The sequence below is a fragment of the Gymnoscopelus braueri genome (genome assembly GCF_963280865.1).
Source record: "Gymnoscopelus braueri genome assembly, chromosome: 19".
In the NCBI taxonomy this organism is placed as follows: Eukaryota; Metazoa; Chordata; class Actinopteri; order Myctophiformes; family Myctophidae; genus Gymnoscopelus; species Gymnoscopelus braueri.
Window position 1 is genome coordinate 8,390,539 of NC_137621.1, and position 72,089 is coordinate 8,462,627.

At 43.2% G+C, this 72,089-nt stretch overlaps 3 protein-coding genes across 3 annotated transcripts in view; all 3 read right to left on the reverse strand.

Moving 5' to 3' along the window:
• Nucleotides 1-28,332: 28,332 nt before the first annotated feature.
• Nucleotides 28,333-43,245, reverse strand: LOC308074084 (striatin-3-like; the record flags this gene model as incomplete). The annotated part of the gene is made up of 14 exons (XM_080413418.1): nt 28,333-29,335; nt 33,167-33,253; nt 34,141-34,239; nt 35,192-35,332; nt 36,215-36,382; nt 37,212-37,333; nt 37,520-37,567; nt 38,127-38,305; nt 38,389-38,531; nt 39,276-39,414; nt 39,711-39,840; nt 40,221-40,370; nt 42,769-42,827; nt 43,228-43,245. 14 exons carry the CDS (start codon nt 43,243-43,245, stop codon nt 29,166-29,168), a joined length of 1,653 nt encoding a protein of 550 aa, XP_080269544.1. The 3' UTR covers nt 28,333-29,165.
• A 4,459-nt stretch (nt 43,246-47,704) lies between these two features.
• LOC308074633 (striatin-3-like) lies at nt 47,705-57,638 on the reverse strand (the record flags this gene model as incomplete). The annotated part of the gene is made up of 10 exons (XM_080414140.1): nt 47,705-47,979; nt 51,746-51,832; nt 52,627-52,725; nt 53,304-53,444; nt 54,300-54,467; nt 55,384-55,505; nt 55,672-55,719; nt 56,275-56,453; nt 56,595-56,737; nt 57,500-57,638. The coding sequence occupies 10 exons, from the start codon at nt 57,636-57,638 to the stop codon at nt 47,810-47,812; spliced, it is 1,296 nt and encodes a 431-aa protein (XP_080270266.1). The 3' UTR covers nt 47,705-47,809.
• Nucleotides 57,639-65,634: 7,996 nt separating this feature from the next.
• The window catches only part of LOC308074634 (striatin-3-like), a gene marked incomplete at its 5' end in the record, with an annotated part of 32,550 nt that continues 26,095 nt past the window's right edge, over nt 65,635-72,089 (reverse strand). The window contains one exon of the mRNA XM_080414141.1: nt 65,635-66,344. Within this exon, the coding sequence (XP_080270267.1) occupies nt 66,175-66,344 (170 nt within the window). The 3' untranslated portion in view covers nt 65,635-66,174. The remainder of the gene's footprint in view (nt 66,345-72,089) is intronic.

Sequence of the window (72,089 nt, forward strand, 5' to 3'; positions counted from 1 at the left end):
GTCTATTATATGGACCTACTGTATGTTGGTATGACATGTGGAGGACAGATGCACCTGTTGCCTCTTTTATTGTGCTTAAGCATGATTGAGTTCACAATTAAAGTTCCACTATGTTTTAGTTTTGTTTGTTGTGAATAACATGTTAGGAGTATGTTAATACCATACACAACTGTTGGTTGTATTTGGTCTCCCTCTCAACTCAAACTTTATAAAGCACATTTACACCGACCAAAGGTCAGAATAAAGAATTCTGACTGACAATGTCAAAGAAAAACAGAATAAGAGAAAAGGACAAAAAAAGGATAACAAATAATAAATTACAAGCAGAAACAAAAAGGTCTAAAAACAGCATTACAGAGTTATAAAATGTACACAATCAAACAGTGTCAAAGGCTGTAGTGAAAAAAATGAGTCTTCAATAAAGCTTGAAGCTGCTGTTCTATTGAAAAATGTCGATCGTGTGGTCTGGTGTGACACCTACTGGTTGACAAGTGGTACTGACTGAAGGTCATAATAATAATAATAATAATGTGTACCCTGTTAGATGAGGGAAAAGAAAACGCAAGAGCTGAAACCTTTCCCTTCTGAACATTTCCCCCGCACAGCACAGGGAACCCGTTTTTGAATCTAGGGTATTACGTATTATATCTCTGCTGTCGGGCAGAAACCAACTATGTCCAAAATATTAACTTTTCAGGAAATGAAAAAGAAAAGAACATGTTTTTTAAAACAACACAATACCGTCTCATCAAAGTTGGTATTCTGACTGTGTCATTATATTATCACCACTTTTCCCAGATCCATCTCAAGTGGAGTTAGGAGGTTTTTGAACATTAATGTGGAGATCGTCATGTTCATCATTGATTAGAATGAATGAATGACCTGAGTTGGAGTTAGGTGGTTTGGCCGACAGTTTGAGGATCCAATGGAGTTAGGAGGTTTAGTCAGAAGAGCTTTGTAATACTTTTCATTGGTTCAATATTTGTAAAACCCACAGACAGACGGAAATACGAAGGTTTGTGTCCGACAGCGACTAAATTATATAGATTTAAGCACCTAAAGTGTCTTGTGTTTGATCAATTGGTTCATGTGTGTGGTTATTTTGAAAGGCAATACCCAGAAATAGAAATACCTCTATAGGGCAGTAGTTCTCAAAGATTTAAATTTCAAGGCATTTCCCATAGCTCTGAGAGAGTACAAATGGTACACTGTAAGGGTCCACTTTGTTCCATTTGCACACTCTCAGAGTTACAGACCTGCAAGGGTCCATTTGGATCATCCACCCCAAGGAACCCTGAGGGGTCTCTAAACCCCACTTTGAGAACCACTGGTCTAGGGGCAGTGGTTCTCAAAGTGGGGTCTGGGGACCCCCACGGGTCCTTGAAGGGGTTCCACAGCATTGTCCAACATTCATTTGGGGGTGCTTTACGTGAGGTGGTGTGAGAACCACTGGCCTATAGGGCACCATGACCATACAAGCTGCAAATACACAGACAGTAGATGCAAAGGTTGTGTTTTTTAACAGTTATGAAAGAAAGAAAGAAAGAAAGAAAGAAGAGGCCCAAATTGTTTCCAATATGGCTGATGTGCAAAGAGTCTATTCCAAATGAACATTTTGAAATGATGGCTGTTACTGTATGTCAAAACCTCTAGCTTGAACTTAAAAGGAAATTGCAAACTCACTCATAGAATAATTGAAATGACCAAGAGCGCCACACACACACACACACACACACACACACACACACACACACACACACACACACACACACACACACACACACACACACACACACACACACACACACACACACACACACACACACACACACACACACACACACACACACAGTTTCCTGTTACAACTCACTGCCTTGACAAAGGCAGTCACTGAACATGTTTCATTGCCACCCGGTCATTGGGTCCCAAAATGTCTCAAAATCACAGCAATGGTGCAACAGCTTGAATCACATTAGTATACAAACAGCAGACAACACAAGCAGCAAAGAAAGAAAGAAAGAAAGAAAAAAAGGTTATTACCTTAAGCCGTCTTCTACTTGACTTCTTCAGTTGTGTAAGTGATGGCCAGGGTCAAACTTTGGATAGAGAGATAGAGCCCCGCAATCTCTAATTCATCCTCAGATGAGCCCTCCAGCGGCGTCTCCAGTCATCTCCATCCTCCATACATCTGGCTAGCTCTCCAGTGCTTTCCTCCCCTGCTTGGAGCTTCCAGGTGTCAATGGCAGTGACCGACCAGCCTCGTTCTCCCGGCTGCCATGTCAATCAGCCTTGGTCGCCCCCCCCATACTGATGCTTGTTGGCAACATGTTCATCCTGGGTGATGCTAGTGCTACTACACATAGCATTCTGGTGTAGCACAATGACCAGGGACTTCTGTAGAGCAGGCTTCAGGGTCCCAAACGTGTCACACCGCGACACGTTGTGAGCTTGTAGATCTGCCAATTACACAATTGTTTTTCCTGAAGAAAAAAAGTCTTATGATCAAAATTGCAATACAGAAATGCACTGATATTAAAAAGAAAATGTACTTCATAATTGTGTACCTTTGAATACTTTAGTGGTGACCACTTATTATACAGCTTCTATCACAGCTCCTTGGAAGAAAATGACACATCATCTAACAAAATATCGATTGCCATAGTAGTGTATGCTTTAGCCCTAGAATGTCTGTGATCTTACATACATTTCAAGTATTCCAAATACACAGTCATAGATCTCTCTCGGTCCCCCACTGTGTAGTGCCTATCTGCGCGGCCATAAAAGTGCTCTAAACTCCGTCTGTACTCACCCAATAATTAATTCCTAAGACGTGTAGTCATATTTTGTCCTCTAGTTTCATATCCATGTGAAAGTTCTGCCAGAAAACGTGTGTTTAGTCAAATATCTCCACTTTTTCACGAGCTGCACACGGACGTGTTTCTGTACGACGCGAGGGGCCAGGAATGATTGCAGCACTGAATATACGTAACTTCCTTTAGGACGCACAAATGTTTGGGACACACAATTGGCAGGTGATGATTCATTACCCCACAGCAATCACAAGCACCTGTCAATTGTGTGTCCCAAACATTTGTGCGTCCTAAAGGAAGTTACGTATATTCAGTGCTGCAATCATTCCTGGCCCCTCGCGTCGTACAGAAACACGTCCGTGTGCAGCTCGTGAAAAAGTGGAGATATTTGACTAAACACACGTTTTCTGGCAGAACTTTCACATGGATATGAAACTAGAGGACAAAATATGACTACACGTCTTAGGAATTAATTATTGGGTGAGTACAGACGGAGTTTAGAGCACTTTTATGGCCGCGCAGATAGGCACTACACAGTGGGGGACCGAGAGAGATCTATGACTGTGTATTTGGAATACTTGAAATGTATGTAAGATCACAGACATTCTAGGGCTATGTATGCTTCTGCTATGGAATTAGAACAACTGCGACCACCAAATTCCACCCCGCCTCCCTCTGTTACTTACTGGACGGGCGAGAACCAATGAAATTGAATGCTGCCCTCAGAAGGCATTCCAATGAATATAAGTCACATCTGCCAATAGATCGTTATGCGGCCAAATACATATAATTTTGGGGGTCCTAGACATGAAAAAGTTTGAGCACCACTGACATGGCAACACACGGTAATATTTAGTTCCAGGGACCCCCCAGAAGCAAAGATTTGAGTTACAAATGTAGCACCCGTTTTAACAGTCTGTCTCCCTTTTGTGCCCTTATATGGAGATCTCTGCATCTGTCTGTCTGCCTGTATCCCTTTTATGGCCATATAGAGATCCCTGATGTTATCTATGGGCATATGGGGAGGGACCAGCAGTTGTGGAAAGTCCTTGTGCAGTGAGTGGTAAAAACGTCTGTGGAGAACTGACTGAGAATTGGACTGACTAACTAATCAAATGGCAGGTGTGGGGAATTGGGCAGGTGTGAGGAATTTAGCAATCAATTGGCTCATTTGGGCCACAGTTAGAGCCTTTTCTGGTGGTTCTGGACAACCGCCTATCCGACTGAGTCGGGCACTGCACTCACTCGGGTCATCTGCGATGTGTGTGGCACTCGGTGCCGCGCTATGAGCTTGTATAGCTGCTATTTTTGAATAGCCAAAGTATAAAATAATGGTTCAAGTGGTTACACGGATGTGTTCCCAGTCTTAATGGGTTAATGTCCTGACCTCACTGCTCCATGCAGCTTACATCACTGTTTTCTCCTCTGCCTCTTTGCTGTGTCAGTCACAAAGCGGGGAGTGTAGATCAGCACAAAGTCAGTGAAAACCAGTTCAAAGATGGATCAGGAAAAAAACGACAATTTTTGATAGGATCCAGGCCAGGACCAAAAAAACTGCAAACAATTTGCAACTCAAATCTGCAGAAGGAGCGAGTGCATTTTACGGCAGCGGAACTGCCGCGGAACTGCCGGTGGAGGAGCGGCAGCTGCCGGCAGTGACTGCCGGCGGTGCAGCGGAACTGCCGCGGAACCGCCGGCGGTGGAGCGGCAGCTGCCGGCGGTGGAGCGGCAGCTGCCGGCGGAGCAGCGGCAGCTACCGGCAACTTCTTTTTTTCGCCGATAAAGTATAGTTTTGGACCATGACGGAGGCGCGCCGACTCAGCAGACCTTGAGGCCAAGGAGTCGCGCCCGAGCGCCTCCAGGCGCGAGTGCCCGCGACGACCGGCCGATGGTCCGCTAGTCGACTAAGCGCCGTCCGAGTTATGTACCGATAGGCACAGAATCGTAAATAATATTGGTGGGGACTGCGTTTGCCCCACTGACTGCGTTTCGCTACACAAACGCAGCACACTCCCAAAGCTGGCGCCGCCAGCAGCTCTGCGGCAGCTCCGCGGCAGCTTCCGCTGCCGCAAAATGCACTCGCTGTCCCTCCAAATCTGGGCTTTCTGTGTTATCTTTTTAGCATTATTGCATGACTGTACCTCTGTACTTTTTTGTACACTGTTAAAGTATTCAATCAATCAAAATACACTGCAAATTAGTGGAAAAACTAAGTGTCAACCTCTCCTCATGGCAGCCCACACTCCTACTGAGCTGTTTCCTGTGTATATACTCTGCAGACTCCACCCTTCCGTTACCAATCAACCAACCACAGTATTCGAACCATCCAGCCAATATGTTCTAATCAATCAGCTAACAGGATTAACCCTCCAAGACCCGCAGTTGTAATATTACAACATTTGTATTTTATCAAAAACATGGTATAAATCATTTGTTTTCCTGTTATTCTTTCACCTAAACATCATCATTGGATCCTATTGTTTAGTCTTGCAATGTCATTGGCCGGGATATTTGCATATAAATACCCCCCACAGAGGCAGGAAAAGTCACAACTTGAAAATCCTTGAAGGAAGAACAATCTCTTTTTCACTGGACAGGATTTCTCACAAAAAAGTAAGTAAAATGTCTGCAATAATTTTTTTGGTGATCATTAGAATGTCTAGAACATGTACATATGATATTATTGGGAAAGATATCCCCCAAATGTAAATTAGAGCATGCTTTATACTTGTTGTTTTTTTACAACTCTGGGTCATAGTGGTAGCAAATAGCAATGCCACCTGTTCACCTGGCTAAGTGGAGTCTTATAGTTTTCACAATACATTTATACAATTATGTGTATTTTCCCCACATTGCATTACTATATATATATATATATATATACCACAAATAACCACAAACATTACCAAAATGTTTTGCTAAAACATTATAGGCAATGAAATGTTATAACTTATAAGCTAAAGCAGTATATTTGTCTTCGAGTACAATTGGTTAAAACATACAAATTGGTATATGTGTGTGTGTGTGTGTGTGTGTGTGTGTGTGTGTGTGTGTGTGTGTGTGTGTGTGTGTGTGTGTGTGTGTGTGTGTGTGTGTGTATGTATATATATATATATATATATATATATATATATATATATATATATATATATATATATATATATATATATATATATATACCAATTTGTATATTGTAACCAATTGTACTCAAATACAAATATACTGCATCATTAGCTTATAACATGTCATTGCCTATAATGTTTTAGCAAAACATTTTGGTAATGTTTGTGGTTAGCAATCAGTGTATGGTAATTTTTCATATGGGAGTCGCCCAGTTAAGAATCTCTCATCATTGTTCATGTGATGGGTGTTGGGATTGCCCACTTACAGTCATCCCCAATCCCTTTGTTAGGCTAAGCATCATCATTCATCACTGATAGTGCTAAGTACCATCATCACTGATGCCACTTGTGAGGATAAGCAAAGTACAATAGGTTGGCCAGACAGTATTGTGTGACTTGTGAAATATGTACCTGCAGTGAGATGTGCTAGTACTAATGTACTAATGGTATTTCTTTATTTTCATTTCAGAATGCCACAAGCAAGGAGAGAGCCTCGCTTCACTGCAAGGGATGTGTTGGATATTGTAATGCATGGAGAGAGTGATGTGGACATCGACTTTACTGAAACTGATGAAGAGTCGGATGAAGAGGCCTGTGGAGAGGAGTCCAAAGAAAACCATCCACCCAGTGAACCCAGTGAACCCACTGACCCACTGACCCACTGCCCCCCCCCCCAACCGGCCAAACACGCCAAACCCAGAATGCCACAAGCAAGGAGAGAGCCTCGCTTCACTGCAAGGGATGTGTCCAGACTGCAATCCACGCAAGGCACCATGTCAACATCGGCCATCAGATGTGCGCCAGGACCAAGTTGGACACCTCCCACGGAAGACAGAGAGGGGGCGCTGCAGGAATAGTGGCTGTTCAAGTTACACCAGCTTACTCTGCCACAAGTGTGGTGTTCGTCTGTGCATTTCAGGAGACCGAAACTGTTTCTGGGACTATCACTGCTAAAAAGCAAGTGATTGTAAATGGTGTTCAAATTGATGGATGAGAGGGGGTGCCCGTTTCATTTTGAGCAGGTGTGAATTGGTCTTCGGTGGAGGGCTGTTTGCATCACATTGTGACCAGTGTATATTGTAATTAGGTTTCTTTAGTACATTCATTGTACTGTTTTTCATTTTGTTCTTTTAATAAAATCAAAATTCTTAAAAATATGGCTTATTGATGTTATTATTCATAATGTACTGTTCTGAGGCCCAATATTATTCATAATGTATACTGTTCTGAGGCCAAATGATAAACCATAACCATATAAATGAACCCTTAAGTTGTTTTAGTGAAGTATATAGACATTTGCCATGCTATTCTGACAGTGAGTAAAAATGGCCTATAGGAAATTCTGCTACCCTTTAGACCCACTGTTGTAATATTACAACATTTCAATTAAACCTTACGAAAACTATTTTTTTTAAAAAACATTATATTTTCCTCTCCAAAGTACTCCTAAAACACCATCTGAAAGGTTGATTATTTTTTTTTGTAAGTAGAAATATATCCGGGTCTTGCAGGGTTAACAGGCACCTCCTCAATCAGATCTTCAGGCACCAATCACCCAACTACACAGCTAGGCTTCAACAGGCCGCTCCCCCATTACAGCGTCTTCCTGTGCAGATTAACCAAAAAGATATTAAAGAGATTCCAGTCACAACAGAATGTGCACCTTCTGTGTGACTGGGAATCTACAAGTAACAAGCAGCATAAAATACATTGAAATATGAATATGTGCTGCTGAACTTAAAGATATGGGGAAAATGTGTCTACAGGAGGCTTCTCTGTGACCAGTGTTGTAAAGTAATGAAGTACATTTACTCAAATACTGTACTATAGCAAAAGTTAGAGGAATATTTACTTTACTTAAGTATTTCCATTTTTCAATGCTTTTACTTCTACGCCACTACATCTCAGAGGCAAATATTATACTTTTACTACACTACAATTATTTGAAAACTTTAGTTACTAGTTACTTTTTTTAGAGAGATTTTGAATATTATAACAAAACGTACATTAACCACTTCAACCCTACTGTATATAATATTGTACTTTGGCTATTTGAAAATAGACAATCTACAAGCTCACAACACGTTGCAAATCGACAGGCTGTGAGCTTGTAGATCTGCTATTTTCAAAAAATGTTTTTATACATACTGAAATGGGACATTCTACATAATGTGTACTTTTACTTTTGATACTTTAAGTATATTTTGATGCCAATACTTTTGTACTTTTACTCAAGTAAATCTTTAATACTAGACTTTTACTTGTAGGAGGAGGAGTATTTCTACATTTTGGTATTAATACTAAGTAAAGGGGGGGGGGTCTATAGACTGTGCAAATGGTTGAGGAGTTCCATTTGTATATTATTATTCAAGTGTACCGGCTGGTAATGTATTTGATGCCCGGGGAAGTGTTCCTTCTGCCAAGTTACAACCAAAGCCGAATCCTATATTCCACACTGTTACTGGGTACACTGTGTGTGTGTGTGTGTGTGTGTGTGTGTGTGTGTGTGTGTGTGTGTGTGTGTGTGTGTGTGTGTGTGTGTGTGTGTGTGTGTGTGTGTGTGTGTGTGTGTGTGTGTGTGTGTGTGTGTGTGTGTGTGTGTGTGTGTGTGTGTGTGTGTGTGTGCGTGCGTGCGTGCGTGCGTGCGTGCGTGCGTGCGTGCGTGCGTGCGTGCGTGCGTGCGTGCGTGCGTTAGGGGTGTGCCGATATATCGTCCCGCGATATATCGCGATACGTTTTCGTGACGATATGTATCGTTTTGAGAAAAAAAAAATCGTTTAAAAAATCGTTTTACAAAATAATCAGGCATGCAAACAGCCCCGAGGTGAAAAGGGTGACAACATGTTGTTGTTTTTTCGGGTCAGGTGTCCCACTATTGCCCTATTTGGATTCAAAACGGCTATTGTAGCTGAAAAGCTACAAGTTCGCATATCTGAATAATGCAAAAACAGAATTATTTGTTTGCATTTGCTTTTTTTCTCCCCCATATATTTTTCATAATAAAAAAAGTGCGTATCGTATCGTATCGAAATCGTATCGAAGTTGTGAGCCAAATATCGTATCGTATCGTTTGGTGAAATTAGTGTATCGGCACACCCCTAGTGTGTGTGTGCGTGCGTGCGTGCGTGCGTGCGTGCGTGCGTGCGTGGAGAGCGAGAGAGAGCGAAGAGAGAGAGAGAGAGAGAGAGAGAGAGAGAGAGAGAGAGAGAGAGAGAGCAAGAGAGAGAGAGAGAGAGCGAGAGAGCTGTGGTGTACAGATAACAGTCTCTGCTTGATGGCCTGACAAATTAAGTAGCAGAGCATTAAACTTTGTGTGTGTGTGTGTGTGTGTGTGTGTGTGTGTGTGTGTGTGTGTGTGTGTGTGTGTGTGTGTGTGTGTGTGTGTGTATACCAGAGTATAATCACGATAATCACAGCCTCATTGAGCGACCACATTTAGGATCCAATAAACCACCATCACTCTGACGGCTTTAGTGTGTCTGAGAGACAATGTGTGGAGAGAGAGAGAGCTTGTAAATCTGCTATTTTAGCTATTTTTTAATTGGAATCCTGAAAAGTAAAATTTTTATTTAATTTCAAATGCATTTAGTTATACTTATGTTAACTTTATGAACTTAAATACAAATACATTGGACATAAATAAGACAATAGAAATGTAATACCAGTGATTAAGCTACTAATATATACTGAAGTAAGTAAAGCGGGTCATGTTTGCATGTTTGGAATTGGAACAGCTGAAATCAATGATATATCAGTATTCCGATATTAACCTGCGGGCCGCATTAAGTGAAGGTGGGGGCCGCATGTGGCGCCCGGGCCGCCAGTTGCCCATGTATGGTCTAGGGGTTTGATCCTCACTTCGCGTGGCGAGAGGTCCCGGGTTCAGATCCCTTAATTCAAATACAGTATATCTCTCCTATCAGGTTTATACGATCTGGAACCCTTGTGAGATCTTGTCTCATTTATATAAACTCTCTGTGGAAATGTCAATCCCTCTCTTCTATGTCTCTTCACCCACCAGAGAGAAAGCATTCTCTCAGTGCCGAAAATCCCACACAGCACCAAAACCTCTACCTCTACATGGTTTTTCAGTCTGGTGGTGTCAATCCGTTTCTCTACAGTCAAATCAAGCTGAGTGATGTCTATCAAATGCACCACATCTGTCACAGGCTCAAAGACAAGCTAAATAACTGAATTCAACACAGGGACACCACCTGCCATTTGCACATTTCCAATGATTGCTTATTTTTTGGCAAATGTGTTCATTGACCTTGATCTAAACACATTTTATCAATTGATTTATGGGCCATCTTGAATTTGACCTCTCACGGTCCTCAGGGGTCAAATCTGAGTTCCCACCACATCTGAAAATAGTGGATATAATGACAGCAATGGTCATCACAATGCAATTCTCTGATTTTTACCCGTTTCTGTCAAGTTTGATTTGCTGGCATATTGACCTACAGCAACGAATACTGTTTGTTTATGTTTATGTTTTTAAAGATAGTGTACAACGCAGGACACCCAGCATTTATACCCAAGGTTACACTGCCACTTGGTGGATATGCCAATACACTACAGTCCACTCTGTATTGGAACAATTGCAAGGCTCATCATTTCGCCCTTTGGCAGAAACCTTGCATCTCTATTTTTCAACATTGTATGTTTTTCCCCCTGTAAATGAATCCCTTACTTCGTCGAACAATAGTGTCAGCCAGGCAGAAGTAGCAAAAATAGCCAATCTACAATTGTACTTTCTGTTTGACTATGTTCACATTGAGCCCATATTCAGAATACTGATTTTTAGACCAGCAGCTAAAAATGAGGAAGTGAATGTCAGACAGAAGTCTTTTAAAGTGAAATGCCCCTTTTAAGTTTAGTTTAGCTTAGATAGTTTCACTATACATCATTCTAATTGTGTTTACTTTAATTTGGCATAATAGGGTGCTATACATTATGAATGTTTGGTTGTTGAATTTACAGTAAATGCAACTAAAATGGTTAAAATGGAGTTTGAAGTTACAATGGGTTTGTATAGGAAGGGGGCGTGTCTGATCAAATTAATATCAAATATCTAAATACTGAATCAAGCAACTTAAAAACTGTCCAGGGTGCTCCCAAAAGCCTGAGTAGACGATAAAATGACCTTTTTTTTGTGGCAAGTGAAATATTCCTTTAAGTTGCTTGTATTTCGTATTTAGATTTCATATTCATTTTATCTGCCACGCCCCCCGAAATGTCCATATATAGGCATTATGGATATCCAGTTGTCCAGAACTTCCGATCTAACTTATATGCCCGTATATGGGCATGACAATTCAGACAACATCAGGCATCTCCAATCTCCATATATAGGCTTAAAAGGTACATGGACTGACAGATACAGAGATCTCCATATATGGGCATAAAAGGGACACATACTTTATTACATTCCTGTTTTATTATTTCATATTTGATTTTACTTTTATATCTTATAAATTAGGGGTCAAATACATTTCAAATGACATTATATAAACAGGTAACAAACAAAAGAAATAAACAAACAGCTCAACAAATCAAAATTTCTTTCACAAGCCCCTTCCCACCCAAACAATTCCCATTGTCCTTTACCCCCTCAAATCACAGATCCACCCGTAAACGATAAACAAAGACACAACATCAGTTACATATTCAGGGCGCTATCACGGGCGGTCGCTTACTCGCTTTACAAACAATAATAAACAGCCCCTCTTTAAGATCCGAACGGCCTCTTGTATCCGCGGTTCCGAGATCCGTCTATTATGTCCTTATATCCAAACGAAACGTAAATGTCTTCCGCAACGACGGTCCAAATAATAACTAAAGTTCGGGGTACCCCTTAAATTGTAATCCAATAAACAGTACGCACGGGTTTATCTCACCGGCAGCGGCTCTGTCAGATTCCACACACCGACCAGCGTCTCATCCATAAATCCAGCGCTCGTAACCCCACGGCAACAACGACAAGCTCCTCTTCCGCTGGGCTCGCTAGTTCTTGCGTCTTGGCTGCAGCTTATTATGTTTAAACTTAATGTCTTAATGACTCCCGCGTAATCAGACCCATTACCCCTCACGCAAATAGGAAATGTTCATATTGACTTAAAGTCACTTCATAGTCACAAACAAGTTTCATATCAATCCAACATGCATAGGTCGTCAAGCAGATAAATATAATAATATAATGTGCATTTGTCATAAACTATAAACAAAATAAGACAAAACAAAAGAAATGGAAAAATTGATAAAAGGTACAAACTTATTTACCCCTTCTCAACTACTGATATTATAATTGTATATAAATATATAGATCACAGGCAGACTGACCATGCTGCGTTGAAGTGGCTCATATCATTCAAGGAGACAGAGGGACAAGCTGCCAGATGGATCGAGCAGCTACAGGCCTTTCAGTTCACCATACAGCACAGAGCGGGTGTGAGCCACGCGAATGCAGACACTTCTCTCACGCCGACCGTGTGCCCCAGGCTGTGGCCACTGTGACCAAGCTGAACAACGTGAGGCGGAAAACCTACAAGCTGGCGAGGTTGTCTGTCAGGCCTTGTTACCAGTGAGAGAGAGAGAGAGGGTGGGGAGATCTGACTAGGACCACTCCACTTCATCCACAGGTCGATGGCCTCTTGAAGCGTTTCATGCGGACCCTAAATGCCCAGTTGACTCTCACCACTGCCCCTGATCAGAGTGATTGGTACTTGCAGATACCGCTTATCCTCATGGCGTGTCGAAGTGCTGTCCAAGAGTCCACTGGTTGTACTCCTGCCTTGTTGATGTTGGGCAGGGAGCTGAGGACGCCACCTGACCTGGCCTATGGACGGCAGCCATAGGCAGCCATTTGGCTGGGCCGGAATATGCCAGAAAGTTACAGGACCAGACGGAACTGGCCCACGGCTTTGCCAGGCAGCAGGCAGAACAGGCGGGAGCCCGTCAGAAGCGCGGCCATGATGACGCATTCGTCAAAGGTCAGGACTTCCAGGCTGGGGACTTGGTCTGGGTGAATGGGCCCAAGAGAGTGAAGGGCCGCTGCCCCAAGTTGGACAGCGTACATATTGGGCCCTGCTATGTGGTCAAGAGAGTGGGGGAGGTGGTGTATCGTGTGAAGCTGGCTCCTAGGGGTCGATGGTGGTCCGGCACCCCTAATAGGGACATAAATGGCGTATTCAATCCCGATATCCCCATATATGGATAACTGACCTACCCAAGTCTGAAATCATAGAATCTCTCCTGGAACTCTATATATGGAGATAACTGACATACCAAGCTCTGCCATCAGAGACCCCCTCCTAGAGCCCCATATATGGAGCTAACCGAAAGCACACAAGTGTCAGCCTGACCTCATAGACCCTATGTTTGGGCATTACTGACATCGGGGCTCCATATATGGATATGACTGACATCACCCAAATGACAGTAGCACCACAGCCAAGAGCATAAATGAAATGAAATCCAATTGTTCATTCTCCGTCATCTCTGAACCCTGAAGACATCAACTACCTCTAAGAGAGAAGCAAAGTGTCCTTGTTATTTCAGATATCTGCTGTCCTCTGTGCCAAGATGGCTGACCAGCCATTCAATAGAGACCAACAGGAAGCTGACAAGCTGACAGCTGACGGAGGTAAGTAAGCCCTTGTATAATTATGTATTAATTTAATTATATATATATATATATATATATATATATATATATATATATATATATATATATATATATATATATATATATATATATATATATATATATATATGTGGGCAGGATACCTGCATGTCTTACCAGCACAAAGATTGTTTTAGGTGTTGAGCGGTCGTGCAGTCCTCTCACCACCCTCTCGCCTTCAGAGGGTCATTGCCCAACAGGTGCAGAAACTGCCACGTGTAGAGCGGCCCAAGAAGGTGCATCTTTGTTATTCGGAGATATACATATATACATATATATATATATATATATATATATATATATATACTGTGTACATACATCTACTGATGCCTAATCTGGACACATCTTCAGTGATGTTCCTGGAATCATAGGACGTTTCGGGTCTCGCAACATCATACGCCCTCCTACAGGTGACCCAGCCAGGGCTGATCAGACCCCAGCTTGTGTCCAGATGGCTAGCTAGCTACCATGACTCCATGGCTCCCCTTTGAGCCACAGCGATTTTGAGGCCCTCTCTGCCGCATCGGTGGTACTGCGGATTGCTCTCCTCTTTCTCTCTCCCTCGATGCCTAAACTGCTGAAGGCTCTGACCAAGGAACGGGCTGCAATATGGCTGGGGAACTTCAGCTGATGTTCAAGGTCCACCAACAACTGCCAGTCTCTTGCAGACGTCAGGATGCCTGCAGATGTTTTTCTGGCAGAAGTTGGCTTGTCCCCAGCTCTGACAAAGGCGATGGTGTTCTTGGAGTGTCGGAACTGCTTTGACCACGCCAGTCCTGTGCTGATGGCTTCAGCAATGGTCTTCAGGACTTGGTCATGCCTCCACCTGTACCGTCCATCTCCAAGTGCCTTTGTACAGCAACTGAGGATGTGGTCCAGGGTTCCTCGCTTGGAACACAATGGGGGCATGCTGGTGTCTCTGCTGTGCCCCATGTGTGCAGATTTGATGGGCTTGGAAGCACATCATACACTGCCTGGATTAGGAATTTGATGCGGTGAGGCTCGGCTTTCCAAAGCTCAGCCCAGGTCACTTTCCTCTCAACCGCATTCTCCCATCTTGTCCAAGCTCCCTGTTGCTTCATTCCCACTGCCTTGCAGGTTCTTGTCTCCTCCACTGCCGCTCTCACCTCCTCCTGAACAAGACGGCGCCCTTCCTTCCCACTGGTGTTCATTTGGGGAGTTGGAAAGGATCCTAGCCCAGCTCGACCTTGTGTGACCACTCCCACCAGGCTCTTGTGACGCAGCCTTGCCTCTGCCTCTTGAACTGCTTCCTCTGCCCTCCATTTCCTGCCAGTCCTGGTTCACGGGGGTCTATGAGGTTGTTACACTCTCCCAACTCCTGCTCTCTTGCGGGGTCGCTGTACGTCTGATTCAGATGTTGGTCTATGTCATCCTGCGAGGAGGCCAGTTTGCCACTGCGCTTCTGCCCCAGCAAATCCTTAGTGAACTTGAAGGGGTTAGCGATGAAAGCGGCTTGTTTACATGCTCTCTCGCACCGCCACCTCCGATGCCACTCGGCCCGGCGGAGAACTCTGATGTTTTTCCGAAGGATGCACATTAGCTGGGCCAGGCCAGTGCGTTCCTCTTCTCCTGCCGCCTTGTACTGGGACTTGAGCACTTTCATCTCCTTTCTGATGTTGTGGATCCTTACAGCTCTTTGATTCTTTGAGTAAGATGTTCCGGAGCTTTTCTTCTCCTCCTCGCCGAACCGTTCAGCTGCGATGCTGACAATGATTGTTGTCATAGCTTGTAGCTTCCTGTCGGCCTCTCCCTTCGCCATTGCCTCCAGAATTTGGTCGACATCGTCATCGAACTGCTTCCAGAGTGAGGTCATGCTAGATGCAGGCCATTTGATCCGCCTCCTGTCAGACTTGATGCTCGAGGGAGTTGTCTGCAACACTTGGAGGTTCTGGGCACTATGGGGTGACTCCGGGCCTGGCACCTCCTGCGTCTCACCAGGTGTAACACCTGTGCGTTGTGTTGCTTCTGCTCTCAACAGGCACATCCTCGCTTGGTGGATATTTAAGCCATGGATGTTCTTGCAGACTTTACCGCATGTACACTGCTTGCTCATAGTCGTTTGTCCATTGCCTGGGTCTGTTACCGTTATGTCCGTAATTAATTTGGAGAGCATTGTGAGCTTGTGAAACCCACTAACTTTCTTTCTCCCTGTGTGTGTGTGTGTGTGTGTGTGTGTGTGTGTGTGTGTGTGTGTGTGTGTGTGTGTGTGTGTGTGTGTGTGTCAGAAGCCCAGTCCAAATGGTGGAGCCGTCCTCACATCGTGGCTGCTGCCATTCTGATCATCACCATCGTTGGTTTGTCATTTGCACTCAGCGGTAAGGCAAATCTAATATTCCAGTTCTATTTGTCTGCATCACTTCATATTTCCTGTATAGCAAAATGATTACTATCAGAATATAGATATATTTAACGCTTAACAAAGAATAGCCTATACGTAGGTAGTGGTTAATTATATGTCTGATCTCTGTTCCAGTGTGTGCGGCGGCTGCAGGTGTAACTACGAATCAGGAACATGACGTATTTATTGTTGGCGGACAACCAGCAAAGCTTTCGTCTGCTGTCAGCGTTCAAATAGTCCGTGGAGCGTCCAGAAATCACATTTGCAGTGGGACTGTCGTGGACAACCAACACGTTTACCTTCCTGCACAATGCCTCAAGTAAGTTTATTCAGCTATCTTTAATATAATAGATGCATGGCATGGATTAAAGCCGTCTAAATTAAAAAAAGACAAGAATATAGCATTTATTTTTCTTCCAGGGACATCAACCCAACGACTGCACTGATAGTCCAGTATGGAAGGACCAACCTGGATGACGAGGGCGGTGAGACCAGACGCGTTAATGATTTCAGGATCAACCCAAAGTGGGATGAAACGTAAGGATGTGCACGGCTAACCAAAATCAAAGTTGTTATTGTGCTATTAATAACTAATATTGGATTATTCTCATCTCCCTATAGCGGGCGGTGGAGCAACGACCAAGCTCTGCTGAAAATGGACTCGCCTATCACCTTCACTGAAGACATCCAACCTGTATGCCTGGCAGACGACGACAGTTTGTTTCCTACCCACACCAAAGGCATCGTGTACGGCTGGGGTGACATCGAATCAGGTAAGCACGGGACCCCCAAAATGGCACCATGTTATAATAGGCCAACATTTAGGTGAAAACAGCAGATCTACAATAATCGCATAAATAATGGTTTCCATTTTTAAATGGTTCCTCTGTTCACTGTATGTAAACACTTAAGCCATTGTCACACAATGTGAGCTTGCAGATCTGCTATTTTCTGAAAATGTGTTTGCCAAAAACAGGGTCGCAGGGTTGAAAGTTGTTTGTTTGTATTTATAGGAGCACTGCCACCACCTAGAGCTCTTCAAGGAGTCAACGTTACCGTAACTGACCATAGAGCTTGTAAGGAAATCCACGGCGGAAGGGTAGATGACGACATGATCTGCGCAGGAAACCTGGAAGGAGGCCAGGACACGTGCGACGTAAGAATGCCATTCAAATCTTAATGGAGCACTTTCACAATTACTACAGCCTTTCTCTCTTCCTGTAAAGTTAGTACGCTGAAATAGAATCAATAAATCAGATGTAGAAAAAAATAAGAAAGAAAGTAAGAAAGTAAGAAATTGTAAAGACTTTACATTGTAAGAATGTAACAGTGTGCTTCAACAGTAACTGAGCGCTACGAGAGTTAACAATGCTTTACTTGTGTTTTATCAGGGCGACGCTGGAGGTGCCCTCATACTCAAACAAGGAGATGATTCGGTGATGGCAGGTTTTGTCATACGTGGACCTCGAACTTGTGGCATTCCAGGCGTGCCCACCGTTTACTGGACGTCCAACAAGAAGTTCATCACCTCTGCCATTGAAGGTGTGTTCATGTTTTAACGTCCTGGCACACAGTCATTGAAGCAATGCCGTGTGTGTGTGTGTGTGTGTGTGTGTGTGTGTGTGTGTGTGTGTGTGTGTGTGTGTGTGTGTGTGTGTGTCTCTCATTAAATGTAAGCTATTTAATTGTATGTATTTAGAGCTGTCCTGGTGTGTTTTATCATGTGTAGAGATGAGAGATCCACTTCCAGAGTGCGGGACTCGGCCGCCTGCAGTTGGACAAGACAAGGACGAGGACGAGGCTCGAGACGAGGCTGCAGTTGTCCGTATCGAGAACGGTCAAGTGGCTGCTCCACATTCCTGGCCCTGGATGGTGTATAGCGAGGTAAATATACATTATACATATAAATATACTTTATACAACGCGCTGAGAGCTTGTAGATCGGCTATTTTCAGAATGTATATAAAGTGTTGGAGCTAATTTTCATACTATAGTAACACATTTGGCTGGGGACCCCCTGGAACCCCCCTCAGAGACCCCTGGGGGACCCCGGACCCCTCTTTGAGAACCACTGAGCTAATAGAACAAGGTCATATCTTGGAGAAGTGCTTCATTTATGCTCCATTGTACGACGGTGTCACACGGCAAAAAGAGACGATTTACAAGCTCACAATATGTCTGCCTTTGATTCACACATTACCTTTTATCTTTCAGTACCCCGATGGACGCTTTCTTGGGGGTGGAGCACTGATTAATCAGTATTTTGTTGCGACTGAGTGGGCCAGGTAATACAAACATACATATTCATGACATATAAGTAAACACAGTTTCAACCTGGCCTCACTATTCTGGTCATTAGTCATTATAGGTGCAATATGTCACAAAATGGACAAAAACATTCAAATGAATAACGAAAATAGCTGATCTACAAGTTCACAACGTGCCACAGCAATGCGTTTTGACCTTGTAGATCGGCTATTTTCGCTATTCATTGCACAACGAAGTATGTAGGGATAAAGTGGTTAAATATGTCAAATGTAACAACCAACCAGTAGCTCTGCTACATATGGACAAATGTTAATATAGTTACTTATTGATAATGGAATTAAAGTGAAATCATCATTTGTTTCTGTTGTCTTCTCCAGTCCTGGTCACTATATGGTGTTGGGAGCCCATGACCGTTCCTCTACCACTGAGGACACTCAGAGGATCAAGGTTGAACAGGTATATGAACATCAAACAGAACATATTACATAACTAACACTATGTTCACACTGACACACCAAATCTGATGTTTGGCCTCTCTGGATGGAATCAGATGGTTTTATCAATATTTTATCTTATGTGGTTAATCTAAACATGTGTCTGTCATTTCTCTGATAGGTCTTCACGCACCCCAACAGGACCATCTCCAACTATCCTCAGTATCGCATGAGGTTGGCCAAACTGTCCAGCCCTGTGAAGTTTAACAAGAATGTTAAACCTGTGTGTGTCCCTGAGGCTGGTGACTTCCCCCCTGCTGGCACGACCTGCGTTATCACTGGATGGGGGCGGGACCGCGCAGGTGAGGAAACAACATGAACACACATTCATGTCCTGGGATGTAAACAGATCTGCACAGCATTAACGTAACTTCCTTGAGGGCTTTAGGGCGGGACTTCCTGTACTTCTGCTTAGAGACTTCACTGGCAATTCATAATCTCAATATTAAATTCAGAGTGAAAATAGATGATCTTCAAGCTCACATCACATCACAGCATGTTGTGAGCTTGTAGATCGCTATTTTCACTATTTTTGAAAATGTGTGAACAATAAATAAATACATTCGTATTTTTTTTCCTATAATGACATGCCAAAAATAGGGGTTAAAAAGTGGTTAAAATATGTATTTTGTAAAGGAATTGAATTTTCCTCTGTATTTATAGATGAGTGTGTACAAAGTCCTCAACTTTGAATCCTGTGTGTTTTTTCCCTCCAGGACCACCATGGCACACTGACCTGCTCCATGAGACTTCTGCCACTATCATCACCAATGATCAGTGCAGACGTGACTGGCCTGGTTCTAACCCAGACAAATACATCACCAACACTACGTTCTGTACTGCAGCCTCTGAGTCCTATCCCTCCTCAGTGAGTAACACAGAGATGAAAACATCAACATGACATTTACACATAGAAACACACATTGAAAAACACAACTGCTTTTTGTTTCAGTCTGACTGGGGAGGACCTCTGATGTGTGAGAACGACGACGCCTCCTGGACGCTGTTTGGTATCATCTTTAATGGTTGGCGCAGACGTCCTTCTCTGTACTACAACGTCACAGCGATGGCCCCGTGGACGAACCAGATACTCAGAGCAGACGAAGCCAGCCGTCAAGTCTGCTTTAAGAGATTTGATGGTTAATACTTCAGTTTGCAGGACAGGTGCACCTCTGAGAAACATCTCACACACGCAGATGAGTTAACCTCTTCAACCCTGGTGCACCTGTTTTCATTCAATTAACCACTTCAACCCATTAAAACCGGGAAAGCATCCGTGACAAACATTTACAAAAAAAGGAGATCTACAAAAATAGCAGCTCTACAAGCTCACAGCGCGTCACTTCGTGCCGCGCTGCAGCTTGTACATCTGCTATTTTAGAAAAAAAAGTGAAAAATATAGATTTTTTTTTTAACACAAACCCTCTCTTCTGGGGGGGGGGGTCCCTGGCACAAAAAAATTGAGACGGGGGGTCCGCAGCCAAATACATATAATTTTGGTGGGTCCTTGCAACGAAACAGTTTGAGAACTACTGATTTAGAAGACATTTGTAGAAAACCCTGGTCTACCTGTTTTTATTTAATGAAAGGGGAGGGGGCCTCCCTGAGCGCTGTATGGGTGATCTCCCTGCACCGGGCCGGCGGGGACCGGGCTCCTGGCGGAGGGAGACACGTTTTTTTTTCTGCCTAGCAACAGGTGCCAATAGTTGTTAGAAAAGGGGTAGAGGAGGACGAAAAGGAAAAAAAAATCCAAAGAGAAACACATAAAAAGCCTCTCAGAAAGCCTGACCATGTCTATGTCTATCTTAATTTCTTTTGTTTCTTTTTATTCATGTAAAATGTAGCCAGGGTTTGTTTTTGTTATGTTTTTTATTTGTTCTAAAATGTCTGTCAGTATGTTGTTTTCTTTTCAAATGTCATTTTTCAATGTCTCTGACTTAAGGGTACTGTGGATATTATTGCCAAAATTATCAATACTTTTACTATTCTGTGCCTACGGGTGGACAGACCTTGGGAAGGGTGAGAAGGGGAAAAAATTAAAAATTTAAAACACCCCCAAAAAGTATTTAAAAAAAAAATAACTTTACAGAAGGGAGCAATAAAAAAACGGGGGGGGGGTGTATTTCCAAATGCCATTGGATTTCTTTTTTTTTTGGGGGGGGGGGGGGACAAATTTAACGTTGACCAGTGTACCAGTATCTGTCCTGAGTTTGAACTATATGTCAATAAAACTCTCTCTCTCTGTATGTACTTTGTACTCGTGTCTTTTACTTTTAATGTACTTGGGATGAAGATTTTACCATGACATAAAAAAATAAAATAAAATGCAACTTTTTAAGTGTAACCTCTTAATTACGGGTTGGTATGCTATCTATGGAAATGATTCCTGTCAAGAGAGTCCTTTATACTAGAGGGTTATTTAGTAAATCAAATGAGTCCAGCATACAGGAGTTTCAGGGGGTGAAAAAAAAAAAGAAATCCACAGTGACCCACACCTGTGCCTCATTCCTGTCAATATGTTTTTAAACACCAGTGTCTTTTGAATTCTTACCCCATACACATCTTCAAATGAGTCCAGTGACTCTGATTCTGGGCTGAGCATGAGTGAACATTCCTGATCAAGTAGGGCACTCATTTAAGGGAAAACACAAAAAGTTAGAACAAGGAGATAAGAGGTTTATGCCCGACAGCGACGATATGTCATAGATGACTGATGTCATAGACTAGCCACATGAAGATCCACATGGAAGCAACGCTGTTATTATACCCCGTCTCCCCCCCCCCCCCTTTACACCACGGCACAGAAGGGGTCTCAGGTGTCTAGAAGAGGGTGTTGTTGTGAATTTAAACAGTCTGGTGTGTTTGTAAATGTATGGGTTCATGCCGTGAGTGCATGAGAACTTTCATTTCACTTAAATACATGTGTCCATGTGGAGGATTGATAATTAACAACTACATTGTCGGATGAAAGGCCGGCTGTCACCCCAAAAATAATAACTTAAAGGGCAGTCGTCACAGTGTGTGTGGGGGGGAACCTAATCGTGCAAACTGCTGGACAGATCAGCACCTAATGTTGGCCTAGTGTTTGTGTGCACACACTATTATTATTATTAATCTACTTTCTTTTTGTTTGTTTCTGTTTTCTTTTTTGTTGTTGTTAGCATATCGTTGTTGTCGGGCAGTAACCTCTTAACGTCCTACTTGATCACACTACAGCGTCACACAAAAGCATCAATAGTAGCAGATCTACAAGCTCGAAACGCGTTAACGCGGCACGTTTTTCTCCCTCTACCATATGCCAGACAGCAAACCGCCCGCCTATGCACAGCCACACCAGAACAGGCTCCAAAACACCTTGGATAGAACCTTTCTCCACACTGCTGTCCAGGGTGTGGAACAGCCTACCAGGGACCAAGTGAGGGCCACTTCTGTCTCTCGGGTTGCAACAACAAGGGGGAACCCTTTCTTTTTTTTTTCTGTGGGGGTCCCAAGACCCCACTTTGAGAACCACTGCCCCTAGACCAGTGTTTCTCATAGTGGGGTTTAGAGACCCCTCAGGGTTCCTTGGGGTGGATGATCCAAATGGACCCTTGCAGGTCTGTAACTCTGAGAGTGTGCAAATGGAACCAAATAGACCCTTAAAGGACCATTTGAGAGATTTAGAAAAAGATGAAGCAGACAACCACATACTCTTCCTGATTGTGTCTTTCCAGTCACAACATGGCCTTCCCTGAATCTCCACTCTCAATATATTCTGCTATGGACTGGTGCAGAAGGTAACCGGAACGCTCGCCCCAAAACACACACACACCCATTTTTTTTGTGCCCCCCAGCGGTTAAGTTTAGTTAAGTTAAGTTTAGCAATAAGGTTAGGTTTTGGCACCATTTTACTGAGGTTACGTTTAGGAATTTATGTTAGGCATAGTTTTACTGAGGTTACGTTTAGGAATAAGGTTATGTTAGGCATAGTTTTACTGAAGTCAAATGGAAAATAACGCTAACTGTAATAACTCAATACAAAAGAGAACATTTAAATGACTGAACACAAAATATCAGGAGTGACAAACAAATAAAGTAATAAGACGTTACTAAGAAATAAAAAAGGTCAAAACTACATGAGATACAGTTAAAAGAAAAACATCACATCACATCACCATCAACGTAACGTTAAGGAATAAGGCTATGTTAGGCATAGTTTTACTGAGGTTACGTTTAGGAATAAGGTTATGTTAGGCATAGTTTTACTGAGGTTACGTTAAGGAATAAGGTTATGTTAGGCATAGTTTTACTGAGGTTACGTTAAGGAATAAGGTTATGTTAGGCATAGTTTTACTGAGGTTACGTTAAGGAATAAGGTTATGTTAGGCATAGTTTTACTGAGGTTACGTTGAGGAATATCTGGTGGCGACTGTTTCGAGGTCGGCGGATTTGACCCGAGGCTATTGCAGCATTAAATAAACTGCCTCGCTGATATAGGATGTTTTTTTTTTTTTTTTTTTTTACTCAAGTCTTTGCTTCTGGGGGGTCCCTGGAACAACATATCTTGAGATGGGGGTCCGCGGCCAAATACATATAATTGTGGGGGCCCTTGACATGAAAAACGTTATAGCAACTTCAGTTTTTTTTTCAAAAAATTTGTTAGGATTTAGAAGACATTATTTCGTAGAATCCTCCAGAAGCAAAGATTTGAGTTACAATATTCGGGTTACAAATATATATATTATACATATTAGTTTTCATGATTTTTCCAAAAATAGCAGATCTACAAGCTCATAGCGCGGCACTCTGTGCCGCGCTATGAGCTTGTATATCTGCTATTTTTGAATAGCCAAAGTATAAAATGTTGGTTTATGTGGTTACACAGATGCGCTCCCGGTTTTAATAGGGTTAAAACACTTGAAATCAGATGCTCTGGTTGTGTCCTCTCTTCACTGATGTTCACATAGGTTTTTGTCACTGCTCACTCCTACAGTTATTCGTAGAGACAACCACACGTCTCCTCCGATAAGCATGTCATCAAGGCTGCTTCTTTTCACCTGACAGGTGAGTTTGTACTTCTCTAGTAACACTCATCTGAACCCATTCAATCCGGGAAAGCATCTGTGTCATTTTAGATTTGAGCTATATAACCATTATTTTATACTTTGGCTATTCAAAAATAGCAGATATACAAGCTCATAGTGCGGCACCGAGTGCCGCGCTATGAGCTTGTAGACCTGCTATTTTTTGAAAAATCGCGAAGATGTGTGCAAATCTTTGAATATTTATATTTTCAAAGTGAACATTAAGTAACTCAAATCTTTGCTTCTGGAGGTCCCTGGAACACAATATTTCACAAATGTTCCAAAAATATACATTCAAAGATTTGCACACATTTGCACGATTTAAAAAAAATTGCAGATCTACAAGCTCATAGCGCGGCACCTATGAGCTTGTAGATCTGCATTATTTTTTAATAGACCTCTAAAAAGACGAAAGATACTTTCCCGCAGTGAATGGGTTAAAGGGAACGTATAGTCTTCATGTTATCCCTAAGTTAAGATCATTGCCTGTTGCCCCTCACCTTCTGTTATTACTGTACAAAAGCATTATTCAACCTGATCTGTTGTATTGTTCCCCATGATTCTTTTTCCACTATATTGTCCATGTCTAACAGAGACAGACTTTACAGTATGACCCGTATTGCCTCCAAGATTAGTGGACTTACCACACCCACACTTTCTGATGTGAACAATAAGGCCATCACACGTTTAGCACTTTCAATAGAAAATGACACGGATCATCCCTTACTTACAACATAGTCACTGCTCATGGCCATCTGTAGGAGTTTTGTCCCTTCAGCCATTGCAGCATTAAACAAACTTTCTTGCTGATATGGGATGTTTTTGTGTATACTGGGGACTTCATGTATTGTCTTGGTGTTATGTTGTTCTGTGCTATATGGTGATGTGTTTTTCTGTTGGAACAGACTGTGAAGATCAATGTCCCTGAGGGGAAAATAAAGACAATCATTATCATTAACATAGTAGTAGAGAGAGCCCGACCGATGCCAGATTTGTGGGTCCGATGCCAATCTCGAATTTGGAGAGTGAGTCCTAAACCACCGATTACCTTTATGTCTTTGACCCATATTTTGTCAAGAAGCAACATTTTTAATTGAACTTAACTTAGATTTGATTCAAGTTTCTATTACAGAACTTATAAGCAGAACAATAGATAAATAAACATAACTTTTTATTTAACCACTAGTTCTCCCCCAAAATGACTTTTTTCCCTATCGATTAGTCACCCCATGGAGACTTGAACTCATGGATATATTTTTTTTTGTCTCATTCCTAAGACAATAATTGGATGACCAGCAGCGGTTCCGGTAGGAGACACAAAGAGTCTCCTTTGTGTCTCCTACCGGAACCGCTGCCTACCGGTCTGCTGGTCATCAAATTATTGGCTTAGGAACGCAATATAAAATGAAATAAAATATCCATGAATTCAAGTCTCCATGGGGTGACTAATTGATAGAATTGTTTTTGGGGTGAACTATCCCTTTAGGCCCTATTCAAAAATGTAAAAAATATATACGGTCTCTGCAGAGTCTGGGGGTTAGAATCCACCGCGGTGCTTCCGGCTTTGTCAAGCTAAAGCGGAGCCTGTCAGCAGGGGAGTGATGGGCGGGAGGAGTAGGTAAGACGAAGGCTCTACGTCCTCCCGGTGGGGGCTCCTCCTCACTGGCAGGTGAGTCAGTATGATACAGCAGCAGTGACAACACACAGTAAGGTGTGGGGAGGAACCAATAAGGACTAAAAGTGGGGAGAAAAAAAAATGTTCAAAGCAAAACATTAAATGAAAATGAAAAAACTAAAAACAAATAGTCGATCTACAAGCTCACAATATGATCTACAAGCTCACAATTTTGTTAAAGAGGTGGTGCCATGGTTTTGCACTTTTTCTGTTTTTCATGTGTCTATGAGGTTGATAGAACTTCATTAAGCCCCCTGGTGGTGTTTTTATGGTGTTTTATGTCTTCTCTGACTATTTTGAGTTTCTACCTGGAGGCTGAAACCTTGAGGGTCAAACGTGCCAATAGAAAAACAGCCCTTTAGTGACATAGTAAAAATATACCCTCCCCCTCATTATCATAACACAACAGGTGTGGGCATGAGGAGGAGGAGGGACTAGGACAGGTGGGTGGTGCTAAGGTGGTGGAGGAGGTGCTAAGGTGAGAACCAGGTATACTTAATGAACTGGAGGCGTGTCCACATAAAAACATAATTTTAACACTTTCTGTACACTTTTTTGAAAAAAAAATCTTCCTCCTAGTATAACCATAATACCTGATGATTATGTTTTAGGGGGGGGGGGGGAAATCACTGAAAATCACGACACACCGTCTTTAACGACATGCCTAGAATAGGGACGACAGGCGTAAAGAGGTTAAACATCAGTACACATTGATATTAGTCTGGCCGCCAGGCTATGAGATACCGGCCAAACCCACATATGGGCAGTGGTGGAAAAAGTACTCAAATGTTTTACTTAAGTAAAAGTATCAATACTGCAATGTAAAAGTACTCTGTTACAAGTAAAAGTCTGAGATAAAGATAAAGAATTTACTTGAGTAAAAGTACAAAGGTATTGGTATCCAAATGTAATTAAAAGTACCAAAAGTAAAAGTACAAAAATATTTGAGAATAGCAGATCTACAAGCTCTATAGCTCAGATCTACAAGCTACAAGCTCACAACGTGTCGCGATGCGACGCGTTGTGAGCTTGTAGATCTGCTATTTTCAAATAGCCTACGTATAAAATAGGTCGAAAGTGATTAATGTAGGTTTTATAATAATTTGAATCTGCAAAGTAACTAGTAACTAAAGTTTTCAAATAATTGTAGTGGAGCAGAAGTAAAAGTATAGACATTTGGAAATACTCCAGTAAAGTAAAAGTACCTAAAAATTGTGCAGCACTTGAGTAAATGTACTTAGTTACTTTACACCACTGCATATGGGTCTGGCTCTAGAACCTGGATGGATGAAACACAGTGGTTCAGTAATATCTGTTCCCAGCACACTCATCAGAAACGGTACAGAAGCACATCACAGCAGAACAACTTAAAAAGCAGTAAAACAGCAAAACACTGAAGAATTGAGAGATCTTGACGTATTGAAAATACTCTGGAATGATTCTGTTAAAATAGAACCGTTTAATAATTAACCTTTAAAAGGGAAATGTCATCATCTTCATCAGCCAGAACAAACGAGAGTCTGAACAGGCTGTGAGTACAGTTTACAACATTTAATATTATAGACATTTTATATACATTTCTTTTCAGCCGTTTTTTGTTTTGCTTCTTTGAGACACAATCTTTCAAACCTGTCGTTTGTAAAACAAATAAAAGTACAAAACACCAAACTGATCAGAATGTTGTTGTTTTTTTTCTCCTCGTTTTGGAAGACTAGAAAAAATACTTTGATGGTACTAATGGTGGTTCTTGATCGTGGTATTAATCATGCAATTAGACAAACAAAAATGTAGTTTGGTACACCACACATTTTAGCATGTTTGAAAATAAAATGGTTTTACAGAATAAAACAAAGGTTTTATGAATCCGTACGAGCCTTAAAATACGTCCCCTAGCAACACACACTGGCCCGTTACCTGGCAACTGTTGCCACGGTAACTATTTGGTTGTGACTGATGAGACAGGTTTTAATTCTGCAGTGAGACCGGTTTTAGTCCTGCAGTGAGACAGGTTTTAGTCCTGCAGTGAGACAGTTAGCCCTGTAGTGAGACAGGTTTTAGTCCTAAAGTGAGACAGGTTTTAGTCCTGCAGTGAGACAGGTTTTAGTCCTGCAGTGAGACAGTTGGCCCTGTAGTGAGACAGGATTTAGTCCTAAAGTGAGACAGGTTTTAGTCCTGCAGTGAGACAGGATTCAGTCCTAAAGTGAGACAGGTTTTAGTCCTGCAGTGAAACAGTTCTATAGTGAGACAGTTTTTTAGGTAGTGAAACAGGTTTTAGTTCTGCAGTGAGACAGGTTTTAGTCCCGCAGTGAGACAGTCAGTCCTGGAGCGAGACAGGTTGTAGTCCTGCAATGTGACAGTTAGTCCTGCAGTTAGACAGTTTGTGATTCTGCAGTGAGAAAGTTTGCAGTCTTGCATTGTGTGCGAGACAGGTCACAGTCCTGCAGTGTGTGAGACAGGTCGCAGTCCTGCAGTGTGTGAGACAGGTCGCAGTCCTGCAGTGCGAGTGAGACAGGTGTAGGCAGATGTGCGGGGGCGGGGCTATAGCAGAGAGGATTCTTAAAAAACACTTCATTTTACACTAATATGTTAAATATGCAAATAATGCTTGAAAAGGATGACAATGATTGGCCAAAACAGTTCATTTTCCGCTACATTGACGACGAGTAGGGGGCGGGACTTTAAAACGCAGGGCCACCCAACCACCCACCCACCCACCCACCCGGGGGATGGAACCGTGGCCGTGGTAACCGCGTCCTCCTCCCCGTCCCATAGGCTGTAGCGTTTCAGGAGCAGCAGTGTTTTTGTGAAGGGTCCTCGTGTTGTCCTCTACGCCAGTGGGTCTCAACCTCCGGCCCGGGGGTCCACCAGCGGTCCAAATGGACCCTTGCGGGTCTGTAACTAACCGGGTCTGTAACTGGAACCAAATGGACCCGTAAGACGGGTCCATTTGGTTCCATTTGCACACTCTCAGAGTTAAATGAAGTTTACAGAATAGATTAGGATACCAATATGGTTTAGTTCAGTGATTCTCAACTTTTTTAAACTTCAAGGACCCCCAGCTGGATATGCATTAGACCAGTGGTTCTCAACCTTATCAGGATGTGACCCCCCCCCCCCCCAAAAAAAATCTTATTTGAACTGGGCCCCCACCCTGACAAGCACTTGGAATTGTAGGAGTTGAGGCATTACATTTAGTTTGACTCGGTTCCACAGATAAATAGTGAAAATAGCAGATCTACAAGCTCACAACGCCTCACAGTATTATGAATTTCCAAATTGTTTCTCCTCCTCTTTCTTGTATTATTTGACAGTTTGGCCCAATGTTTGACCAGTTTCTATAGTATAGTTTGTTGATTACTTTTGATGCAGTAATGGTCTTTTTCTTGACTTTTTCTTTTTCTTTTCGAGGTGTTAAAAAGGTCTTAAACGTCCTAACATTGTCACTTTACCGTCATCTGGCGACCCCCCACCCCGGGGGTCCCGAGCCACAGGTTGAGAACCACTGCATTAGACCCCCACGCCACACTTTTTTAATCTCTGGGACCTCCAATCTACACTGTAAGAAATCCTCAGTGTTAATAGAAACCCATTCCTTTTGTACGCTCCCAGAGTTACAGACCCCGTGTTAAAGAGTCCATTAAGGACCCCCTGGTGGTCCCCCGGACCGGACGTTGAGAAACCAGCGCTCTTTTACACGTACACCCTGGCGAGGGCGTCGGCCCCCGCGGAGGCGATGTAGGCTTTGGAGGGGTGAAAGGTCACGTCGTAGATGGCCTCCTCGCTCTTCTTCCTGTGCGCCGTTATTTCCTGAACGCACGTCTTGCTGTCCAGGTTCCACAGGCGCACCGAGCAGTCGTGGCCTGAGGGGGGCGACACAGAACAAAGAAGATACAACCTCTTATTGACACTTATCTCACAGATATTTCTGCTGAGCTCAACAAGCTGAACAGCTCCATGCAAGGAAGATTCAAACGTTTTACAGCTGTACGGATTTATTAAAAAGATGAAAAGGTGGATACAGCGAGTGGAGAGTGGTAATATAAGTAGGTCAGGAGTGGCTTATTGTCGGTAACAGCCGATAACACGTGGAAGTCTGTCCCCGGTACAATGCGCTAGACCCCTGGGAGATGGATTGCTGAGGCGGAGCGCCACACCTACCATCAGCTCCAAGACGAGGCGTGCTACCAAGCCGTGCTACTCATACGCTGAGTTGGCGGTGCCTGGGATCGAACCCATGACCTTGTGGTCTGTAGGCGAGAGCTCTACCGACTGAGCTACCCGGACACAAAACCTGACTATGTTTCCATCACTTGAGGATTATACTGACAGTACTGACATTAAAGACATTATCAGTGGCCATTTGAGGAGGCTTGTGTCTCAATTTGAAAAGTACTTTGCTGAGTCTGACCAGTGGCGCTGTGACAGCAAGTGGATCCTGCTCCCATTCAGTGAAGCAGCAGCAGAGGGTTCAAGCTTAACTCCCACAGAAGAGGATCAGCTCATTGACATGTCCACAGACTCTGTTAGGAGGCACACGTATGAAACACAGCCCCTTGCAAAGGTCTGGATGAGTTGTAAGGCAGAATTCCCAGAGCTTACAGCAAAAGCAATGAAGTTGTAACCTTTTGCAACAACCTACGTCTGTGAGAGTGGGTTTTCCACACTGACTTATCTGAAGAGTAAGTACAAGGGCTAGGATGGAGCCAGAGAATGACATGAGACTGTAGACAGACTGTGTGCAACTCACCATGCCCAGAAATCACACTAACTGTAAGTGTAACTTATAAAAGTTATTGATGCTCAATTATTTCACCTTTTGCTTCAGTGATTGGAATAGCCTTGAATGAAAATGCAGCATTTTTATGGTTTTGTCAAGAAGTCAGGAAGCATGTTGTACCTTGTACTCATTTATAAAAAAATATATATCCACAAGTTTCCTAGGGGTTGTGAGCATCACTTCCTGTCAATTTGATTGGATCAAATTGACAGGAAGTGATGCCCACAATGCCCTAGGAAACTTGTGGATAGAAAAAAATAAATGGAAAAAATAAAAAAAAATAGAAACTTGTCAAGCCTGCTGTGAAATGTGTCTTCAGTGTTGCACATTTGTCTCACATCACACAATTGTGTGATTGACTGAAAGAGACTTATTTTGAGAGAGGACTTGGGCTGTCCTGCTTGGTTCAGGGAGAAGACACTTTTGTAAATAGTTTATGCATTCAAATGTGTCAGTATATCCAACAACAATGTTGTGCACTGCTTGCCAATGATATCCCTGATCTTTACTGATAATAAAAATGCTTTGAAAACCATTTTTTTGTGTCCAGCTCATGACTGTGATAGTGTGATTAGTGAGTAACAAGTAAGAAAAAAAACCTGAATCTTAACCCATGGAATGGTGCATGAACCCCCCACCACTATTGTGTGGGGTGGGTCTATGATGGACCCACCGACACAATAGTGGTGGTCCCCAGGTTGCTTTTAGTCAGGATGGTGGTCCCTGGGTCAAAATCAGTTGAAAACCCCATGTCTAAACAATGTACTATTGAAATGACCATTTGAAACTATAACATACCAGGTAAACAATGAACTTAGCATCCATTGGTCCACACAGTGGTGGAAAAAGTACTCACATTTTGTACTTAAGTAAAAGTATCAATACTGCAATGTAGAAATATACTCTGTTACAAGTTTAAAAAAAAAAATCCGGTATTCAAAATGCACTTGAGTAAAAGTACAAAAGTATTTGCATTAAAATATATATAAGTGCTAATAGTAAAAGTACTCATTTTGCAAAATGTCCCATTTCAGAAGTTTCCAGATGTATGAAAATGCTTTGAAAATAGCAGATCTACAAGCTCACAACGCGCCACAAAGCGACGCGTTGTGAGCTTGTAGATCAGCTATTTTCAAATAGCCTAAGTATGCATAGGGCTGAAGTGGTTAGTGTATGTTTTGTAATGATAATCAAAATCTACAAAGTAACTTAAGTTTTCAAATAATTGTAGTGGAGTAAAAAGTACAATATTTGCCTCTGATATGCAGTGGAGTAGAAGTAAAAGTATTGAAACTTGGAAATACTCTAGTAAAGTAAATGCACACTCAAACACAGTACACTACTGCTCTCTGCTCTTCTATTGAGATCCTGTGGTCTGGTAGGACACCTACTGGCTGACAAGTGGTACTGCCTGGAAGGCCAAATTCAACATCTCCCCTGATTTAAGAAGGTTTATTCTTATTAGCTCTGTGGTAGAAATGTCACCACTGAGATCAGATTGCACCTTTAACCTGAATCCAACTTATTATTAACAAAGATCATTTATAAACAAAGGGGGGGGAAGCCCCCATAACTCTGAAAGTGTACAAATGGAACCAAATGGACCTATAAGGGTCCATTTGGTTCCTTAACTATCAATCATTTAGCTGGGGACCCCCTGGAACCCCCTCAAGGACCCCACTTTGAGAACCACTGCTTTAACCCATTCAATCCGGGAACGCATCTACAAAATGTCTTCTAAATCCTAACAGTTTTCTGAAAACCTTGTTGTTATAATATCAGTGGTGCTCAAACCTTTTCATGTCAAGGACCCCCAACATTATATGTATTTGGTCGCAGACCCTCATTTCAAAATATGTTGTTCCAGAGACCCCCCCCCCCCCCCCCAGAAGCAAAGATTTGAGTTAAAGATGTTAAATTGTAAAAAAAAAAAAAAAGCAGATCTACAAGATCATAGCGCGGCACCGAGTGCCGCGTTATGATCTTGTATATCTGCTGTTTTTGAATAGCCCAAAGTATAAAATAATGGTTATAGCTAAAGAATCTAAAATGACACAGATGCTGTTACATATCTGTGTATTTATGAAGGGTTCTATTTATTATAATTATTGCACAGTGTTTGGTATGCACCCTGACCTAAGAGCTGTCAGCAGCCGTGTGCATTGGCAGTGTGTAACATGCTGGCCATGGTGTTACACACTGTCCATGGAGATGGTGCTCAGGGAAAGTTTGGTCTAAATGTGGTGTCCAAAAGTTTGGTAACACCACGTTCTGTACATCCTGTTTGTGAAAATGTTGAACTTGCTAAGAAGACATGTTAAAATGAAGACTTTCGGGGCAACCTTCGGCTGACCGATTGTTAGATTACTTGTTAAGCAGTTTGATTTGATTCCTCCATAATACAACTCTGTTTGTGATTTTTGCCTATAGAGCTACCGGCGCCAGTTTCATGTACAAAGCCAACTTTTGAAGTAGTTTAGAGTAGTTAGATTAGAGTAGAGTTCTCTTGTCATTTTCATTTGGTGTAGATAAGGTTAGTAAGAGGTTTAAAAGTAAGGATAGGTTTAGCTTGGTTTATTTGGTTATTGCTTTGCGCCGGGGCTCATTTTCTGTGTATGTCTAAAGTTAAATACTTGTCTTGAAAATTGTCTATTTGTAAATTCATTGTATGTACAAATTCATTTCAAACCTAAAAAGAAACCAAAGGAAGGCCATGCAATAAAACAACAATTCACTTTTCAACCTTATGTCACGGTCCTTTCATTCCCTTGACTAAGGATCGTAACAGATGCGTTTCCGGATTAATGAATTAATAGATTAATGAATAGATCTCAGTGCTGATTGGTCACTTACTGCCCAATCTGGGAACCCATCGCCAAATGAAAAGGAAAAACGTTCTTGAGAGATTACTTACTGCCTGACATCAGATAGATGCCGTTTGGGTCCACAGCCAGACTGGTCACTGCGTCCAAGTGCGCCACCATGGCATGGATCACTTTCCCTGCGCGCACACACACACACACACACACACACACACTTATTAACCATATTCATTTTCGTAAAATTTCACATTTCTTTCTGTTCCTTTCTGTCATTCTGTTACACCAATTGAACCTTTGTCAAGACCCGCCCGTGTTCTCGCCCCTCTCTCACAGCCATTATTAGCTGCTGTTGCTTGGTTGGACAGAAATATTCTCTTTCCATCCATTACCACGTGTTTTTCATTCTTTTTTTAAACGTGGCCTCCGTAAAGAGGAACATCTCGGGTGCGAACACAAACAAAGCTGATTCAGACAATATAGAACATCACCAAACCCAGTACTGTTAGTTTTTTTAATAAAAGTGTTAACTTCCTGCTGATTTTACTATTTGAAGATCCGGATCTGCGGATCCAGTCCGGGTTTTCTTCTTAATACAAATAGCAAAATCAACAGGAAGTTAATATTTATATTAAAAAACGCAAACAGCACTGGGTTTGGGGATGTTCTATATTGACTGAATCATCTTTGTTTGTGTTCGTTTACTTGCTAAAAGAGTGACTTTGAGGGCTGTTTTACCGTACAATGTAAGACAATGAGGAGCATATTTTGAATTATCCATTTCTAACCAATGGAGCAATTATTTTAGATTTCTTGTCCACCTTTGGAGTTACATCATGGCAAGGTAACTACACAACCCAAACCTCTACCAAAGTGGTCTTGCCCTTTAAGCAAACTCAGCATAAACAACCAGAAGGAGGCCGAACGAGGGCAGAACAAGGAGGATGGAGCCTGCTTTTTGGTCGGTCAGGGGCCAATCAGAAGGCTGACAAAAGGGTCAATTGACCCTTTGTCACACACAGCTGTGTGGAAACGAGATAGTATGAGATTAATGCAGTCAAAGTCTCACCTGATTTGTTATCAAAGAACTTGATGTGTCTGTCCTCGTGAGCTGTGATGGTGATGGGTAGTGTAGGGTGACTCACCACCCTGTTGATGTGGTTGATACCTGACACAACATGACACACACAACATGGTTTATACCTGACACAACATGACACACACAACATGGTTTATACCTGACACAACATGACACACACATCATGGTTTATACCTGACACAACATGACACACACAACATGGTTTATACCCGATACAACATGACACACACAACATGGTATATACCTGACACAACATGACACACACAACATGGTTTATACCTGACACAACATGACACACACAACATGGTTTATACCTGACACAACATGACACACACAACATGGTTTATACCTGACACAACATGACACACACAACATGGTTTATACCTGACACAACATGACACACACATCATGGTTTATACCTGACACAACATGACACACACATCATGGTTTATACCTGACACAACATGACACACACAACATGGTATATACCTGACACAACATGACACACACAACATGGTTTATACCTGACACACAACATGGTTTATACCCGATACAACATGACACACACAACATGGTATATACCTGACACAACATGACACACACAACATGGTTTATACCTGACACAATATCTTTACCATAGAAATACATGGAACACTGTCTTTACCATAGAAATGCATGGCAGACTGTCTTCACCATACAAATACATGGAAGACTGTCTTCACCATAGACATACATGGAAGACCGTCTTTAAAATAGAAATACATGGCAGAGTCTTCACCATAGAAATACATGGAAGACTGTCTTTAATATAGAAATACATGGCAGACTGGCGCTGCCAGCTCAAAAGGCGTTCTATGTGGACAACGCCCCCAATAGTTCAAAATGATTTTTAAAGTTAGACTTACAATTAGGAAAAGATTCAGGATGTGTCCTCAAAGTTTAGTAACACTAAAGTATGTGTGTGTGTGTGTGTGTGTGTGTGTGTGTGTGTGTGTGTGTGTGTGTGTGTGTGTGTTCGTACTTGTGTCTCCTTGTCCGTGGAGGACCAGGGTTGGCTGAGAGGTCTCCAGGTCAAAGGTCACGATATCTCCACTGCTGAATGACGTCACCATGTGGGCGGGGTCACAGCCGATGAAATCTACTGATGTCGGGATGCCGTGTTCTACACACACACACACACACACACACACACACACACACACACACACACACACACACACACACACACACACACACACACACACACACACACACACACACACACACACACAGAGCCATTTAAATATATATTCAAATCATTTGAAAAATAGATCTACAAGCCTGAAGTTTTGTGATCTTGTAGATCGACTATCAAATCTACATTTTTCAAATTGATTGGAAAACTGCACTTTATGACACAATATAGGTTCCAAACATTGGTAATCAATGGTTAAGGACATTGGTTCTGGGACCAGGGGGTCCGCAGCAAAACGAGGAACAGTTTCAACACTTAAAGTGTTAAAATATTAATTCGGGGGTCCTTGACATGAAAAGGTTTGAGAACCACTGCTCTAGTGTTAAGTGTCACGTTTTACAGATGTTCAACAGATGTTGTGCAGATTTATCATGAACTGTTTCTTTTTACTTTTTTTGGCTGTTCACGAACTTCTTTGTCATCAAAAATACAGCGTACGATGCGATTATATCAGATTCAACACATATGGAGTCACATAAACCCTATACATATAAATGCAATGCACATAAACATACAGTATATTTACACTTTTAAAAATGTTCAACCATATCAACAAAACCTTTTATTTTTTATTTTGAAGTATGAAATTCTGTATTTCAGTTCTTAGTGATGACCAACATATTAAATATGTGATCATGAATTGTTTCTAACTGTATGTTTTGATATACATTTGATATATATTTGATATTTTGTGTTGTTTGTTGCAGTTGTTTGACTGCTGAATGTTTATTGGACCACAATGCATTGGCTTTTTTGTCATTTAAAAAAAATAATCCATAAAAAATTCAATCAATCAATCAAGGTTCCAACCTGTGTTAGCAGAGAAGGTGTTGATACATGGGTCCTTCTCCTCCGGGTTCCACAGCTTGACCGTTCCGTCCGCAGAACACGACAGGAGGCGGTTCTTAACGCCGCTGTAAGCCAATCCCCACACAGCGTCTGTGTGGCCCGCCCAAGAGCCCGCCAGCACCGTGGGGTCTGATTGGACCACAGAGAAAGGGGAGGCGTTGATAACTTAATGGTTACATTTGCCATATGTTTTGTCATAGATTTCAAAGTTGTTACATTGTATTGTTGTGTTAGTACAGTCCCTTTAACATTTCACTGTTTGTACTGAGAGAGATGCTAGCTTCATTGTTTACCCGGTATCCAATAGTTTCAATGTATAGATTATTAGTTTGATAGTATAATGTTCAGACTGATGCTAGGTTCCTGGCTTACCTGTGATCCTAGTTTACTGAGGCACTACACTGACTGTCTCTCTGCAGTTGATGTATGTGTTTATCTTGCTTATTTTAAGTCGCTCTGGATAAGAGCATCTGCTAAATGCCTAAATTGTAAATTGGAGAGACAGAGAGAGAGTGAGAGTGTGTGTCGTGTGTGTGTGTGTGTATGTGTGTTGTGTGTAGGGCTGTCCCGATGCAGCTTTTTCACTTCCAATACCGAAACTGCAGCCTTGATTTTCGATAACGATCCGATTTGTTTTTTTAATAGTCGGTCGATACCGATATCAATCCGATACCAGAATGTATTTCTGTCTCTCTATTCTGACTGATATCAGGCAGGCAGCATACTTTTATATCTTTACTTTTGTATTACTTATTTTGTAGTCTGGAATGTTGGGAAAGGCTTGATCCAATATACGTCCCCAGAATAATAGTCCACAACACACCCATTTATATGATTTATTATTAAGCAATGGGTTCAATCTTCTGCTGAAATGGAGTGCTTGGATCCACTAAGGTGCATGCGTGTGGTGTGTGTGTGTGTGTGTGTGTGTGTGTGTGTGTGTGTGTGTACACCCTACCGTAGTTCTGGTATGGGTCAACAGTAGAACTTGGTACGTTCCAGCAGCAGATGGTAGAGTCCACTCCTCCAGTGAAACACTGAGCTCCACTGGAGCTAACCGCTAACGACAACACCGCTCCGCTAGCAAAACACAAAGGTTACAATTCAGTTCTCACTTTTTTATCGCATTAGGAGGATTTTGCATGTGTATTGTCGCTCTGTGTGTGTGTGTGTGTGTGTGTGCGTGTGTGTGTGCGCGTGCGTGCGTGCGTATGTGTGTGTGCGTGTGTGTGGCCAAATACAAACTATGAGTGTGTTGATGCATACCTGTGAGCTCTGAACGTATAGATGGGTTCCACATCGAATGAGGCACTTCTATAAAAGCACAGACACCTTCATGAATATCATCATCATCATTAGCATAAATGTCATCATCCTTATAATCATCAGACCACAATTAAATGTTCTCCCCAATTTAGTCGTTATGCCAACCCTCCTCATGTGTATAGTGAAGTCCCTGTCACTGCTGACCCCTAGTGTTGGTGTTGGGGAAGGCACAGACAACCACACGAGTCCCCCTGGTAACACATTAGAAGTCTCCAGCCTCCAGTCTCACTAGGACTGCGTAACGCATGTGGAGGAACACGCCATCCCTCCCTGCTCTGTTCCCCGCAGGACAGGTGCAGTGACAGAGATCACCCTCCCCTGCTGGCTTCAATTCTGTTCGCTGGAAGCGGAAGCAACTGCAGAGGAATCAAATCCCAGTTTCCACAGAGGAGGGCAGAAACTCTATCCCTGCGCCACCCAGACGCCCCTATGTGAATGAATGTAGTGTCTATTGTATAGTCTACTGTCTGAATAGATGTCGTAGTAGTAGTAGTAGTAGTAGTAGTAGTAATAAATAGTGGTAGTAACAGCATTAGTACCTACGTACTTTTTAGTAGGTAGCGTTTTGGTGAGGTTCCACAGCTTAACCGTGTGGTCTTCAGAGACGGTGATCAAGCAGGGTTCTACAGGATGGAAGGCCAGACACCAGACTCCGTCAAAGTGACTCCGCAGGACGAACTGAGGACTCCACGTCTTACGGAACGAAGACTCCTTATTGGACAACAGCTGTAGAGGAGCAGGATGTCACACGTTGTGTGTGTAAGTGAACAGTGTGCGTGTGCGTGTGTGTGTGTGTGTGCGTGCGTGTCGTCGTAGCTGTAGTCCGTTTCGTCGTTGGTAACGGTGAGGTCAGCGAGTTCACCCAATCCAAGGACACTCTCTAGGACATCGTCTGGCCCCGCCCCCAACATGAAAGACTTCCCACTTCCTGTTGGGAAGGACAACGGCTCCACTGAGAGAGAGAGAGAGAGAGAGAGAGAGAGAGAGAGAGAGAGAGAGGGAGGGAGAGAGAGAGGGAGTTTTCTCATTGACGTGACAGAGCAGAGATGTCACTGTGATAGTTTACTCAAACTTTTACATGTCAAGGGTGGCCTTAATACATATAATGTTTGGGGTCCTTGACATGAAAAGGTTTAGTTCCAGGAACCCCCAGAAGCAAAGATTTGAGTTAAAAATGTTGTTTAAAAAAATATATATTCAAAGATTTGCAAAAATGTTCACGATAAAAATGTAAAAAAAGCAGATCTTAGTGTGGCACAGAGGGCTATGAGCTTGTATATCTGCTATTTTTTAATAGCCAAAGTGTAAAATAATGGTTATAGGCTGTTGCTAAAAATCTAAAATGACACAGATGCGTTCCCGGATTGAATGGGTTAATATGTCACATGTAAACCGTACTGGTATACTGTCATTTTTATCAATAAAGGAAATCACGTACATACAGAAATGTTGTACATAATATTGTAGGTGTTTCTTACATTTTGGTGGGTGCTACAACATTGAGTTGGGATCACCAGTGTTTTACCAAGAAAACGTTCATTTTGAGCCCTGGGTCCAGTGTCTTGCTCAAGGACACTTTGACACAAACCCCTTTGAAGCCGGGGATTAAACCGGGAACTTTCCGATTCCCTACCCCTGTGTACTGTTATAGTATACAGTTTTGTGTGTGTGTGTGTGTGTGTGTAGTGTGTCTCACCCCATTCCGTTCCGTCTCCAGAGCTGCGGGCCTCTCCAGCCCCCTCCCCCTCCCCCTCCAGAAAATCAAACTCCTTCATCACTTCCTCCTCCTCCTCCTCATCATCACCTTGCTCCGTAGCCAGACCCTCATTACACATCTACACACACGCACACACACACACACACACACACACACACACACACACACACACGGTATTACACATTTCGTATCTGTAGGATGGCAACCTCATATGTCCAAAACTGTTACATTTCAGGATTCAAATGGAGAACAACGATATTATATACACATTATACCTAATGCTTTTTTTTATACTTAAGGTCTTTACATACCGGCTGCAAAATTAATAAACAATACGAATCATTTCCCATCACATGACTATTCATAGTGTGTGTGTGTGTGTGTGTGTGTGTGTGTGTGTCTGTGTGTGTGTACCTTTGTTTTGTGTTTTTTTGGTCTGTGTTTATCTGTGATGTCATCGATAATGTCTCCCTCATCATCCTCGTCTTCATCGCTGTCGTCTGCGTTCTCTAGGAAGTTAAACGTCTCCAACACGTCAGGACTCCTACACACACAGACACACAAACACACACACACACACAGTGTATAAATACATATTCACAGATATTACAGTAATCACGGCCAGGATATCCTCCTATAATTAATCAAAGCTCTGTAGTGGTGTGAAAAAATCTGTTCTGCCGGTTCTCCTCAGTGGCTGGAGCAATTGATCTGAATTTGCACACAGCCATTGACCATTACCATGTGCACAGCTGTTTATTAGCGTTTTTGTGTTTGCTGGGTTAACCCTAACCCAAAAATACACTTTTTGGACAGAAAAGAAAATATTTCACCGGATGGAAAAATCTGGTTAATAGAAAAATTCCATTGACCAGATCTGTAGGGGGCGCAGTGTGTGTGTGTGTGAGGTGTGTGTGTGTGTACCTCTTCAGCTCCTGCTCTTTCCTCTTGGCGTCGTTTCCGTTGATGAGCAGGGCGCCGTTGTGCTGAGAGGACGACAAACCCAACAGAGAACGAACTCTCTGACAACAAACGTCTAGGATAGTGTCTGTGTAGCCTACCTCCTGAAGATACCTGCAGAGAGAGAGACATAGAGACAGACAGGGACAGAGTGAGAGAGAGAGACATTAACGTCTAGGATAGTGTCTGTGTAGCCTATCTCCTGAAGATACCTGCAGAGAGAGAGACATAGACAGACAGGGACAGAGTGAGAGAGAGAGACATTAACGTCTAGGATAGTGTCTGTGTAGCCTATCTCCTGAAGATACCTGCAGAGAGAGAGAGACATAGAGACAGACAGGGACAGAGTGAGAGAGAGACATTAACGTCTAGGATAGTGTCTGTGTAGCCTACCTCCTGAAGATACCTGCAGAGAGAGAGAGACATAGAGACAGACAGGGACAGAGTGAGAGAGAGACATTAACGTCTAGGATAGTGTCTGTGTAGCCTACCTCCTGAAGATACCTGCAGAGAGAGAGACATAGAGACTAGCCTGGGATCAATACCTTTTTCGGGTGTGTGATCCGGTCGGGAGCGGAAGCAACCCTATATGCCTCACCCCCAAATAACTCCGGCCACGATCAAGGATATTGTCATTTTAGGACAAAATACAAAATAAATATAAATGTGAGTGTAATTTCCGGAGACTATGTAGACTAGTCTACCTTTGTAATCGCATTTAAATTGGGGAACCAAAACAAAGCGGCTCCGCAAAACCGGAAGCAGCAAAAAGCAGAAGCCGGAAGCTATTTCTTTTCTTTTTTTTTAGGCGTTGCCTAGACCGGATCACACGGGCCATTTAATAACGAATACCAGGCTTTCCTCCGAGGTGGAATGCGAGGTTACATAGAGACATACAGGTACAGAGAGACAGAGACACAGAGACACAGAGACACAGAGAGACAGAGAGACAGAGAGAGAGCACTTTAACCCTGGCGTGCCCATTTTGGGCATGTCATTATAGGCAAAAATGTTCCAACATTTGACAAGAAGACACCATCTTATGATGAAGTATAAAATAGAGCTTAAAGCTGCAATCTGTGAGATGTGTTCTGCTAGAGATTCAAACCCACATCCCCTGCATTAGTGCCAAAATGTCTACTGTTGAGCTGTGACTGACTCTCAGTATAACATGCAGTACCTCTTGTCAACCAGTAGGTGTCCTACCAGACTATAGGATCTAAACGTGTCAGTGGAAGAGTAGGGAGACCACACTGCACATGAACCAGTTATATTGTGTTAAACCATTTAGACCAGAAGCCCATTCTAATGACACTTTATAAATCATAAGACTTTCTGAAAAACTTTACATAATTGTCAACTTTCACTAAAAATATATATATTTCTCAGCCTCTGCAGCAGATGGAAACATGAAATGTAAAACATCTTTGGCTTTTACTGAAAATTACTTTCATTTGCCCTAATGTTCATTATAAAATAAATGCAAAATCAATTTTAAAAAAAATAAATAGAGAGACATTTATGGAATTCACAATGATTTGTTTTCATTTCCTTTGATTATAATTTAGATTTTCAATGTATTTTTAATGAACATAAGGGCAAATTAAAAGTAATTTTCAGTGATAGCCAAAGGTTTAAGTTCTCAAATGTTTCTTTTAGTTTGTTTGTATATATCTGCTACAGAGGATGATAAATAAATATATATAGCAACAAATGACCCAGACGTGTTCCCAGCATGAGTGGTATAACAACGTACAGTATAGTAATGTTTCATGAGTGGTATAACAACGTACAGTATAGTAATGTTTCATGAGTGGTATAACAACGTACAGTATAGTAATGTTTCATGAGTGGTATAACAACGTACAGTATAGTAATGTTTCATGAGTGGTATAACAACGTACAGTATAGTAATGTTTCAAACACACACAAGGTTTTGGACTCCAGCTTTAACCCATTCAATCCGGGAACATATCTGTGTCATTTTTACATTTCTTTGGCTATTCAAGAATAGCAGATCTACAAGCTCCTAGTGCGGCACTCTATGAGCTTGTAGATCTGCTATTTTTGAAAAATCTTGAAAATGTATTTATATTTTTAAAGCGAATATTTGTAACTTAAATGTTTGTTTTGTTCCAGGGGGGTCCCTGGAACAAAACATTTTGAGATGGGGGTCCCTGGCCAAATACATCCTAACAGTATGTTGCTATATCAGTGGTGCTCAACAGCTCATCTAGAAGCTCACAACACGACAGATTGTGAAACCTTTCCATAATGTTTGAACATTTGTATAATGTTCGCCTATTGACATGGCCAAAACATCGGGAGCTACATAGTTGCTGATATCGATATCGAGAGGAGAGGAGAGGAGAGGAGAGGAGAGGGCACATGTTATGTGGATGTATGGTGGTGTACTGTTTCTAATGTCATCTATGCTGTCTAATGACAACAGGCTACATTGATGAGGTGATAATAACTATACTCTCTCATCATGTTGTTCTTGTACATGTACCTGCTCCAGTGGTAAAGGGAGCTGGTTGGGGCTGGTGGTGGAGGCAGCCTCACACGTTCCTGTCAAAGTGACAAATATCAAATATGGGCGATGTCTGATGGAAACCTTGTACGGACAAAACCGTTACCTTTCAGGAGATGGCAAAAAGAACCTGCGTTCCAATGGATTAGATGTATAATTTAGTCACAAGCTCTTGTTTACACTTTTCATTGGTTCTATATTTATCAAACCCACAGACACACTAAATCCTCATCAATTTCAAAATAATAATCCGTCTACAAGCTCACCATGTGACGCATTGTGAGCTTGTAGTACGGCTATTTCTGCTACTTTTTTTGTTAACACTCTTGTACAACAAAATGGGGAATTAATTTACAAACAGACAAAGAGATACAAGGTTTCTGCCAGACAGCAACGATATACACAGATACAAACAGACAGACAGACAGACAGACTCACCTCTTCCTCTGGAGCCATGTGAGGTCACTTCTCCTTAGAGGTGGGGAGGGCTGGTGTGGATGGTGTCTTCTCCTCACATTCCTGTCAAAGTGACAAACATTAGGGGTGCTCGGGTGGTGCAGGGGGTAAAGTACCACCGCATCCACAGTGGTGCATCCGGCCGGGGGCGAGCGTATACCGTATATGAATAACTGTCCAGTGTAGTGTTCAAGGGGAGGTAAGCCGGGTGAGGAGTTTCATCTTTGTTGCTGTATTTCTACAGGCTGTGGCAGGACTCGGAACAGGGGGGGGGGGGGCACTGGGGGGGCTACATCCTCCCGGTGGGGGCTCCTTACTGGCAGGTGAGCCAGTAGGGTACAACGGCAGTGTGCCCAGTGTTGCCAGATTCTCTGAGAGAAACAAGCAACCAGGTCTAGGTAAACCAGCCAAAAAGAAGCGACTATGGGCCACATGAGCACTTTAACATATACATCAGCTATTTGAAAATAGCAGATCTACAAGCTCACAACGCGTCGCGATGCGACGCGTTGTGAGCTTGTAGATCGTCTATTTTCAAAAAAACTATTGCAGGGAAATTATAATAAGCAGATCTGGCAACCCTGAGTGTGCCCTACACAGAAATGTGTGAGGAGGAATTAATTGGCTTATTTACAAAATTTGTATGAGGGGGGGGGGGGGGGACCCCATGCCTCCCTGCTTGGCACTCAGTTACCATGTGCTCATGTTTGAAATAATACCACATCAGCATCAAGGGTTGGATTGGGCGCCTCACGCTACATAAACAGGAGAGAGACTCCTGCCCTATGGGCCACAGATAAGAAGATAGACAGAGGGAGGAGGGAGAGTGCTAGGAGAGGGTGAGGCCTGCTGTCTCTTCCTCTTCCCGGAGGTGGTTGCAAGAGAGGGCATCATCACACGTTCCTGTCCAAGTGACACATATTAAATACATACACAAAAAGACTGACAGACAGACAGAGGATGCTGATCGGGGCTGATGACTCTTTTTCCTATGGATTAGTCACCCCATGGAGACTTGAATTCATGGATATATTTTTTTTTATGTCGCATTCCTAAGCCAATAATTGGATGACCAGCAGCGGTTCCGGTAGGAGACACAAAGAGTCTCCTTTGTATCTCCTACCGGAACCGCTGCCTACTGGTCCGCTGGTCATCAAATTATTGGCTTAGGAACGCGATATAAAATAAATCTCCATGGGGTGACTAATCAATAGATTTTTTGGGGGGTGAACTATCCCTTTAGTTTAGGCCCTATTCAAAAATGTAAAAAATATACGGTCTCTGTGGAGTCTGGGGGTTAGAATCCACCACGGTGCTTCCGGCTTTGTCAAGCTCAAGCGGAGCCTGTCAGCAGGGGAGTGATGGGCGGGAGGAGTAGGTAAGACGAAGGCTCCACGTCCTCCCGGTTGGGGCTCCTCCTCACTGGCAGGTGAGTCAGTATGATACAGCAGCAGTGACAACACACAGTAAGGTGTGGGGAGGAACCAATAAGGACTAAAAGTGGGGAGAAAAAGGGGTAAAAAGCAAGAAATAAAATATAAATTTGAAAAAACTAAAAACAAATAGCCGATCTACAAGCTCACAATGCAACGGATTGGCAATTTTTTCTCCTATGCCGTCATGCCTAGAATAGGGACGACAGGCGTAAAGAGGTTAAACATCAGTACACATTGACTGCATGATACCGCTGTTGTAAAACAAAAAGTCAAATAATGGTATGGCTGATCTACCTAGCCTGGAAACCAGACTAATCTGCCATTGCAATAAAATAAGTTGCCCTCATCAGATTTGGTCTGGCACGGCTCAGTTGTGATTGGATTTCACTCCCGCCGAAGTAGTGAGGGACCAATCATATGGGCCGGGTTTATCACCAGTGGCATCTGTTGAATTGGCCCCTTGGAAATGCAGGTTCCACACAGAGATTCCAGACTAATATCTACACAGTGATATTAGTCTGGCCATGCCAGGCTATGAGATACCGGACAAACCCACATATGGGCAGTGGTGGAAAAAGTACTCAAATGTTTTACTTAAGTAAAAGTGTCAATGCTGCAATGTAGAAGTACTCTGTTACGTAAAAAAAAGTAAAAGTTCGGAATTCTAAATTTACTTGAGTAAAAGTACAAAAGTATTGGTATCCAAATGTACTTAAAGTACCAAAAGTAAAAGTACTCAAATATTTGAAAATAGCAGATCTACAAGCTCACAACGCGTCGCGATGCGACGCGCTGTGAGCTTGTAGATTGGCTATTTTCAAATAGCCTAGGTATAAAATAGGTCTAAAGTGAATATGTTTTATAATAATTTGAATCTACAAAGTAACTAAAGTTTTCAAATAATTGTAATGGAGTAAAAGTACAATATTTACCTCTGAGATGTAGTGGAGTAGAAGTAAAAGTATAGACAATTGGAAATACTCCAGTAAAGTAAAAGTACCTAAAAATTGTGCAGCACTTGAGTAAATGTACTTAGTTACTTTACACCACTGTATATGGGTCTGGCTCTAGAACCTGGATGGATGAAACACAGTGGTTCAGTAATATATGTTCCCAGCACACTCATCATAAAAGGTACAGAAGCACATCACAGCAGAACAACTTAAAAAGCAGTAAAACAGCAAAACACTGAAGAATTAAGAGATCTTGACGTATTGAAAATACTCTGGAATGATTCTGTTAAAATAGAACCGTTTAATAATTAACCTTTAAAAGGGAAATGTCATCATCTTCATCAGCCAGAACAAACGAGAGTCTGAACAGGCTGTGAGTACAGTTTACAACATTTAATATTATAGACATTTTATATACATTTCTTTTCAGCCGTTTTTTGTTTTGCTTCTTTGAGACACAATCTTTCAAACCTGTCGTTTGTAAAACAAATAAAAGTACAAAACACCAAACTGATCAGAATGTTGTTGTTTTTTTCTCCTCGTTTTGGAAGACTAGAAAAAAATACTTTGATGGTACTAATCGTGGTTCTTGATCGTGGTATTAATCATGCAATTAGACAAACAAAAATGTAGTTTGGTACACCACACATTTTAGCATGTTTGAAAATAAAATGGTTTTACAGAATAAAACAAAGGTTTTATGAATCCGTACGAGCCTTAAAATACGTCCCCTAGCAACACACACTGGCCCGTTACCTGGCAACTGTTGCCACGGTAACTATTTGGTTGTGACTGATGAGACAGGTTTTAATTCTGCAGTGAGACCGGTTTTAGTCCTGCAGTGAGACAGGTTTTAGTCCTGTAGTGAGACAGTTGGCCCTGTAGTGAGACAGGTTTTAGTCCTGCAGTGAGACAGGATTCAGTCCTAAAGTGAGACAGGTTTTAGTTCTGCAGTGAGACAGGTTGTAGTCCTGCAATGTGACAGTTAGTCCTGCAGTTAGACAGTTTGTGATTCTGCAGTGAGAAAGTTTACAGTCTTGCATTGTGTGTGAGACAGGTCACAGTCCTGCAGTGTGTGAGACAGGTCACAGTCCTGCAGTGCGAGTGAGACAGGTGTAGGCAGATGTGCGGGGGCGGGGCTATAGCAGAGAGGATTCTTAAAAAACACTTTATTTTACACTAATATGTTAAATATGCAAATAATGCTTGAAAAGGATGACAATGATTGGCCAAAACAGTTCATTTTCCGCTACATTGACGACGAGTAGGGGGCGGGACTTTAAAACGCAGGGCCACCCACCCGGAGGATGGAACCGTGGCCGTGGTAACCGCGTCCTCCTCCTCGTCCCATAGGCTGTAGCGTTTCAGGAGCAGCAGTGTTTTTGTGAAGGGTCCTCGTGTTGTCCTCTACGCCAGTGGGTCTCAACGTCCGGCCCGGGGGTCCACCAGCGGTCCAAATGGACCCTTGCGGGTCTGTAACTCTGAGAGTGTACAAATGGAACCAAATGGAACCGTAAGACGGTTGGTTTATATGGTTTAGTTCAGTGATTCTCAACTTTTTTAAACTTCAAGGACCCCCAGCTCGATATGCATTAGACCAGTGGTTCTCAACGTTTTCAGGATGTGACCCCCCCCCTCCCACCCCCCACCCTGACAAGCACTTGGAATTGTAGGAGTTGAGGCATTACATTTAGTTTGACTCGGTTCCACAGATAAATAGTGAAAATAGCAGATCTACAAGCTCACAACGCCTCACAGTAGATATGTATTTCCAAATTGTTTCTCCTCCTCTTTCTTGTATTATTTGACAATTTGGCCCAATGTTTGACCAGTTTCTATAGTATAGTTTGTTGATTACTTTTGATGCAGTAATGGTCTTTTTCTTTTCTTTTCGAGCTGTTAAAAAGGTCTTAAACGTCCTAACATTGTCACTTTACCGTCATCTGGCGACCCCCCACCCCGGGGGTCCCGAGCCACAGGTTGAGAACCACTGCATTAGACCCCCACGCCACACTTTAATCTCTGGGACCTCCAATCTACACTGTAAGAAATCCTCAGTGTTAATAGAAACCCATTCCTTTTGTACGCTCCCAGAGTTACAGACCCCGTGTTAAAGAGTCCATTAAGGACCCCCTGGTGGTCCCCCGGACCGGACGTTGAGAAACCAGCGCTCTTTTACACGTACACCCTGGCGAGGGCGTCGGCCCCCGCGGAGGCGATGTAGGCTTTGGAGGGGTGAAAGGTCACGTCGTAGATGGCCTCCTCGCTCTTCTTCCTGTGCGCCGTTATTTCCTGAACGCACGTCTTGCTGTCCAGGTTCCACAGGCGCACCGAGCAGTCGTGGCCTGAGGGGGGCGACACAGAACAAAGAAGTTACAACCTCTTATTGACACTTATCTCACAGATATTTTTGCTGAGCTCAACAAGCTGAACAGCTCCATGCAAGGAAGATTCAAACGTTTTACAGCTGTACGGATTTATTAAAAAGATGAAAAGGTGGATACAGCGAGTGGAGAGTGGTAATATAAGTAGGTCGGGAGTGGCTTATTGTCTTTAACAGCCCATAACACACGGGAGTCTGTCCCCGGTACAATGCGCTAGACCCCTGGTAGATGGATTGCTGAGGCGGAGCTCCACACCTACCATCAGCTCCAAGCCGAGCCGTGCTACCAAGCCGTGCTACTCATACGCTGAGTTGGCGGTGCCCGGGATCGAACCCATGACCTTGTGGTCTGTAGGCGAGAGCTCTACCGACTGAGCTACCCGGACACAAAACCTGACTATGTTTCCATCACTTGAGGATTATACTGACAGTACTGACATTAAAGACATTATCAGTGGCCATTTGAGGAGGCTTGTGTCTCAATTTGAAAAGTACTTTGCCGAGTCTGACCAGTGGCAGCAAGTGGATCCTGCTCCCATTCAGTGATGCAGCAGCAGAGGGTTCAAGCTTAACTCCCACAGAAGAGGATCAGCTCATTGACATGTCCGCAGACTCTGTTAGGAGGCACACGTATGAAACACAGCCCCTTGCAAAGTTCTGGATGAGTTGTAAGGCAGAATTCCCAGAGCTTACAGCAAAAGCAATGAAGTTGTTACCTTTTGCAACAACATACCTCTGTGAGAGTGGGTTTTCCACACTGACTTATCTGAAGAGTAAGTACAGGGCTAGGATGGAGCCAGAGAATGACATGAGACTGTAGACAGACCGTGTACAACTCACCATGCCCAGAAATCACACTAACTGTAAGTGTAACTTATAAAAGTTATTGATGCTCAATTATTTCACCTTTTGCTTCAGTGATTGGAATAGCCTTGAATGAAAATGCTGCATTTTTATGGTTTTGTCAAGAAGTATGTTGTACCTTGTACTCATTTATAAAAAAAATAGTTTCCTAGGGGTTGTGGGCATCACTTCCTGTCGATTTGATTGGATCAAATTGACAGGAACCCCTAGGGAACTTGTGGATAGGAAAAAAAAATGGAAAAAAGAAAAAAATGAGAAACTTGTCAAGCCTGCAGTGAAATGTGTCTTCAGTGTTGCACATTTGTCTCACATCACACAATTGTGTGATTGACTGAAAGAGGCTTATATTGAGAGAGGACTTGGGCTGTCCTGCTTGGTCCAGGGAGAAGACACTTTTGTAAATAGTTGATGCATTCAAATGTGTCAGTATATCCAACAAAAATGTTGTGCTTGCCAAATGATATCCCTGATCTTTACTGATAATAAAAATGCTTTGAAAACCATTTTTTTGTGTCCAGCTCATGACTGTGATAGTATGATTAGTGAGTAACAAGTATGAAAAAAAAACTGAATCTTAACCCATGGAATGGTGCATGAACCCCCCACCACTATTGTGTGGGGTCGGTCTATGATGGACCCACTCGACACAATAGTGGTGGTCCCCAGGTTGCTTTTAGTCAGGATGGTGGTCCCTGGGTCAAAATCAGTTGAAAACCCCATGTCTAAACAATGTACTATTGAAATAACCATCTGACCATTTGAAACAATAACATACCAGGTAAACAATGAACTTAGCATCCATTGGTCCACACAGTGGTGGAAAAAGTACTCACATTTTGTACTTTAGTAAAAGTATCAATACTGCAATGTAGAAATATACTGTTACAAGTAAAAGTCCGGTATTCAAAATGCACTTGAGTAAAAGTACAAAAGTATTTGCATTAAAATATACATAAGTGCTGAAAGTAAAAGTACTCATTTTGCAAAATGTCCCATTTCAGAAGTTTCCAGATGTATGAAAATGCTTTGAAAATAGCAGATCTACAAGCTCACAACGCGCCACAAAGCGACGCGTTGTGAGCTTGTAGATCAGCTATTTTCAAATAGCCTATGTATGCATAGGGCTGAAGTGGTTAATGTATGTTTTGTAATGATAATCAAAATCTACAAAGTAACTTAAGTTTTCAAATAATTGTAGTGGAGTAAAAAGTACAATATTTGCCTCTGATATGTAGTGGAGAAGAAGTAAAAGTATTGAAAATTGGAAATACTCTAGTAAAGTAAATGCACACTTGAACACAGTACACTACTGCTCTCTGCTCTTCTATTGAGATCCTGTGGTCTGGTAGGACACCTACTGGCTGACAAGTGGTACTGCCTGGAAGGCCAAATTCAACATCTCCCCTGATTTAAGAAGGTTTATTCTTATTAGCTCTGTGGTACAAATGTCACCACTGAAATCTCAGGAGGGACAAAAGTTACAGATTGCACCTTTAACCTGAATCCAACTTATTATTAACAAAGATAATTTATAAACAAAGGGGGGGGGGGGGGGTAACCCCCATAACTCTGAAAGTGTACAAATGGAACCAAATGGACCTATAAGGGAACATTTGGTTCCTTAACTATCAATCATTTAGCTGGGGACCCCCTGGAACCCCCTCAAGGACCCCACATTGAGAACCACTGCTTTAATCCATTCAATCCGGGAACGCATCTACAAAATGTCTTCTAAATCCTAACAGTTTTCTGAAAACCTTGTTGTTATAATATCAGTGGTGCTCAAACCTTTTCATGTCAAGGACCCCCAACATTATATGTATTTGGTCGCAGACCCTCATTTCAAAATATGTTGTTCCAGAGACCCCCCACCCCCCCCCCCCAGAAGCAAAGATTTGAGTTAAAGATGTTAAATTGTAAAAAAAAAAAAAAGAAGCAGATCTACAAGATCATAGCACGGCACCGAGTGCCGCGTTATGATCTTGTATATCTGCTATTTTTTGAATAGCCCAAAGTATAAAATAATGGTTATAGCTAAAGAATCTAAAATGACACAGATGCTGTTACATATCTGTGTATTTAAGAAGGGTTCTATTTATTATAATTATTGCACAGTGTTTGGTATGAACCCTGACCTAAGAGCTGTCAGCAGCCGTGTGCATTGGCAGTGTGTAACATGCTTGCCATGGTGTTACACACTGTCTGGTGCTCAGGGAAAGTTTGGTCTAAATGTGGTGTCCAAAAGTTTGGTAACACCACGTTCTGTACATCCTGTTTGTGAAAATGTTGAACTTGCTAAGAAGACATGTTAAAATGAAGACTTTCGGGGCAGCCTGACCGATTGTTAGATTACTTGTTAAGCAGTTTGATTTGATTCCTCCATAATACAACTCTGTTTGTGATTTTTGCCAAACTTTTGATGTAGTTTAGAGTAGTTAGATTAGAGTAGAGTTCTCTTGTAATTTTCATTTGGTGTAGATAAGGTTAGTAAGAGGTTTAAAAGTAAGGATAGGTTTAGCTAGGTTTATTTGGTTATTGCTTTGCGCCGGGGCTCATTTTCTGTGTATGTCTAAAGTTAAATTCTTGTCTTGAAAATTGTCTATTTGTAAATTCATTGTATGTACAAATTCATTTCAAACCTAAAAAGAAACCAAAGGAAGGTCATGCAATAAAACAACAATTCACTTTTCAAGCTTATGTCACGGTCCTTTCATTCCCTAGACTAAGGATCGTAACAGATGCGTTTCCGGATTAATGAATTAATAGATTAATGAATAGATCTCAGTGCTGATTGGTCACTTACTGCCCAATCTGGGAACCCATCGCCAAATGAAAAGGAAAAACGTTCTTGAGAGATTACTTACTGCCTGACATCAGATAGATGCCGTTTGGGTCCACAGCCAGACTGGTCACTGCGTCCAAGTGCGCCACCATGGCATGGATCACTTTCCCTGCGCGCGCACACACACACACACTTATTAACCATATTCATTTTCGTAAAATTTCACATTTCTTTCTGTTCCTTTCTGTCTTTCTGTTACGCCAATTGAACCTTTGTCAAGACCCGCCCGTGTTCTCGCCCCTCTCTCACAGCCATTATTAGCTGCTGTTGCTTGGTTGGACAGAAATATTCTCTTTCCATCCATTACCACGTGTTTTTCATTCTTTTTTTAAACGTGGCCTCCGTAAAGAGGAACATCTCGGGTGCGAACACAAACAAAGCTGATTCAGACAATATAGAACAGTAGTTTTTTTAATAAAAGTGTTAACTTCCTGCTGATTTTACTATTTGAAGATCCGGATCTGCGGATCCAGTCCGGGTTTTCTTCAAAATCAACAGGAAGTTAACATTTATATTAAAAAACACAAACAGTACTGGGTTTGGGGATGTTCTATATTGACTGAATCATCTTTGTTTGTGTTCGTTTGTTCGAGGAGCATATTTTGAATTATCCATTTCTAACCAATGGAACAATTATTTTAGATTTCTTGTCCACCTTTGGAGTTACATCATGGCAAGGTAACTACACAACCCAAACCTCTACCAAAGTGGTCTTGCCCTTTAAGCAAACTCAGCATAAACAACCAGAAGGAGGCCGAACGAGGGCAGAACAAGGAGGATGGAGCCTGCTTTTTGGTCGGTCAGGGGCCAATCAGAAGGCTGACAAAAGGGTCAATTGACCCTTTGTCACACACAGCTGTGTGGAAACGAGATAGTATGAGATTAATGCAGTCAAAGTCTCACCTGATTTGTTATCAAAGAACTTGATGTGTCTGTCCTCGTGAGCTGTGATGGTTATGGGTAGTGTAGGGTGACTCACCACCCTGTTGATGTGGTTGATACCTGACACAACATGACACACACAACATGGTTTATACCTGACACAACATGACACACACAACATGGTTTATACCTGACACAACATGACAAACACAACATGGTTTATACCTGACACAACATGACACACACAACATGGTTTATACCTGACACAACATGACAAACACAACATGGTTTATACCCGATACAACATGACACACACAACATGGTATATACCTGACACAATATCTTTACCATAGAAATACATGGAACACTGTCTTTACCATAGAAATACATGGCAGACTGTCTTTACCATAGAAATGCATGGCAGACTGTCTTCACCATAGAAATACATGGAAGACCGTCTTTAATATAGAAATACATGGCAGACTGGCGCTGCCAGCTCAAAAGGCGTTCTATGTGGACAACGCCCCCAATAGTTCAAAATGATTTTTAAAGTTAGACTTACAATTAGGAAAAGATTCAGGATGTGTCCTCAAAGTTTAGTAACACTAAAGTATGTGTGTGTGTGTGTGTGTGTGTGTGTGTGTGTGTGTGTGTGTGTGTGTGTGTGTGTGTGTGTGTGTGTGTGTGTGTGTTCGTACTTGTGTCTCCTTGTCCGTGGAGGACCAGGGTTGGCTGAGAGGTCTCCAGGTCAAAGGTCACGATATCTCCACTGCTGAATGACGTCACCATGTGGGCGGGGTCACAGCCGATGAAATCTACTGATGTCGGGATGCCGTGTTCTACACACACACACACACACACACACACACACACACACACACACACACACACACACACACACACACACACACACACACACACACACACACACACACACACACACACACAGCCATTTAAATATATATTCAAATCATTTGAAAAATAGATCTACAAGCCTGAAGTTTTTCGACTATCAAATCTACATTTTTCAAATTGATTGGAAAACTGCACTTTATGACACAATATAGGTTCCAAACATTGGTAATCAATGGTTAAGGACATTGGTTCTGGGACCAGGGGGTCCGCAGCAAAACGAGGAACAGTTTCAACACTTAAAGTGTTAAAATATTAATTCGGGGGTCCTTGACATGAAAAGGTTTGAGAACCACTGCTCTAGTGTTAAGTGTCACGTTTTACAGATGTTCTACAGATGTTGTGCAGATTTATCATGAACTGTTTCTTTTTACTTTTTTTGGCTGTTCACGAACTTCTTTGTCATAAAAAATACAGCGTATGATGCGATTATATCAGATTCAACACATATGGGATCAGATAAACCCTATACATATAAATGCAATGCACATAAACATACAGTATATTTACACTTTTAAACATTTTCAACCATATCAACAAAACCTTTTATTTTTTATTTTGAAGTATGAAATTCTGTATTTCAGTTCTTAGTGATGACCAACATATTAAATATGTGATCATGAATTGTTTCTAACTGTATATTTTGATATATATTTGATATTTTGTGTCGTTTGTTGCAGTTGTTTGACTGCTGAATGTTTATTGGACCACAATGCTTTGTTTTTTCTGTCATTTAAAAAAAGAATCAATCAGATATTCAATCAATCAATCAAAGTTCCAACCTGTGTTAGCAGAGAAGGTGTTGATACATGGGTCCTTCTCCTCCGGGTTCCACAGCTTGACCGTTCGGTCCGCAGAACACGACAGGAGGAGGTTCTTAACGCCGCTGTAAGCCAATCCCCACACAGCGTCTGTGTGGCCCGCCCAAGAGCCCGCCAGCACCGTGGGGTCTGATTGGACCACAGAGAAAGGGGAGGCGTTGATAACTTAATGGTTACATTTGCCATATGTTTTGTCATATATTTCAAAGTTGTTACATTGTATTGTTGTGTTAGTACAGTACCTTTAACATTTCACTGTTTGTACTGAGAGAGATGCTAGCTTCATTGTTTACCCGGTATCCAATAGTTTTAATGTATAGATTATTAGTTTGATAGTATAATGTCCAGGCTGATGCTAGGTTCCTGGCTTACCTGTGATCCTAGTTTACTGAGGCACTACAATGACTGTCTCTCTGCATTTGATGTATGTGTTTATCTTGCTTATTGTAAGTCGCTCTGGTTAAGAGCATCTGCTAAATGCCTAAATCGTAAATTGGAGAGAGAGACAGAGAATGAGAGTGAGTGTGAGTGTGAGTGTGAGTGTGAGTGTGTGTGTGTGTGTGTGTGTGTGTGTGTGTGTGTGTGTCGTGTGTAGGGCTGTCCCGATTCAGCTTTTTCACTTCCAATACCGAAACTGCAGCCTTGATTTTCGATACCGATCCGATACTATTTGTTTTTTTACTAGTCGGTCGATACCGATATCAATCCGATACCAACATGTATTTCTGTCTCTATTCTGACTGATATCAGGCAGGCAGCATACTTTTATATCTTTACTTTTGTATTACTTATTTTGTAGTCTGGAATGTTGGGAAAGGCTTGATCCAATATACGTCCCCAGAATAATAGTCCACAACACACCCATTTATATGATTCATTATTAACCAATGGATTCAATCTTCTGCTGATATGGGAGTACTTGGATCCACTAAGGTGCATGCGTGTGGTGTGTGTGTGTGTGTGTGTGTGTGTGTGTGTGTGTGTGTGTGTGTGTGTGTGTGTGTGTGTGTGTGTGTGTTTGCGTGCGTGCGTGTGTACACCCTACCGTAGTTCTGGTATGGGTCAACAGTAGAACTTGGTACGTTCCAGCAGCAGATGGTAGAGTCCACTCCTCCAGTGAAACACTGAGCTCCACTGGAGCTAACCGCTAACGACAACACCGCTCCGCTAGCAAAACACAAAGGTTACAATTCAGCCCTCACTTATCACATTAGGAGGATTTTGCATGTGTAGTGTCGCTCTGTGTGTGTGTGTGTGTGTGTGTGTGTGTGTGTGTGTGTGTGTGTGTGTGTGGAAATGGCCTAATAAAAACTATGAGTGTGTTGATGCATACCTGTGAGCTCTGAACGTATAGATGGGTTCCACATCGAATGAGGCACTTCTATAAAAGCACAAACACCTTCATGAATATCATCATCATCATCATTAGCATAAATGTCATCATCCTTATAATCAGACCACAATTAAAAGTTTTCATTTTCTCTCCAATTTAGTCGTTATGCCAACCCTCCTCATGTGTATAGTATAGTGAAGTCCCTGTCACTGCTGACCCCTAGTGTTGGTGTTGGGGAAGGCACAGACAACCACACGAGTCCCCCTGGTAACACATTAGAAGTCTCCAGCCTCCAGTCTCACTAGGACTGCGTAACGCATGTGGAGGAACACGCCATCCCTCCCTGCTCTGTTCCCCGCAGGACAGGTGCAGTGACAGAGATCACCCTCCCCTGCTGGCTTCAATTCTGTTCGCTGGAAGCGGAAGCAACTGCAGAGGAATCAAATCCCAGTTTCCACAGAGGAGGGCAGAAACTCTATCCCTGCGCCACCCAGACGCCCCTATGTGAATGAATAGTGTCTATTGTATAGTCTACTGTCTGAATAGATGTCGTAGTAGTAGTAGTAGAAAATAGTGGTAGTAACAGCATTAGTACATACGTACTTTTTAGTAGGTAGCGTTTTGGTGAGGTTCCACAGTTTAACCGTGTGGTCTTCAGAGACGGTGATCAAGCAGGGTTCTACAGGATGGAAGGCCAGACACCGGACTCCGTCAAAGTGACTCCGCAGGACGAACTGAGGACTCCACGTCTTACGGAACGAAGACTCCTTATTGGACAACAGCTGTAGAGGAGCAGGATGTCACACGTTGTGTGTGTAAGTGAACTGTTTGCGAGTGTGTGTGTGTGTGTGTGTGTGTGTGTGTGTGTGTGTGTGTGTGTGTGTGTGTGTGTGCGTGTGTGTGTGTGTGTGTGCGTGTCTTACGTCGTAACTGTAGTCCGTTTCGTCGTTGGTAACGGTGAGGTCAGCGAGTTCACCCAATCCAAGGACACTCTCTAGGACATCGTCTGGCCCCGCCCCCAACATGAAAGACTTCCCACTTCCTGTTGGGAAGGACAACGGCTCCACTGAGAGAGAGAGAGAGAGAGAGAGAGAGAGAGAGAGAGAGAGAGAGAGAGAGAGGGAGGGAGAGAGAGAGGGAGTTTTCTCATTGACGTGACAGAGCAGAGATGTCACTGTGATAGTTTACTCAAACTTTTACATGTCAAGGGTGGCCTTAATACATATAATGTTTGGGGTCCTTGACATGAAAAGGTTTAGTTCCAGGAACCCCCAGAAGCAAAGATTTGAGTTAAAAATGTTGTTTAAAAAAAAATATATTCAAAGATTTGCAAAAATGATCACGATAAAAATTAAAAAAAAGCAGATCTTAGTGTGGCACAGAGGGCTATGAGCTTGTATATCTGCTATTTTTTAATAGCCAAAGTGTAAAATAATGGTTATAGGCTGTTGCTAAAAATCTAAAATGACACAGATGCGTTCCCGGATTGAATGGGTTAATATGTCACATGTAAACCGTACTGGTATACTGTCATTTTTATCAATAAAGGAAATCACGTACATACAGAAATGTTGTACATAATATTGTAGGTGTTTCTTACATTTTGGTGGGTGCTACAACATTGAGTTGGGATCACCAGTGTTTTACCAAGAAAACGTTCATTTTGAGCCCTGGGTCCAGTGTCTTGCTCAAGGACACTTTGACACAAACCCCTTTGAAGCCGGGGATTAAACCGGGAACTTTCCGATTCCCTACCCCTGTGTACTGTTATAGTATACAGTTTTGTGTGTGTGTGTGTGTGTGTGTGTGTGTGTGTAGTGTGTCTCACCCCATTCCGTTCCGTCTCCAGAGCTGCGGGCCTCTCCAGCCCCCTCCCCCTCCCCCTCCAGAAAATCAAACTCCTTCATCACTTCCTCCTCCTCCTCCTCATCATCACCTTGCTCCGTAGCCAGACCCTCATTACACATCTACACGCACACACACACACACACACACACACACACACACACACACACACACACACACACACACACACACACACACACACACACACACACACACACACATTTCATATCTGTAGGATGGCAACCTCATGTGTCCAAAACTGTTACATTTCAGGATTCAAATGGAGAACAACGATATTATATACACATTATACCTAATGCTTTTTTTATACTTAAGGTCTTTACACACCGGCTGCAAAATTAATAAACAATACGAATCATTTCCCATCACATGACTATTCATAGTGTGTGTGTGTGTGGGTGTGGGTGTGGGTGTGTGTGTGTGTGTGTGTGTGTGTCTGTGTACCTTTGTTTTGTGTTTTTTTGGTCTGTGTTTATCCGTGATGTCATCGATAATGTCTCCCTCATCATCCTCGTCTTCATCGCTGTCGTCTGCGTTCTCTAGGAAGTTAAACGTCTCCAACACGTCAGGACTCCTACACACACAGACACAGAGTCACACACACAGACACACACACACACACACACACACACACACAGTGTATAAATACATATTCACAGATATTACAGTAATCACGGCCAGGATATCCTCCTATAATTAATCAAAGCTCTGTAGTGGTGTGAAAAAATCTGTTCTGCCGGTTCTCCTCAGTGGCTGGAGCAATTGATCTGAATTTGCACACAGCCATTGACCATTACCATGTGCACAGCTGTTTATTAGCGTTTTTGTGTTTGCTGGGTTAACCCTAACCCAAAAATACACTTTTTGGACAGAAAAGAAAATATTTCACCGGATGGAAAAATCTGGTTAATAGAATTCCATTGACCAGATCTGTAGGGGGCGCAGTGCGTGTGTGTGTGTGTGTGTGTGTGTGTGTACCTCTTCAGCTCCTGCTCTTTCCTCTTGGCGTCGTTTCCGTTGATGAGCAGGGCGCCGTTGTGCTGAGAGGACGACAAACCCAACAGAGAACGAACTCTCTGACAACAAACGTCTAGGATAGTGTCTGTGTAGCCTACCTCCTGAAGATACCTGCAGAGAGAGAGACATAGAGACAGACAGGGACAGAGTGAGAGAGAGAGACATTAACGTCTAGGATAGTGTCTGTGTAGCCTACCTCCTGAAGATACCTGCAGAGAGAGAGAGACATAGAGACAGACAGGGACAGAGTGAGAGAGAGACATTAACGTCTAGGATAGTGTCTGTGTAGCCTACCTCCTGAAGATACCTGCAGAGAGAGAGACATAGAGACTAGCCTGGGATCAATACCTTTTTCGGGTGTGTGATCCGGTCGGGAGCGGAAGCAACCCTATATGCCTCACCCCCAAATAACTCCGGCCACGATCAAGGATATTGTCATTTTAGGACAAAATACAAAATAAATATAAATGTGAGTGTAATTTCCGGAGACTATGTAGACTAGTCTACCTTTGTAATCGCATTTAAATTGGGGAACCAAAACAAAGCGGCTCCGCAAAACCGGAAGCAGCAAAAAGCAGAAGCCGGAAGCTATTTCTTTTCTTTTTTTTTAGGCGTTGCCTAGACCGGATCACACGGGCCATTTAATAACGAATACCAGGCTTTCCTCCGAGGTGGAATGCGAGGTTACATAGAGACAGACAGGTACAGAGAGACAGAGACACAGAGACACAGAGAGACAGAGAGACAGAGAGAGAGACAGAGAGCACTTTAACCCTGGCGTGCCCATTTTGGGCATGTCATTATAGGCAAAAATGTTCCAACATTTGACAAGAAGACACCATCTTATGATGAAGTATAAAATAGAGCTTAAAGCTGCAATCTGTAAGATGTGTTCTGCTAGAGATTCAAACCCACATCCCCTGCATTAGTGCCAAAATGTCTACTGTTGAGCTGTGACTGAGACTCTCAGTATAACATGCAGTACCTCTTGTCAACCAGTAGGTGTCCTACCAGACTATAGGATCTAAACGTGTCAGTGGAAGAGTAGGGAGACCACACTGCACATGAACCAGTTATATTGTGTTAAACAATTTAGACCAGAAGCCCATTCTAATGACACTTTATAAATCATAAGACTTTCTGAAAAACTTTACATAATTGTCAACTTTCACTAAAAATATATATATTTCTCAGCCTCTGCAGCAGATGGAAACATGAAATGTAAAACATCTTTGGCTTTTACTGAAAATTACTTTCATTTGCCCTAATGTTCATTATAAAATAAATGCAAAATCAATTTTAAAAAAAAGAAATAGAGAGACATTTATGGAATTCACAATGATTTGTTTTCATTTCCTTTGATTATAATTTAGATTTTCAATGTATTTTTAATGAACATAAGGGCAAATTAAAAGTAATTTTCAGTGATAGCCAAAGGTTTAAGTTCTCAAATGTTTCTTTTAGTTTGTTTGTATATATCTGCTACAGAGGATGATAAATAAATATATATAGCAACAAATGACCCAGACGTGTTCCCAGCATGAGTGGTATAACAACGTACAGTATAGTAATGTTTCATGAGTGGTATAACAACGTACAGTATAGTAATGTTTCATGAGTGGTATAACAACGTACAGTATAGTAATGTTTCATGAGTGGTATAACAACGTACAGTATAGTAATGTTTCATGAGTGGTATAACAACGTACAGTATAGTAATGTTTCAAACACACACAAGGTTTTGGACTCCAGCTTTAACCCATTCAATCCGGGAACATATCTGTGTCATTTTTACATTTCTTTGGCTATTCAAGAATAGCAGATCTACAAGCTCCTAGTGCGGCACTCTATGAGCTTGTAGATCTGCTATTTTTGAAAAATCTTGAAAATGTATTTATATTTTTAAAGCGAATATTTGTAACTTAAATGTTTGTTTTGTTCCAGGGGGGTCCCTGGAACAAAACATTTTGAGATGGGGGTCCCTGGCCAAATACATCCTAACAGTATGTTGCTATATCAGTGGTGCTCAACAGCTCATCTAGAAGCTCACAACACGACAGATTGTGAAACCTTTCCATAATGTTTGAACATTTGTATAATGTTCGCCTATTGACATGGCCAAAACATCGGGAGCTACATAGTTGCTGATATCGATATCGAGAGGAGAGGAGAGGAGAGGAGAGGAGAGGAGAGGAGAGGAGAGGGCACATGTTATGTGGATGTATGGTGTTGTACTGTTTCTAATGTCATCTATGCTGTCTAATGACAACAGGCTACATTGATGAGGTGATAATAACTATACTCTCTCATCATGTTGTTCTTGTACATGTACCTGCTCCAGTGGTAAAGGGAGCTGGTTGGGGCTGGTGGTGGAGGCAGCCTCACACGTTCCTGTCAAAGTGACAAATATCAAATATGGGCGATGTCTGATGGAAACCTTGTACGGACAAAACCGTTACCTTTCAGGAGATGGCAAAAAGAACCTGCGTTCCAATGGATTAGATGTATAATTTAGTCACAAGCTCTTGTTTACACTTTTCATTGGTTCTATATTTATCAAACCCACAGACACACTAAATCCTCATCAATTTCAAAATAATAATCTGTCTACAAGCTCACCATGTGACGCGTTGTGAGCTTGTAGTACGGCTATTTCTGCTACTTTTTTTGTTAACACTCTTGTACAACAAAATGGGGAATTAATTTACAAACAGACAAAGAGATACAAGGTTTCTGCCAGACAGCAACGATATACACAGATACAAACAGACAGACAGACAGACAGACAGACAGACAGACAGACAGACAGACAGACTCACCTCCTCTTCCTCTGGAGCCATGTGAGGTCACTTCTCCTTAGAGGTGGGGAGGGCTGGTGTGGATGGTGTCTTCTCCTCACATTCCTGTCAAAGTGACAAACATTAGGGGTGCTCGGGTGGTGCAGGGGGTAAAGTACCACCGCATCCACAGTGGTGCATCCGGCCGGGGGCGAGCGTATACCGTATATGAATAACTGTCCAGTGTAGTGTTCAAGGGGAGGGAAGGCGGGTGAGGAGTTTCATCTTTGTTGCTGTATTTCTACAGGCTGTGGCAGGACTCGCAGCGGGGGGGGGGGGGGGGGGGGGGGCACTGGGGGGCTACATCCTCCCGGTGGGGGCTCCTTACTGGCAGGTGAGCCAGTAGGGTACAACGGCAGTGTGCCCAGTGTTGCCAGATTCTCTGAGAGAAACAAGCAACCAGGTCTAGGTAAACCAGCCAAAAAGAAGCGACTATGGGCCACATGAGCACTTTAACATATACATCAGCTATTTGAAAATAGCAGATCTACAAGCTCACAACGCGTCGCGATGCGACGCGTTGTGAGCTTGTAGATCGTCTATTTTCAAAAAAACTATTGCAGGGAAATTATAATAAGCAGATCTGGCAACCCTGAGTGTGCCCTACACAGAAATGTGTGAGGAGGAATTAATTGGCTTATTTACAAAATTGGTATGAGTGGGGGGGGGGGGGGACCCCATGCCTCCCTGCTTGGCACTCAGTTACCATGTGCTCATGTTTGAAATAATACCACATCAGCATCAAGGGTTGGATTGGGCGCCTCGCGCTACATAAACAGGAGAGAGACTCCTGCCCTATGGGCCACAGATAAGAAGATAGACAGAGGGAGGAGGGAGAGTGCTAGGAGAGGGTGAGGCCTGCTGTCTCTTCCTCTTCCCGGAGGTGGTTGCAAGAGAGGGCATCATCACACGTTCCTGTCCAAGTGACACATATTAAATATATACACAAAAAGACTGACAGACAGACAGAGGATGCTGATCGGGGCTGATGACTCTTTTTCCTATCGATTAGTCACCCCATGGAGACTTGAATTCATGGATATTTTTTTGTGTTTTTGTCTCATTCCTAAGACAATAATTGGATGACCAGCAGTGGTTCCGGTAGGAGACACAAAGAGTCTCCTTTGTGTCTCCTACCGGTCCGCTGGTCAAATTATTGGCTTAGGAACGCGATATAAAATAAAAAATATATATTCAAGTCTCCATGGGGTGACTAATCGATAGATATTTTGGGGGGTGAACTATCCCTTTAGGCCCTATTCAAAAATGTAAAAAATATATACGGTCTCTGTGGAGTCTGGGGGTTAGAATCCACCGCGGTGCTTCCGGCTTTGTCAAGCTCAAGCGGAGCCTGTCAGCAGGGGAGTGATGGGCGGGAGGAGTAGGTAAGACGAAGGCTCCACGTCCTCCCGGTTGGGGCTCCTCCTCACTGGCAGGTGAGTCAGTATGATACAGCAGCAGTGACAACACACAGTAAGGTGTGGGGAGGAATCAATGAGGACTAAAAGTGGGGAGAAAAAGGGGTAAAAAGCAATTAATAAAATAAAAATAGAAAAAACTAAAAACAAATAGCCGATCTGCAAGCTCACAATGCAACGGATCGGCTATTTTTTCTCCTATAACGACATGCCTAGAATAGGGACGACAGGCGCAAAGAGGTTAAACATCAGTACACATTGACTGCATGATACCGCTGTTGTAAAACAAAAAGTCAAATAATGGTATGGCTGATCTACCTAGCCTGGAAACCAGACTAATCTGCCATTGCAAAAAAAATAAGTTGCCCTCAGCAGATTTGGTCTGGCACGGCTCAGTTGTGATTGGATTTCACTCCCGCCGAAGTAGTGAGGGACCCATCAGGGCCCAGTATGCAAATAAGGGCCGGGTTTATCACCAGTGGCATCTGTTGAATTGGCCCCTTGGAAATGCAGGTTCCACACAGAGATTCCAGACTAATATCTACACAGTGATATTAGTCTGGCCGCCAGGCTATGAGATACCGGCCAAACCCACATAAGGGCAGTGGTGATAAAAAGTACTCAAATGGTTTACTTAAGTAAAAGTGTCAATGCTGCAATGTATAAGTACTCTGTTACAAGTAAAAGTCAAAAATAAAGAATTTACTTGAGTAAAAGTACAAAAGTATTGGTATCCAAATGTACTTAAAGTACCAAAAGCAAAAGTACTAAAATATTTGAAAATAGCAGATCTACAAGCTCACAATGCGACGCGCTGTGAGCTTGTAGATCGGCTATTTTCAAATAGCCTAGGTTAATGTATGTTTTATAATAATTTGAATCTGCAAAGTAACTAGTAACTAAAGTTTTCAAATAAATGTAGTGGAGTAGAAGTAAAAGTATAGACAATTGGAAATACTCCAGTAAAGTAAAAGTATACCTAAAGATTGTGCAGCACTTGAGTAAATGTACTTAGTTACTTTACACCACTGCATATGGGTCTGGCTCTAGAACCTGGATGGATGAAACACAGTGGTTCAGTAATATCTGTTCCCAGCACACTCATCAGAAAAGGTACAGAAGCACATCACAGCAGAACAACTTAAAAAGCAGTAAAACAGCAAAACACTGAAGAATTGAGAGATCTTGACGTATTGAAAATACTCTGGAATGATTCTGTTAAAATAGAACCGTTTAATAATTAACCTTTAAAAGGGAAATGTCATCATCTTCATCAGCCAGAACAAACGAGAGTCTGAACAGGCTGTGAGTACAGTTTACAACATTTAATATTATAGACATTTTATATACATTTCTTTTCAGCCGTTTTTTGTTTTGCTTCTTTGAGACACAATCTTTCAAACCTGTCGTTTGTAAAACAAATAAAAGTACAAAACACCAAACTGATCAGAATGTTGTTGTTTTTTTCTCCTCGTTTTGGAAGACTAGAAAAAATACTTTGATGGTACTAATGGTGGTTCTTGATCGTGGTATTAATCATGCAATTAGACAAACAAAAATGTAGTTTGGTACACCACACATTTTAGCATGTTTGAAAATAAAATGGTTTTACAGAATAAAACAAAGGTTTTATGAATCCGTACGAGCCTTAAAATACGTCCCCTAGCAACACACACTGGCACGTTACCTGGCAACTGTTGCCACGGTAACTATTTGGTTGTGACTGATGAGACAGGTTTTAATTCTGCAGTGAGACCGGTTTTAGTCCTGCAGTGAGACAGGTTTTAGTCCTGTAGTGAGACAGTTGGCCCTGTAGTGAGACAGGATTTAGTCCTAAAGTGAGACAGGTTTTAGTCCTGCAGTGAAACAGTTCTATAGTGAGACAGTTTTTTAGGTAGTGAGACAGGTTTTAGTTCTGCAGTGAGACAGGTTTTAGTCCCGCAGTGAGACAGGTTTTAGTCCCGCAGTGAGAAAGTCAGTCCTGCAGTGAGACAGTCAGTCCTGGAGTGAGACAGGTTGTAGTCCTGCAATGTGACAGTTAGTCCTGCAGTTAGACAGTTTGTGATTCTGCAGTGAGAAAGTTTGCAGTCCTGCAGTGTGTGAGACAGGTCACAATCCTGCAGTGTGTGAGACAGGTCACAGTCCTGCAGTGTGTGAGACAGGTCACAATCCTGCAGTGTGTGAGACAGGTCGCAGTCCTGCAGTGCGAGTGAGACAGGTGTAGGCAGATGTGCGGGGGTGGGGCTATAGCAGAGAGGATTCTTAAAAAACACTTTATTTTACACTAATATGTTAAATATGCAAATAATGCTTGAAAAGGATGACAATGATTGGCCAAAACAGTTCATTTTCCGCTACATTGACGACGAGTAGGGGGCGGGACTTTAAAACGCAGGGCCACCCAACCAACCACCCACCCACCCGGAGGATGGAACCGTGGCCGTGGTAACCGCGTCCTCCTCCCCGTCCCATAGGCTGTAGCGTTTCAGGAGCAGCAGTGTTTTTGTGAAGGGTCCTCGTGTTGTCCTCTACGCCAGTGGGTCTCAACGTCCGGCCCGGGGGTCCACCAGCGGTCCAAATGGACCCTTGCGGGTCTGTAACTCTGAGAGTGTACAAATGGAACCAAATGGACCCGTAAGACGGGTCCATTTGGTTCCATTTGCACACTCTCAGAGTTAAATGAAGTTTACAGAATAGATTAGGATACCAATATGGTTTAGTTCAGTGATTCTCAACTTTTTTAAACTTCAAGGACCCCCAGCTGGATATGCATTAGACCAGTGGTTCTCAACGTTTTCAGGATGTGACCCCCCCCCCCACCCCACCCTGACAAGCACTTGGAATTGTAGGAGTTGAGGCATTACATCTAGTTTGACTCGGTTCCACAGATAAATAGTGAAAATAGCAGATCTACAAGCTCACAACGCCTCACAGTAGATATGTATTTCCAAATTGTTTCTCCTCCTCTTTCTTGTATTATTTGACAATTTGGCCCAATGTTTGACCAGTTTCTATAGTATAGTTTGTTGATTACTTTTGATGCAGTAATGGTCTTTTTCTTTACTTTTTCTTCTCTTTTCGAGGTGTTAAAAAGGTCTTAAACGTCCTAACATTGTCACTTTACCGTCATCTGGCGACCCCCCACCCCGGGGGTCCCGAGCCACAGGTTGAGAACCACTGCATTAGACCCCCACGCCACACTTTTTTAATCTCTGGGACCTCCAATCTACACTGTAAGAAATCCTCAGTGTTAATAGAAACCCATTCCTTTTGTACGCTCCCAGAGTTACAGACCCCGTGTTAAAGAGTCCATTAAGGACCCCCTGGTGGTCCCCCGGACCGGACGTTGAGAAACCAGCGCTCTTTTACACGTACACCCTGGCGAGGGCGTCGGCCCCCGCGGAGGCGATGTAGGCTTTGGAGGGGTGAAAGGTCACGTCGTAGATGGCCTCCTCGCTCTTCTTCCTGTGCGCCGTTATTTCCTGAACGCACGTCTTGCTGTCCAGGTTCCACAGGCGCACCGAGCAGTCGTGGCCTGAGGGGGGCGACACAGAACAAAGAAGTTACAACCTCTTATTGACACTTACCTCACAGATATTTTTGCTGAGCTCAACAAGCTGAACAGCTCCATGCAAGGAAGATTCAAACGTTTTACAGCTGTACGAAAAATTTGAGGGATTTATTAAAAAGATGAAAAGGTGGATACAGCGAGTGGAGAGTGGTAATATAAGTAGGTCGGGAGTGGCTTATTGTCGGTAACAGCCGATGACACGCGGGAGTCTGTCCCCGGTACAATGCACTAGACCCCTGGGAGATGGATTGCTGAGGTTGAGCTCCACACCTACCATCAGCTCCAAGCCGAGCCGTGCTACCAAGCCGTGCTACTCATACGCTGAGTTGGCGGTGCCCGGGATCGAACCCCATGACCTTGTGGTCTGTAGGCGAGAGCTCTACCGACTGAGCTACCCGGACACAAAACCTGGCTATGTTTCCATCACTTGAGCATTATACTGACAGTACTGACATTAAAGACATTATCAGTGGCCATTTGAGGAGGCTTGTGTCTCAATTTGAAAAGTACTTTGCCGAGTCTGACCAGTGGCAGCAAGTGGATCCTGCACCCATTCAGTGATGCAGCAGCAGAGGGTTCAAGCTTAACTCCCACAGAAGAGGATCAGCTCATTGACATGTCCACAGACTCTGTTAGGAGGCACACGTATGAAACACAGCCCCTTGCAAAGTTCTGGATGAGTTGTAAGGCAGAATTCCCAGAGCTTACAGCAAAAGCAATGAAGTGTCTGTTGTTACCTTTTGCAACAACCTACCTCTGTGAGAGTGGGTTTTCCACACTGACTTATCTGAAGAGTAAGTACAAGGGCTAGGCTGGAGCCAGAGAATGACATGAGACTGTAGACAGACTGTGTGCAACTCACCATGCCCAGAAATCACACTAACTGTAAGTGTAACTTATAAAAGTTATTGATGCTAAATTATTTCACCTTTTGCTTCAGTGATTGGAATAGCCTTGAATGAAAATGCTGCATTTTTATGGTTTTGTCAAGAAGTCAGGAAGCATGTTGTACCTTGTACTCATTTATAAAAAAATATATATCCACAAGTTTCCTAGGGGTTGTGGGCATCACTTCCTGTCAATTTGATTGGATCAAATTGACAGGAAGTGATGCCCACAACGCCCTAAGGAAACTTGTGGATAGAAAAAAAGAAATGGAAAAAAGAACAAAAAGAGAAACTTGTCAAGCCTGCTATGAAATGTGTCTTCAGTGTTGCACATTTGTCTCACATCACACAATTGTGTGATTGACTGAAAGAGACTTATATTGAGAGAGGACTTGGGCTGTCCTGCTTGGTCCAGGGAGAAGACACTTTTGTAAATAGTTTATGCATTCAAATGTGTCAGTATATCCAACAAAAATGTTGTGCTTGCCAATGATATCCCTGATCTTTACTGATAATAAAAATGCTTTGAAAACCATTTTTTTGTGTCCAGCTCCGACTGTGATAGTGTGATTAGTGAGTAACAAGTAAGAAAAAAAACCTGAATCTTAACCCATGGAATGGTGCATGAACCCCCACCACTATTGTGTGGGGTCGGTCTATGATGGACCCACCCGACACAATAGTGGTGGTCCCCAGGTTGCTTTTAGTCAGGATGGTGGTCCCTGGGTCAAAATCAGTTGAAAACCCCATGTCTAAACAATGTACAATTGAAATAACCATCTGACCATTTGAAACTATAACATACCAAGTAAACAATGAACTTAGCATCCATTGGTCCACACAGTGGTGGGAAAATTACTCACATTTTGTACTTAAGTAAAAGTATCAATACTGCAATGTAGAAAATATACTCTGTTACAAGTAAAAGTCCGCTATTCAAAATGCACTTGAGTAAAAGTACAAAAGTATTTGCATTAAAATATACATAAGTGCTGAAAGTAAAAGTACCGGTACTCATTTAGCAAAATGTCACATTTCAGAAGTTTCCAGATGTATGAAAATGCTTTGAAAATAGCAGATCTACAAGCTCACAACGCGCCACAAAGCGACACGTTGTGAGCTTGTAGATCAGCTATTTTCAAATAGCCTCAGTATGCATAGGGCTGAAGTGGTTGGTGTATGTTTTGTAATGACAATCAAAATCTACAAAGTAATTTAAGTTTTCAAATAATTGTAGTGGAGTAAAAAGTACAATATTTGCCTCTGATATGTAGTGGAGTAGAAGTAAAAGTATTGAAAATTGGAAATACTCTAGTAAAGTAAATGCAGACTCAAACACAGTACACTACTGCTCTCTGCTCTTCTATTGAGATCCTGTGGTCTGGTAGGACACCTACTGGCTGACAAGTGGTACTGCCTGGAAGGCCAAATTCAACATCTCCCCTGATTTAAAGAAGGTTCTACTTCATTCCTACTGACCGCCAGAGGCAGTGTTTTCAACACCTGGATATCATCGCGCGCTCGCGCATAGGTCGAATATTAATACCAACAAAGTCACTCGTGACCTGTGTACGCGCACGCCACCTATATAGGTGCGATGCACACAGCGTTCATCCTCTTTCATCTTTTCGCCTCCGTAAGCGTAGGTCGACCAACTACAAGCTGCGCGTGAAGTTTCGCAACCGACACGGTTGGAGCTACGGACTACGGTCCGTCCTCCAGAGACTGCGTAGCCTGTTTATATATTGGATTACCCCGTTCATAGGGGAAAGAACCGAAAAGGAGAGAAAAGGACAAGGGAAAAAGAGAGGAAGCATATAGTTGCAGCGACGGTGTATGGAGTTAGCGGCTGCTTGTTAGCATCCGTGGCTAACGACAATAACATCGAGGCAATCCAGGCATGGAGCCATAGCTGTACATCGGCGACGGTGAGTGAATGTTTGACTGCTAGCCTAGCATTGGGAGTGCCTTTCGCTCCACTTCTGAAGGAAAGGAGGATTAGCGCTGAGAGTGTGTTTCGCTCTACCGCTTTAATATACCGCAAGCATTGGGAGTGTGTTTCGCTCCGCTGCTGCTGGTCACTGGACAAGAGAGAAAAAAAAAAAAAAAAGCGTAACCACGGTGTGGCCCACTGTATTGTATAGCAATTAGCATTGGGAGTGTGTCTCGCTCCACTGCTGCTTGGTGCTGCCATGCTGGCGATGTACGCCGTCTGTAACACGTGCTCGGCTGCTCTGGGATCAGAGGATGGCCATGACCTATGCCCACACTGTCTTGGCATTGGGCATCTAAGACTAGCCTTGACGGAGGACGCTTGCGTTGATTGCAGTAGCATGTCTTTCGCTGAGAGGGAAGAGAGGTTGGCTATGGCTGAGGAGGATACCGAAGAGGTGCCTTCCTCAGGAATGCCAGTCTTGAGCCCTGTAGGGGGTCTGTCTAAGCGCCAGCGCCTAGGTACTGGGACCTCAGGCGCCAAGAGGAGACGTCAGGAGGATGATCCGTTGTCTCGCAAGGTGGACACATTGACCTCTGAGTTTGCTGAAATTAAAGCCCTTCTCCTCAACCTGCAGCCTGGTGCTCCCCGCACCGATGCTGTGGCCCCAGCTCCTCCACTCCAGGTTAGAGATGGGAACTATGGCCATGATACTGTCGATGTTGCTGATCAACATGAGGACGATGCCATGTCTATTGCAGCCTCGGACTCCCAGTTTGCGTCCGGAACGGAAAAGCATGAGGACCTGGAGGAAGAGGGCGGGGGCGGGTCCCCCACCCGCTCAGTGACAGGCTCTCAGGGGTCTGGAGCAGATGCTCATGGGCCTGGGTTCCATGCAGCTAGGGAGGCCGTTCAGCTGGCCTTGGCACAGCTTGGACTGGATGCCCCCCCGGGGGAGGCCCCCCCTCCTAATGCCTTCTTCAGGCACGCTCAGCAGTCCTCCTTCAGTGTGCCACCGTCTGAGGACTTCATCAAGGAGCTTCAGCGATGTTGGTCAGATCCCAGGGCCAAGGCCAGTCTCCACCTGTCACAAGACTGCAGGGCCTTGGCGTCCATGGACAAAGCGGGGGAGTATGGGTTAGACCGCGTGCCGGCTATAGACCCGGCCATTGCATCCTTAATACTGTCCCCAGATGAGGCCCTCAGACCGGATGCTCGTTGTCCACGAGCACAATGCAGGGTCACCGATGACTACCTCACCAGGAGCTACGATATAGCAGCTCGGGCGGCTCGTATCGGAAATTCTCTTTCCCACCTTATACTGGCCCTAGACCAGTCCCTCCGCACGGCGGGGGGTGACGCCCCGTCACAGAGCCTGAGTGAGGCCTCACTCCACGCTTTCGCTTATATGGCGAGGGAACTTGGCAGACTGATGTCCACTCTGACTTTGGCTCGTCGCCAGGTGTGGCTCGCCCAGTCCCCGTTGTCGGAGGGGTGCAGGAGGACACTCCGCACACTACCTGTCATTCCAGGCCAGATGTTTGGGCCCGCAGCTCAAGAGGCCCTGGAGCGTAGTGTTCAAGCGAACAGGTCCAGGCGCCAGTACGCGGACTTACGCCCAGCACCGTCACCTCAGCCTAGACGCACGGGCACTCCTTACCCAGCAGCTGGGGGCCAGAGCTCCTCGGGAGCCAGACGTCCCTTTCCTCGGCAGGGCCAACCCCAACAGGGCCCCCAAGAGCCTTCTTTCCGGCCGCCCACAGGCAGGGCTCCTAGGCGTGGGGCCCCTGCCGGCCGATCCTCTAAACCAGTCCAGGACCGGGGGAGTCGGAGGTGACTCTCCCGACCCGGGCCCCAGCCGGTTCACCCCACAACATCTCAGCCGCTGGGAAGCCTTGACTTCAGACCCTTGGGTGGTGGCAACGCTGTCCAAGGGTTACAGGATTCAATTCAATCGTCGGCCCCCAAGTTTCACAGGGGTACGGATGACGGTGGTCGACGACCCGCTGAGGTCTCAAGCCCTCAGCCGGGAGATTTCAGAGCTCCTAGAGAAGAGAGCCATAGAGTATGTACCTGGTTCAGCTCAGCTAAGAGGGTTCTACTCCATTTATTTCCTTATTCCGAAGAAGGACGGCGGCCTTCGGCCGATCCTCGACCTCAGGCGGTTGAATCAGTACCTGAAGGTTTTTCGTTTCCGAATGCTGCGCACAGTGGATGTTCTCCAGACTGTGGCAGAGAACGATTGGTTCACAAGCATCGACCTGAAAGATGCTTATTTCCATGTGCCAATAGCACCACACCACAGACAGTTTCTCCGCTTTGCTTTCAAGGGGCGGGCTTATCAGTTCCGGGTGCTCCCATTCGGGCTCTCTCTCGCCCCCCGGATCTTCACCAGATGCGTAGCGGCGGCGCTTGCTCCGCTGCAGGCCAGAGGCATGCGGATCCTCCCGTACTTAGACGATTGGCTGGTATGTGCTTCGAACCAAGAGCAGGCACTCAGCGATACGTCCACCCTTCTGGCCCATGCCGCACGGCTGGGGCTCACGGTGAATCTCGCCAAGAGCTCTCTGGCTCCCAGTCAAACTGTGGTGTTCATCGGCATCGCCCTCAATTCAGTTTCAATGCGGGCCTGCCCCTCCCCACGGAGAGTGGACGACATTGTGGCCCTTGTCGCTCGTGTACGGGGAAGTACAAGGCCGACATACGGCCTGCTCCTTCGTCTGCTGGGCACATTGATTGCGGCATCCGCAATTGTGCCCCTAGGACTCCTTTCGTTGCGCCCCCTGCAGCGGTTGGTCAACGGCTTGGGCCTCGACCCCAAGAGGCACCAGAAAAGACTGGTGAGGAACTCCAGCCAGTGCCGTCGGCTGCTAGAACCCTGGAGAAGGA